At 42.9% G+C, this 72089-nt stretch overlaps 2 protein-coding genes across 4 annotated transcripts; one reads left to right on the forward strand and one right to left on the reverse strand.

Moving 5' to 3' along the window:
- Positions 1-2052: 2052 nt before the first annotated feature.
- LOC100195297 (monocyte to macrophage differentiation-associated) lies at positions 2053-26652 on the forward strand. 3 transcript variants are annotated; one of them, XM_082971373.1, is made up of 8 exons: positions 2053-2647; positions 4232-4329; positions 13142-13223; positions 15015-15175; positions 15664-15738; positions 23473-23574; positions 23828-23897; positions 24987-26652. In XM_082971373.1, the coding sequence occupies exons 2-8, from the start codon at positions 4316-4318 to the stop codon at positions 25188-25190; spliced, it is 708 nt and encodes a 235-aa protein (XP_082827499.1). In that variant the 5' UTR covers positions 2053-2647; positions 4232-4315; the 3' UTR covers positions 25191-26652.
- Positions 26653-30435: 3783 nt separating this feature from the next.
- Positions 30436-42793, reverse strand: LOC100380463 (Hepatic leukemia factor). The gene is given in 4 exon segments (NM_001173748.1): positions 30436-32323; positions 32871-33088; positions 39044-39391; positions 42499-42793. Coding segments are annotated over 4 exon segments (897 nt in total). The 5' UTR covers positions 42614-42793; the 3' UTR covers positions 30436-32107.
- Between the last annotated feature and the right edge of the window lie 29296 nt (positions 42794-72089).

Consider the following 72089-nt stretch of genomic DNA (forward strand, 5'->3'; position numbering starts at 1 on the left):
TATACACGGGACACGACAAGAGGAGGGTAGAGGACGTCTGAACTGCTACGCCATCTTGGATGAAAGTGACCTTAATCCATACCCACAATGTAATCTCATTGCCGAAATGTACCATTTCCCAGTAGGAAATTCTGGCCTCCAAAAATAAGGTTGATGTTTGCTAAAAAAATGCAGGTTGAAAATGTTCTGCATATCAATCCACAAACAGACAGGCTGACTGTATTAATGCTGAGGCCTCCACACAAGGGTGTGGCCTTTTCCAGATGCTCATTTGGGGAATTTGACCAGATTAACAAGTGATGACGAACTGATGACGTGCAGAGGACTGTCAGAGGACATGGTTGTGCAATGAGGACTTTTTACTCAAAGACAGAGAAGGCATTAGTCTTCTTCATAAGCGTTCATGAAATATTGTGCAGTTAGATCATGACATTTTGGTGTGGCTATGAAAAATTGGTCACAAGAACATTAAAAACGTATTAAAGGCATGGAAATCCAGTTCTGCTATGAACTAACAGTGAATCCTAACTAAGCCTCTGATGTTATTTGGAAACATGAAACCTCTTTTTCAAAGAAATTCTTACTTTTTCGAATTAAAACTGCTCTGTCCTTTGTTCTAAAAACCCATGTCATCTGTTTGGGGCTTGTCTATTGTACACAATCATCCTGATAAATGACCAGTTGATCCAGAGGAACACGAACTCTAAAAACAGAGCTGTTAGAAGTTCATCAATTCACATAGGATCTATCTGGTTTTATCTTTGTTCAAGAATACAATCTAAAACTCATGTATGCACTCATAAAAATGCACCAATCAAATCTCATCTCTTTGTATTGAAGTGCCTAATAAACAAATATTGATTACCAACAACATCAAGTAGAACATTACAGTTTACCTGTCCCCATGCATGACAGACACAGGAGGGGGGGGGGGGGGGGGGGGGGGGGGGGGGGGGGGGGGGTGTGTGTGGTGTGTGTGTGTGTGTGTGTGTGATGGCAGTCTGGGTCAAAGTTCAGATTATCATCCTATAGATGGTGCTGTTCCTACTGCACAGCTCATATTGACAACGATGACTGCCCTCTGCTGCTCATCTAACCCTCTCGCTTGAAAGCAAAAGGATGAAAACCATACCACAGGAACAACATTAGCTTCACTCAGTAAAAATATATCAGTAAATATATATGGTAAAGAAATGTCCTTGTGGTGGAAGTTCTCTTCCACAGAGCATGTGTATTTGAAAATGAAAAATGGCACTGCCTTAATTGACATGCGTCAGCACAGATTATTGACCTCATAGGAACGCTTTCAATTCCGTTAATCCGCCCTCTGATATCTCTGCTGCGGCAGCCTACAACGACTGTGTCAATCCTCTGCTACACACAGTGAACAGAAGAGTACTGATCACACATATTTACCACAATAAATATGCCTGCATTGATATTTAACATTGAAAATATGAAAGTCAAAGACCCCTCTTTCACATCTGAGTAGCTTTTTAAGTCGCTTTCTCGGGTCTCTATTTAGCCAGATGGCTCCCTCTCTCAATCCCCACTCACAATCAAGATTAAGATTACACACACACACATTCACACATACACACACAACACACACACAGAGACCGACACACAGAACACAGTACTCGTAAATGCGTCATACACACGTTCATACTAACGACAGACTGTCTGTCCCCACCGTGCTTTTTCTGTTAATTCTCTAAATCCGTGCTGTTTCGACATTAATATGCCCTTGATAAACAGATTCTGGTGATATAACACAGGCTTTCAAAAATGGCCTTTTTAAAAGGGCAGAATCCTATACGGGATTCAGTTGTTGAAATTACAACTGAGGCTTAAGTTATTAAACAGAGCAGCTTTAATCATTGATCACAGAAATTCAAGGTTGGAGGAATGGCATGGATTAAAGTATTTTTACCACAAAGCCACATATCCACTGTGATCTGAGAGAGAGAGAGAGAGAGAGAGAGAGAGAGAGAGATTGACAAGGATAGATTGACGAGGATAGAGAGAAAGCCCTGCTGTCACTTGCTAGTTTAGTGATTCCAGCTCCACTGAAGGCCGTCTTCCATTCTCCGTCCCATCCACCAGCTGTTTCTTCTTGGCCTGTGGGCCACACAGTATGAGGCAGCTACCATGGGCTTTAAGGAAAACTTCTCGGAGATTGATCCTGTCACTTTGAACCTCTGCATCCTTATCGCCAGCTATGTTATCTTGCTTCTGGTGTTCCTGATATCTTGTATAATGTATGACTGCCGGGGCAAGGATCCAACCAAGGAGTACGCGCCGGACCCTGTGCCTACCCAATCCCCCATCAGACTGGTGGTAATGCAGCAGACCACCCCTTCTCCACAACATCAACGCTGGGACCAGACCAATATGGTCACCTCATATGAGCCTCAGCCCAGTCCAGACTTCAGGGAGAAGAAGAGCACCATGGTCTAGATTCTAGAAGGACTACTGCGGTGCTGAATAACTCAGTCCACCACCTATTGGAATAATCGCAGCGGGATAAACTTTTGTACATATATGTTTTTTTAAATCTGTTTCCACATTTATTTTTTAGACTGTATTTTTCCCTGGTGGCCAGGACAATGCTAGGATTGGACCTGCAGAAGACCAGTCTGAGACGGTAAGAGAGAGGCATGTGTGTGCAGTGTTGATGCACATGAAATCCGTCTTTTAGAAAGCTCTGGTGGATCACAGAAGCCTACAGCCTGTTCTAAAAGAAGAAATGTCACAACTGATAATCAACATGGAATTCAGGAGCTGTACTATTAACAGTGGTTTGTGTTACACGACATGAAAGGGAAATGCAATTGACTGGAAAATGGTTGCAGTTTTCAAACCTTATCTTTGCACGTAGCTCAACTATTTATTACATCACAGAATGCCTCAGTGTTTAAATTTGATACAAAGTATTACCAGTTATCATTTTTCATTTTTAAAGAGAGACAGGTCTGTCCCCTCTCAGTGAGCGTTCATTGTCATCTTGCTTCACTACTTTGTCAAATGTTACTTGACAGACATTTGTATGATGCTCTGCTAGTGTAATGTTTTCATCGATGACAGACTTGTTGCCCTATTTCAATCAGGACTCAGGACGAGTGTATTACAAAGTGTGCCCTGGCATTTTCAGATTAGGAGATTGCCTATAAACAATACGAGGAAATGTTGGGCAAACTAAGGTAGCCATTAGCCAATTACATAACTTGACAGTGTTGAGTCTCTATGAAGTAACCAACCACAGTTCAGCCAAGTGCTGTCCAACCATGGTCATGACCTGTGAGGCCCAGATTATTCTGCTATTTTGAGACTTGCTTCTTTAATCGCTCTCCCACCCACCATGAGAAACAGGTTATTTATGGAGCCCATTTCAGATGTGTACCTGCTAACCCTTTGAGGTGAAGACATGTGATTTGATTCAGCCAACACAAGTTGATACATGTAAATAAATACACTAACAAATGCTATGTAACGGTTTATATACAGTTAACTGTTAAGCTGTATTGAAGATACAAATGGTCAGAGTAACACATCAATCAATCAATATTGCATACCGTGTACATTTTCTGAAGTGCTTATTGTTTTGTATAATTTCCCTGTATGAGTAGTAGCTTCCTGTACAAATGTTCCCTTATGAATAATGAAACTACAGACGCTTGATACAGACTACTCCTATCATCAAGCAAAAATAAACATACTTTCTAAATAGTGTTTTACTTTGATAATTGCTGAATCCTATCAGTGCATGTAAATATTACATGGACTGTTCCAATAAAGAGCTGCAGTATCTAATACTGATAAAGGTGTCCGCAGCACACGCATGGCTATTTCCTGACTGTAGGGTCCAGACTGCCCAGGGCACTTCCCTTGTTGGTGATACAGAGAGCACACCATGCATTGCCCGGATAAACCTGTATCTCTCGTGACACAGATACGATGGGAACATTGTATTCCCTAGCCCCACACCAGTCATAATGTAGTGCAGCTCTGCAGTGTACACGTGAAACGAGCAAAGTCCCATAGATATTTATTGATGTGACGCAGGGCTGTTACTGTAGGTCCTGAGTCCTGACTTTGCCTAATGTGCAGTATATGATTCACTAAATAGCCAAATCTATGCACAGATTCCTTGACTTGATGTTGTCTGATTCCAATGTGTTTCCTCTTTTATTCTGACTGGCAGTGTTTCCATTTGGCATCTGTGTTATAGGTATATGAGACGCTAGAGAGGGTCTGTCTTTTGTTATGTTGTCCTAATGCTGAAAGGGGAGAAGGCATCCACAATGCAGACCTCATGAGGACTCGCAGGTATGAATTGTCGTGACCATACATTCCCCTCCCGAAATTCACTAGGCCATCACAGACTCCATTGAACGACTACAGTATATTGTGTCAATCTGCTTGAATTAGGATCTCTAAAAGAGAGTGCAAGCTGAGGCTATAAACTGAATTAAGCCCTTGCATGTAATATAATTAAACGCCAGTAATCATACATTCACTCGAAGGTGTGACGGAAACCCGTAGTAGTCACTGCCAAAACTAGCACCTGTACACACCGAAATAACTTTGCCTATGCCGTCTTACCTGGAGCATAAACAAATTAAGCTGTTTTAGTCCTTATACTTACAAATGCTACATGTATGCATCTTGCCCTGAGCTGACACACCTGGCAAAGCAGCTCCAATAGCTTGATTACAGTACAACATCAACATCAACACCTACAGTACCAACAGAAGATTACAGTACAGCAACATAAACACCTACAGTACCAATAGAAGATTACAGTACAACATCAACACCTACAGTACCAACAGAAGATTACAGTACAACAACATCAACACCTACAGTACCAACAGAAGATTACAGTACAACAACATCAACACCTACAGTACCAACAGAAGATTACAGTACAACAGCATAAACACCTACAGTACCAATAGAAGATTACAGTACAACATCAACACCTACAGTACCAACAGAAGATTACAGTACAACAACATCAACACCTACAGTACCAACAGAAGATTACAGTACAACAACATCAACACCTACAGTACCAACAGAAGATTACAGTACAACAACATCAACACCTACAGTACCAACAGAAGATTACAGTACAACAGCATCAACACCTACAGTACCAACAGAAGATTACAGTACAGCAACATCAACACCTACAGTACCAACAGAAGATTACAGTACAACAACATCAACACCTACAGTACCAACAGAAGATTACAGTACAACAGCATCAACACCTACAGTACCAACAGAAGATTACAGTACAACAGCATCAACACCTACAGTACCAACAGAAGATTACAGTACAACAACATCAACACCTACAGTACCAACAGAAGATTACAGTACAACAGCATCAACACCTACAGTACCAACAGAAGATTACAGTACAACAACATCAACACCTACAGTACCAACAGAAGATTACAGTACAACAGCATCAACACCTACAGTACCAACAGAAGATTACAGTACAGCAACATCAACACCTACAGTACCAACAGAAGATTACAGTACAACAACATCAACACCTACAGTACCAACAGAAGATTACAGTACAACAACATCAACACCTACAGTACCAACAGAAGATTACAGTACAACAGCATCAACACCTACAGTACCAACAGAAGATTACAGTACAACAGCATCAACACCTACAGTACCAACAGAAGATTACAGTACAACAGCATCAACACCTACAGTACCAACAGAAGATTACAGTACAACAGCATCAACACCTACAGTACCAACAGAAGATTACAGTACAACAGCATCAACACCTACAGTACCAACAGAAGATTACAGTACAGCAACATCAACACCTACAGTACCAACAGAAGATTACAGTACAACAGCATCAACACCTACAGTACCAACAGAAGATTACAGTACAACAGCATCAACACCTACAGTACCAACAGAAGATTACAGTACAACAACATCAACACCTACAGTACCAACAGAAGATTACAGTACAACAACATCAACACCTACAGTACCAATAGAAGATTACAGTACAACATCAACACCTACAGTACCAACAGAAGATTACAGTACAACAGCATCAACACCTACAGTACCAACAGAAGATTACAGTACAACAGCATCAACACCTACAGTACCAACAGAAGATTACAGTACAACAGCATCAACACCTACAGTACCAACAGAAGATTACAGTACAACAGCATCAACACCTACAGTACCAACAGAAGATTACAGTACAACAGCATCAACACCTACAGTACCAACAGAAGATTACAGTACAACAACATCAACACCTACAGTACCAACAGAAGATTACAGTACAACAGCATCAACACCTACAGTACCAACAGAAGATTACAGTACAACAACATCAACACCTACAGTACCAACAGAAGATTACAGTACAACAGCATCAACACCTACAGTACCAACAGAAGATTACAGTACAACAACATCAACACCTACAGTACCAACAGAAGATTACAGTACAACAGCATCAACACCTACAGTACCAACAGAAGATTACAGTACAACAGCATCAACACCTACAGTACCAACAGAAGATTACAGTACAACAGCATCAACACCTACAGTACCAACAGAAGATTACAGTACAACAGCATCAACACCTACAGTACCAACAGAAGATTACAGTACAACAGCATCAACACCTACAGTACCAACAGAAGATTACAGTACAACAGCATCAACACCTACAGTACCAACAGAAGATTACAGTACAACAGCATCAACACCTACAGTACCAACAGAAGATTACAGTACAGCAACATCAACACCTACAGTACCAACAGAAGATTACAGTACAACAGCATCAACACCTACAGTACCAACAGAAGATTACAGTACAACAGCATCAACACCTACAGTACCAACAGAAGATTACAGTACAACAACATCAACACCTACAGTACCAACAGAAGATTACAGTACAACAACATCAACACCTACAGTACCAATAGAAGATTACAGTACAACATCAACACCTACAGTACCAACAGAAGATTACAGTACAACAGCATCAACACCTACAGTACCAACAGAAGATTACAGTACAACAGCATCAACACCTACAGTACCAACAGAAGATTACAGTACAACAGCATCAACACCTACAGTACCAACAGAAGATTACAGTACAACAGCATCAACACCTACAGTACCAACAGAAGATTACAGTACAACAACATCAACACCTACAGTACCAACAGAAGATTACAGTACAACAGCATCAACACCTACAGTACCAACAGAAGATTACAGTACAACAACATCAACACCTACAGTACCAACAGAAGATTACAGTACAACAGCATCAACACCTACAGTACCAACAGAAGATTACAGTACAACAACATCAACACCTACAGTACCAACAGAAGATTACAGTACAACAACATCAACACCTACAGTACCAACAGAAGATTACAGTACAACAGCATCAACACCTACAGTACCAACAGAAGATTACAGTACAACAGCATCAACACCTACAGTACCAACAGAAGATTACAGTACAACAGCATCAACACCTACAGTACCAACAGAAGATTACAGTACAACAGCATCAACACCTACAGTACCAACAGAAGATTACAGTACAGCAACATCAACACCTACAGTACCAACAGAAGATTACAGTACAACAGCATCAACACCTACAGTACCAACAGAAGATTACAGTACAACAACATCAACACCTACAGTACCAACAGAAGATTACAGTACAACAACATCAACACCTACAGTACCAATAGAAGATTACAGTACAACAACATCAACACCTACAGTACCAACAGAAGATTACAGTACAACAACATCAACACCTACAGTACCAACAGAAGATTACAGTACAACAACATCAACACCTACAGTACCAACAGAAGATTACAGTACAACAACATCAACACCTACAGTACCAACAGAAGATTACAGTACAACAACATCAACACCTACAGTACCAACAGAAGATTACAGTACAACAACATCAACACCTACAGTACCAACAGAAGATTACAGTACAACAGCATCAACACCTAGGGAATCACACCATCTCTTTATCAGTTATTGACAGAGAGAGACACTTATATTCTTGAAGAAATTTACTTGGGAAAATGTATTTCCCAAAAGCTGGAATCAAGAGATTCCAACTGATGAGAAACTAGCAATCTGAAAGGATCATGTTCTGCTGAGTATTAAGATGTAAAAATAATTACCACTAAGATAGAATACCACGGAATCCCGTCTAAGAATATACTGTATGGGAACAAATAATTGTACCATTTAGAAAAGGCAACATGTTGCAGGACAATGGGGCTCCTAAGGTCTAATGTGAACATACATTCAAATGTTCTAAATATCTGAAAATGCTTGCAGTATTTTTGTCAACAGTGAAGATCAATGTTGCACCAATGTATTAGCTGGGTGCAGGCCGGCTGTCATGTCTCTATGCAGACACTACACCAGTAATCCTTTGCTACAGGGGGAAATGTGCTTTACAGGTTAAAAACACGCCATACTCAGCTTGTTAGCTGCTAGATCAATTCTGAACTCTGTTGAGGCTGGGACACAACACAGGCTCTATCTTACTTTACAGCAGTTTGATTTATTGATTGAAATGGGCATTGACAGCATGGCTATAACATACACTAATATATCCACCATGCCATGAATTGCAAATAGCAGCCATTTTATTTCCATCTCTTTACTGAAACCTCGAAGGGCACAGCTATGTATTTAGATGTTTAGCCTTTTCACATTGACAACATTGATTCATCAAGCATCTGAATATCACACCTTTACATTTCTTGTCATCTTTGTCAGACAGAATTAGCGTTGTTGTTATTCTAAATGTGAGGATGGGAATATTCCGTGGCTTTTCCTAGAGGTGTTTACGGCCTATTGTAATCCACAGTATTGGGATTCCCATGTCTTCCTTTTTTAGAGGTACTGCATTCCAGCATGAAACAGTAAACCAATTACAGAGCTGTTTAACCCTGGCATCACGTGTCTTCACAAAGCCTCTGTTATCCTGTGGGTAGTCCCACCAGTGTCTGTCTTACAGTAGCCACTAAAGATGTCATATTAACAGCATGGCCTGCTGTGTGCATGTACAGTACAGTACATTGCTGTTGGGCAGTATGGAACATTGTTTAGTACTGTTGATCTACATGGTGTAGAGAGCTTTTACATCCTTGCAGAGGGCTTTGTTCGGCAAGCTTTGCGTGTTTAAAAGCAATCAATGAAAATAGGTCACACACAGCCTTTACAGTATGTGTAGCCATATTGTAACACAGAGGGTGATTCTTGTCAGATGCTTAACATAATACCTGACCTGAGGGACCTTTAACCGCACTTCCTCTGTAACATGAGCTCTTCCACTTGCACTGCCGTTGTGGCTAGTGGAGTAAATGAAATTGGTCTTCAGGTTATTGACTGTGAGCAGAGTGGTGTAACTGATGAACTCTGCATGTGCCTCTAACATGTAACAGTGTCAGAAATAGAATGAGCTAAACACTGTTTTCTAGCATATTTACAAACACAGGGACACTATGCTGAGCTGCTAAACCCTGTGTTTGTATGACAGAATGCCAACCTCCATGTCTCAGTCCTGTATCGCATTAGGGGTGTTAGCATGGCACCATGGGGGAACTGCAGCCTTCCAGCAAGAACAAGGAAACGCTAAACCCTAACATATGGCTGCTCGCATCCTCCCGTTGTCTCTGCTAATGTCATTCTTAAAAACCCTGCCTGCCTGCCACCCACCATCCCAGCTGTACTTCCACAGCTCGTAAACCATGAGCTCCTCCTGGGCTGGATAAACCACCACATTTGAACTGTCCGGTGCATGGTGTACCCTAGGGATAGGATCTTGTGCAAAAAGTGGATTTTACTTTCATGAACTACAATACACATTAGGCTAGGGCTACTTTTGTAATCCTTTGGCATCACAACATATAAAACCAGAGAGATTAATTCATACTTAGAGGCTTACCCGTCTGTCCAAATATAACATGTGAAATCTTTCTTTAAGGGGTTGATTATACATCTTATTCTGAGTTTACCAATGCAAACATTTAAAATGGATACATTTGGGAATGTTATCTTCTCATGCATAAATGTGCTGGTTATTAATGGTTCTGAAAGGTATTTTGCAATGCCACTGCGTTGAAGTTGAGTCAGTATGGGCTTATGTTTCACTCTGGTTGTAATAGCCCAAAGACAAAAAAACTGCAGGCATTTGTCAGTCTGAAACTCATTAAGCCTGCATATCGCACTTAATGTCTTATGTAAACAGCTATGTGTTGTGTTATCTAATGCTGTTCCTGAATGATCCAGTTACATTACTGTCACTGTTATGTAACTCTATGGGTTAGAGAGTGCTCATCAGATACCTTGCTGATGTGCAATTCAACATAGGCTAGCAGCACATTATTTTGTGTCCTGTCCACACACAGCACAACACAATTACCCATAGGGACATATTTGCATCTGATAACACTGTGAACTAATCTCTTTGCATGCAAGTATGCATCTGTTGAAACAGGCCTATGATGTAATATCAGTTTATTTGCTCAAGTTTATTGACACTGAGATAAAAAGTCAATACTAAATGGCTGAATTTGGAAAAATAAATGATTCATTCATGACACAGGACATGATATTGGACTCTGAACAGAATACAATTTTTTTTGTTATGCACATTCAGGTTTTCGTCACAAGTTGCCACACCCACAAGGTCATAAACCCCGGCAATTTATACAACTTCTCTTCTTGAAATTAAAATCTGATTTAAAAACTAACGCTAACATTAACCTCACTTCTAACCGTATGCCTAAACCCGAACCTTAATTTAAGACCAAACAGCAACTTTTGGTTCTTATGAATTTTTTTCCGATAAAGCATTTTAACTTTAGGGTTGTAGTAACTAGTGGAAACCCAGGGTTGCTGGTTGAAAAACAAAAGTAACTACTACTGTTACATCTGTCTATCATGGTGTGACAGATTTTGAGACCTCCTCCAGCTACCCATACTGTCATCAGATCTTTGATTGGTCAGATGATGTCCTACGCTTTTAGTGCTATTATTGGTTGAAGCATCCGTCAGTCAAAATCTCTTTGCATGAACTAAATACAATTCAATCGTGAAAAAGGGAACAACGCCGGTGTCTACAAGGGGACACAAGTGTCAGGAGGATATGTCTTTGCTAAATGATTGTATTAATGTCATCGATTGAAGCTAGTTTATATTTGCAGCACAATGGTATTAAGGGAAATGCTAAAATAGTGTCTTGATGTATTGATTTGGACTGGGGGTATCGTATTATGTGTACAGATGACTGATTAGTTGATGACGTTAGCTGGGCCTTCACTTTCTCTTGTTTTGGCTAGCTTTATAATTTCCCATTTGGCTAGCTTGCTGATTTCCTATTTTTGACTGTAGCTCGCTAGCTAAATCTTGCTTCGTGATTTCCTCCCTTCGTTTTGCGTGAAGGCATTGATATGAAGAGAGTGAACAGCCTTCAAAGGTGGGTTAGCTGAAAATGTGGCAGTGTTCCAATGTTTGCATTATGATGAATTTAGCTATAGATAGCTGGCGTTCATTTGTTCAGGCAAGTGGTCTTGTTAACGTAAGTGAACCTAGCTATTGGCATTTACTGAGCCTTATTCTTAGATGGATAGTTTGTTTGTAGCCATGAATGAAGCAGAAACATGGTTATTGTAGCATGCAGTACTATAGCCTACTAGGTACAATGTTTCCCACCAGGAAATGCGATATAGCACAGGGAAATGGAATCCGGTAAAACAAGTCGCCATAATTGTCCAATCATGGCTTTGTAAATAATGGGTATATGTCCTTGATGAAGGGTAATTCCATGTTATCAGGGTGACGCTGAGACTCACTTTTAAAATGTGTGGCAAACAAAAACGATTGATCGCAAAGTTTAAAAAAACATACACCTATATGCAAAATTATAGTTTTAACAATTGCCACTGTTCATTTTACAAAATACTTATTTGAGGAACAGTGCAGATGCAAAGTTTGGTAACAGTATGACAGTAAAATCTCCCTCCGTTTTTTATGTGACCACGTTTTTCAAAAACTCTATTGAGTAAGTACTTCGAATTAAGATTCAAAGATGATTGCATTAAGAATTAGGTGTCAGCTATGATATGACACCTTGAGTATGAACAAATCTATTTTGGTTATTGAACTACACTAAGTGAAGTGGATCAATACCCGGTAACAGAAGGACTGTAACAGATTAACATCATGGGTCTGTACTATACAGAAATGTATAATTATGAATATCATTCTCTTCGTGGTGATGTGTCCTATGCAAAGGTAGAAAAATGTAATATTTAACCCTAATGAGCTCTGTCTCCATACTTGACCAAATGTGGTTGGTCCAGACCAGACCAAATCTCTACCAATCATAGATGTCTATGTTTCACAGGTTTGGACATCACAGTACAGTAAATAAAAGTATAGTGCAGTAGAGTATATAGTTCAATACAGCACAGTATAGTTCAGTCCAGAAGAGTATATTACATTATATGGTACTCTACTCATGTGCTCTACTGTACTGAACTCTACTTTCATCTCGGTGACCAGAAATCAAAGCCTTTGCATATTCCACATTTTTAGCATTTAAAATGGTTGAAAAATGTATCTATGTCTTAATTTTTTTTTTAAATACAGACTCTTAGCTTTCATTTGGAACAAAATGTTATATGCTCCTATAAACTTCAGGTTGGTGCTGATGGGTTCTTTTACATGGAAATGACCTGAAACTAAACAACTTTTCTTTTTTTCTTTGTTCATTGTTCAATCACTAAAATGTGAATGTCTTCTTGTGTTAGTTATATGCTATTTTTCTTTGAGATGTACTGTATGTCAGTTTCTTGTCTTCTTGTGTTATTTTCCTGTTTCCTTCAATTGGCATGGCATACTGTTGCATGAACAACCCAGAAACATTGTGGGAACAGCCCTGAATCAGGATAACCTCTAACACCAGTATTGTAACAGCCCCTAGTCCTGCCCACTACCTGCCCCACTAACACTTGCTGCATGTTGCTGTATGTTTCAGGTTCATGAACAGGCGGGCCTCTGCTAACTGCCGCTACCAGCCCACCTGTTATGAGCATGCTGCAAACTGCTATACTCACGCGGTGAGTTCACCTCTAAGTGTAGGCCTACTGTACAGTCGTGGCCAAAGGTTTTGGGAATGACACATTCATTTCCACAAAGTTTGCTGCTTCAGTGTCTTTAGATATTTTTGTCAGATGTTACTATGGAATACTGAAGTATAATTACAAGCATTTCATAAGTGTCAAAGGCTTTTACTGACAATTACATGAAGTTGATGCAAAGAGTCAATATTTGCAGTGTTGGTCTTTTTCAAGACCTCTGCAATCTGCCCTGGCATGCTGTCAATTAACTTCTGGGCCACATCCTGACTGATGGCAGCCCATTCTTGCATAATCAATGCTTGGAGTTTGTCAGAATTTGTGGGGTTTTGTTTGTCCACCCGCCTCTTGAGGATTGACCACAAGTTCTCAATGGGATTAAGGTCTGGGGAGTTTCCTGGCCATGATCCCAAAATATCGATGTTTTGTTCCCCGAGCCACTTAGTTATCACTTTTGCCTTATGGCAAGGTGCTCGATCATGCTGGAAAAGGCATTGTTCGTCACCAAACTGTTCCTGGATGGTTGGAAGAAGTTGCTCTCGGAGGATGTGTTGGTACCATTTCTTTTATTCATGGCTGTTTTCTTTGGCAAAATTGTGAGTGAGCCCACTCCCTTGGCTGAGAAGCAACCCCACACATGAATGGTCTAAGGATGCTTTACTGTTGGCATGACACAGGACTGATGGTAACTCTTACCTTGTCTTCTCCGGACAAGCTTTTTTCCAGATGCCCCAAACAATCGGAAAGAGGATTCATCAGAGTCAATGACTTTACCCCAGTCCTCAGCAGTCCAATCCCTGTACCTTTTGCAGAATATCAGTCTGTCCCTGATGTTTTTCCTGGAGAGAAGTGGCTTCTTTGCTGCCCTTCTTGACACCAGGCCGTCCTCCAAAAGTCTTCGCCTCACTGTGCGTGCAGATGCACTCACACCTGCCTGCTGCCATTCCTGAGCAAGCTCTGCACTGATGGTGCACCGATCCCGTAGCTGAATCAACTTTAGGAGACGGTCCTGGCGCTTGCTGGACTTTCTTGGGCGCCCTGAAGCCTTCTTCACAACAATTGAACCGCTCTCCTTGAAGTTGTTGATGAGCCGATAAATGGTTGATTTAGGTGCAATCTTACTGGCAGCAATATCCTTGCCTGTGAAGCCCTTTTTGTGCAAAGCAATGATGACGGCACGTGTTTCCTTGCAGGTAACCGTGATTGACAGAGGAAGAACAATGATTCCAAGCACCACCCTCCTTTTGAAGATTCCAGTCTGTTATTCGAACTCAATCAGCATGACAGAGTGATCTCCAGCCTTGTCCTCTTCAACACTCACACCTGTGTTAATGAGAGAATCATTGACATGTCAGCTGATCCTTTTGTGGCAGGGCTGAAATGCAGTAGAAATATTTTGGGGGGATTCAGTTCATTTGCATGGCAAAGAGGGACTTTGCAATTAATCTGATCACTCTTCATAACATTCTGGAGTATATGCAAATTGCCATCATATCAAACTGAGGCAGCAGACTTTGAAAATTCATATTTGTGTTATTCTCAAAACCTTTGGCCACGACTGTACAAAGACAGGTTTTCAAATGTCAGACCTCAATTGCTCTTTTTCCCATGCTTAATTCTATCGACAGAATTCTACCTGGTGCTGATAGGGTTATGGAGAAAACGCATTTGACCAAAAACACTATCATTGTAGACTACACTGAGTGTATGTTACAAGGATAGTTTTCAACAGTTGGTAATGTTAATCTGTCACCCTTTGTCTGTACCCTGCAGCTACTCATCGTACCAGCCATTGTGGGCATGGCCCTGCTGCACCGGCTCTCAGATGACCGCTGGGAGAAGATCACAGCCTGGGTGTACGGCATGGGCCTGTGTGCCCTCTTCCTGGTCTCCACAGTGTTCCACATCATCACCTGGAAGAAGAGCCACATGAGGTGAGGAGGCAGAGGAATGTTCGCTAGACCAGGGGTCTTCAACCTTTTCTTGCCAAGGGACTCCCTCCCAGGCAAAACGGTGACCCAGGGACCCCATCATAAGTTAGCAAAAATAAAATTTTACATGTCTTATCAGGTGAATGGAAAGGAGAAGTAATCAACATTTTTAAATGAATAGATTTGTTTGATTATTTTGACCTCCCCACATTATAATTGAAAGAGGAAGTGTAAACTCATAGCCTATTAGTTAGAAAGGTAACTCCAAACTCATTTTCGCTAAGAGCAGCTGTTTAGCTGGTTAAACAAAGGTTAGCCATGTGTTGGTAAAAATGAAAGTCCAGCAACCGATTACAGCAACCGGTCTGACTACCTGAGTTATATTATACAGCACCCAGCACATAATAATTTTAATTGCATACTAGGTATGAGTGGGCAGACGCAATCAAAGGCCAAAGAGAGAAATACTGAATGCTTGGTCTTGATTCTAGGTCTGTGGAGCACTGCTTTCATATGTGTGATAGAGTGGTCATCTATTTCTTCATCGCTGCCTCCTACACACCATGGTAAGTTCTATTTCTTCATCGCTGCCTCCTACACACCATGGTAAGTTGTATTTCTAATACCAATTTCCATATGTCACTTATGGGATGCACCTAAGGGGCGGATCGCAAGCTCGAAGTATCCAATCACACAGCGTATGTTGGAGACAGAGTGACGAATGAGGTGAGCCCCTCTCCTTCATAAAGGTAGCCACTCGCCCGCCAACTGGTCATTCACGCCTCTACCTTGCGGAAGTTACCGCATTCATTAAAAGCTCTCCTCAGCACAACTAGATTCCTGTCTTTCTAGTGAACTGTTCTCAGGCGAACCGTGAGGTTAACGCTGCCGAACTTAGAACCTCAGCTCTTGTCGATAGTGTTGCGTACTGACCGAAATGAACATTTTTGCTTCGAGTAGAAGTCACTTTCTACTCGTTCAGCCTCCGGTTTTCAGGTAGTGCCACACGGCTGGCTACCGAGACTCGGTTAGCCCTCGCGTCGGCTAACTAGGTTAGCACACACCGTAAGGCTTTAACTAACCACTAACAAATGTCTAGCTCCTGCCGCAATGCTTAAGCTAAACTGGCTAGCAAACTACAAAGCATGCTAACCACACCAGCCTTACTACCAGCAACACTGCACTATTGCTAGCTCTCTTGTCTGGTTCAAATCTACTTTTACACGTTTGTATTAACTCCCTAATGTTGATGTCTTCACCCCCGCGGAAATCGAATTAGCATAATAAAAAGAAACTCATAAAATCTGTCAGTTTAAGCTAGAGATGTTTTTTTTTTTTTTTTGCATTGGATGCGTATCAAGCCATAGCATCCGCCTATGTAACACTTCCGCATCGGCGTTGAAAGGTGACCGAGCTAGAGCAGTGTTTGTCAGACCATGAGACATCCCGAAAATCGGTCTTCTCACAAAATCGTCTGTAGCGTCCGAACGGTTTGGGTTACAAACTATTATTGGCTACGACCTCCACAAGCATCTTGAGACTCGTCTGAAGTCGGTACTGCCGATCTGCCAACTTCTGTCTGTAGTGTCCGAACAGTTTGGGCTACACACTAATCTAACGTACATGTCGGTTATTTTGCTCTAGGATGCCCACAGGCCTCACAAGAATCGTCTGAAGGTCACCTGAAGCATTCGGGAAAATGTATGGAAGTAAATTATATATACAAAAGTATGTAGACACACCTTCAAATTTGTGGATTTAGCAATTTCAGCCACACTCGTTGCTGACAGGTGTATAAAATCGACCACACAGCCATGCAATCTCCATAGACAAATATTGGCAGTAGAATGGCTTTACTGAATTGCAACTGTAAGTGCTGTTATTGTGACGTGGAAACGTCTAGTTGTTTAACACTCGCTACCAAAGTCAAAACTGCTACTGGAAGCAATGTCAGCAAAATAACTGTTTGTTGGGAGCTTCATGAAATGGGTTTCCATGGCATAGTGAATGCATAGTGACAACTTTAAAGTTTGTTGCAGGAAGAATAATGGTCTGGGGCTGTTTTTCATTGTTCGGGCTGGGCCCCTTCGTTCCAGTGAAGGGAAATCTTAACGCTACAGCATACAATGCCATTCTAGAAGATTCTGTGCTCCCAACTCTGTGGCAACAGTTTGGGGAAGGCCCTTTCCTGTTTCAGCATGACAATGCCCCTGTGCACAAAGCAACGTCTAAACAGAAACGGTTTGTCGAGATTGGTGTTGAAGAACTTGAGCCCTGACCTCAGCCCCATTGAACATCTTTGGGATGAATTGGAACGCCGACAGCGAGCCAGGCCTAATCACCCAACATCAGTGCCCGACCTCACTAATGCTCTTGTGGCTGAATGGAAGCAAGTCCTCGCAGCAATGTTCCAACATCTAGTGGAAATCATTCCCAGAAGAGTGGAGGCTGTTATAGCAGTAAAAGGTGGACGAACTCCATATTAATGCCCATGATTTTGAAATGAGATGTTTGACGAGCAGGTGTCCACATACTTTTGGTCATGTAGTATATACAGTGCATTCGAAAAGTGTTCACTCTTTTTCCACATTTTGTTACGTTACAGCCTTATTCTAAAATTGATTAAATAAAATACAAATCCTCATCAAGCTACACACAATACCCCATAATGGGCTCCTGAGTGGCGCAGCAGTCTAAGGCACTGCATCTCAGTGCTAGAGGCGTCACTACAGATACAGCCTGGATTCGAACCAGGGTATCACAACCGGCCATGATTGGTAGTCCCATAGGGCAGCACACAATTAGCCCAGCGTCGTCCAGGTTCTTAACTGACTTGCCTAGTTACATTTAAAAAAAATGACAAAGCAAAAACTGTTTTTTAGAAATGCTTGCAAATGTATAAAAAACAATACCTTATTTACATAAGTATTCAGACACTTTGCTATGAGACTCGAAATTGAGCTCAGGTGTATCCTGTTTCCATTGATCATCCTTGAGATGTTTCTACAACTTGATTGGAGTCCACCGAGACTCTTCCTAGAGCTGGCCTCCCAGCCAAACTGAGCAATCGGTGGAGAAGGGCCTTGGTCAGGGAGGTGACCAAGAACCCGATGGTCACTCTGACAGAGCTCCAGAGTTCCTGTGTGGAGATGTGACAACCTTCCAGAAGGATAACCATCTCTGCACCAATTAGGTCTTTATGGTTGAGTGGCCAGACGGAAGCAACTCCTCAGTAAAAGGCACATGACAGTTTGCCAAAAGGCCTGTAAAGGACTCAGACCATGGGAACTAAGATTCTCTCATCTGATGAAACCAAAATTTAACTCTTTGGCCTGAATGCCAAGTGTCATGTCTGGAGGAAACCTAGCACCATCCCTACGATGAAGCATGGTGGTGGCAGCATCATGCTGTGGGGATGTTTTTCAGCGCCAGGGACTGGGAGACTAGTCAAGATCGAGGGAAAGATGATTGGAGCAAAGTACAGAGAGATCCTTGATGAAAAGTGCTCTGGAGCAGGATAGGACCTCAGACAAGGGCAAAGGTTCACCTTCCAGCAGGACAATGACCCTAAGCACACAGCCAAGACAACGCAGGAGTGGCTTCAGGACAATGCTCCGAATGTCCTTGAGTGGCCCAGCCAGAGCCCGGACTTGAACCCGATCGAACATCTCTGGAGAGACCTGAAAATAGTTCTGCAGCCCATCCAACCTGACAGAGCTTAAGAGGCTCTACAGATAAGAATGGGAGAAACTCCCCAAATACAGGTGTGCCAAGCTTGTATCATCATACCCAAGAAGACTCGAAGCTGTAATCGCTGCCAAAGTACTGAGTACATGGTCTGAATACTTACGTAAATGTTATATTTCAGTTTTGTATTTTTAATATATTTGCTAACATTTCTGAAAACTTGTTTTTGCTTTGTCATTATGGGGTATGCAGGACAGCGGAGTCAATCACCACCTTCCGGAGACCCCTGAAACCCCACCTCTTTAAGGAATACCTGGGATAGGATAAAGTAATATTGTAAAGTGGTTGTTCCACTGGATATTATAAGGTGAATGCACCAATTTGTAAGTCGCTCTGGATAAGAGCGTCTGCTAAATGACTTAAATGTAAATGTAATGTAAATGGTATTGTGCGTAGTTGGTGGGGGGGACTATTTTTTTTTTTATATATTTTTTTGATAACTAAAAAATTCCAAATCAAATAGCAAAATAATCCTTGTTATGACCTTCTTTAAAATAATTCCATATAGCTTAGTAGTAGCTCAAGTTCCGATGTCTCTGTATCAATTGGCCAGCTCTGGAAAAATACTCCTATCCCGCATGGCCCCGCTAAGAAACTGCTTCCCACGGTGACAGCCTGCCTCAGAGAGGCTAGGAGCTCATGGAATAAGCCCCTTACCAGCAGCATCCTGAATCGGGGTTCCCTAGCAAGGACATGTATGATCTGGGTTTTGCAACCCTCCCAAGGTGGAGCCGTCACTGGCTGACCACCTCCACCCCACACGCTGTGCTGCTAGCACTACTGGCACTTTCCTCCCTGGAAAGATGGATCACTTTATTGCCTCCATTTTCCATAAGACATACAGAGCTTTGGACCTTTAAATCTGAGATCTTAACGTGACCTCTTTATTGTTGGCCTACCAGGCAGAGTTACAGGAGGATGTGGGGGAAGCAACTGGATTCAGGTACTCTGAATCCAGTTTCTTGGGATGAGATCTGTATGGCTACAGATCTAAACCTCTGTGCCTCCCATAATGCCATCCAAGGCTGTGGTCATATTATGAGTCTGGCGGTGGTGGGAGAATGGGCTCTTTGACTAAGCTTATCCAGCTTGACAGACAAAGAAAAAGTGGACCTCCTGGATGCTCCTGTGATACCCAAGGAGTTGTTCGGCCCGCTGTCGCCGCCATGCAGGAGAAGTGCGACGTGTATGGAAGAAGGTGAAACCTTCAACTTCTGCCTGCCCCGCAAACCAGGCCCTTTGGCAGCCCGTTGGTCACTGCAACTCGACTTAGCTTCACAGCAAGGACAGGGCAGCAAGCTGGCCTTAGGGGCCCTAAACCCCAGCGACACAGCAGACTGCCAAAACCCAGGCTAAGCCCTTGAACCAAGGCAAACCTGAAGCCAAACAATCCTTTTCTGCGGCCTCAGCAAGGTTCTGGCCTCCTAACCCCCCTCCTAACCCCCCTGGCAAGAAGTGCCAGTCAAACTAGGTCACAGCCCTAAGTGGCAGTGGAGGATAGTGTGCAAAGCCTATGGCCTCTCTCTCAGGTTTAACGTAAGCTGTCCCTCCCCCTCACGTGACAGTGGTGAGGCACTACTGTAAAAAAAAATATATATATACAAATATGTATACACTACTCCCTTTTGCAACAGCGCATTTTCGTGACATTGCTCACATGGGAAGATGGAGGATGTGCACTCTTACCACGAGTGCCATCCCCCTTGGACTCTCCGCTTGGCACCTTCTCATGTTTTAGCCAGGGATGAAAAAGTTAGCATGTCCGTTCTCCCTCCGGTCTCTTCTGACGTACGGAGCTGGATGACAGATTGCTATTATACCATGGCATCCTTATTTGTCCTTGCCTTACGGCATTGTTGACTCTAACTGTCTTTTGCACTAGCAACACAGTAAAAACAGGCTCATGTGGGCACCTCCTCGGTACTACCACCTGGAGGCGCCATCACGAACTGAGCAAGGCAGGGGAGAAACCTTGCACCTTTCTGTTTTCATAGGGACAAACAGGAAATCAGGTTTCCCGGGTTCACTTTAAGGACCAGTCTTTTTTGGGCAACTTAGCTATATTGATAGAAAACTATTTTTGTTGATCTATAGGACAGTCAGTACAGTATTCCATATTCCAAAAATAAGAGGGGGGAAATGGTTACCTTTGCTGGGCCCCGGAGCCTCAGACAGCAATCTGGTACACCAAGTCCAACGCGCTCTGGCGTTTTTTCCTTGTCCCGTTCTTACCTGCGCTTGGTTTGTGCAGTCTGAGATTAGGTCAGCTCCACCTTTTCTTTCTGAACGAGCGGCTGAGGAGATCTTCACTCATTCTAACCCTCCCTTCTGGGGTAGGGCCAAAACAGACCAGACACATACAGGCAACTGCCAAAATAAAGGAAACACCAACATAAAGGGTCTTAATAGGGCGTTGGGCCACCACGAGCTGCCAGAACAGCTTCAATGTGCCTTGGCATAGTTTCTGCAAGTGTCTGGAATTCTATTGAAGGGATGCGACACAATTCTTCCACGAGAGGCTTTGATGGTGGTGGAAACCACTGTCTCAGGCGGCACTCCAGAATCTCCCATATAACCCCCTATGCTTCTTTTAGACCCCTCTTTCAAAGAAAATGAACTAATGGGCAACTGGGCATTTTTATACATGAGCATGATGGGATGTTAATTGCTTAATTAACTCAGGAACCACACCTGTGTGGAAGCACCTGCTTTCAATATACTTTGTATCCCTCATTTTCTCAAGTGTTTCCTTTATTTTGGCAGTTACCTGTAGCTGATCTATTGCTTAGGATTAGGATCTGGGTAACCAGCATGTTTCCTTCTTTCTTTTGGCTACACGGGTTGCCCCGTTAGTCATTCCATTGGCCGGTCTCTCTCGCGCAAAGAACCCCGCTCCGGGACACGGTATAGCCATACCTATTGCCACCTGCAGTCCAAGAGGATCAAGCAGGTTTTGCAAGAAACATTCATGCTCATATGCCTTCGATACATTACGAGGTATCCTAGTTAACTGGGACAGTCTTTGCCTCTCCCCCCCAGTGGGGTTATTATGCCCCGGGGTGAGCATGACACTCGCGTGCTGGCACTTTAAACCAGTCCCTGAGAACCCGGCCTCCCCATCTATCCAGACTGACTCGAGAAGACACTGTTAGAAGCGTCAACCCTATAATGGTCTTTTGGAGACCCCGCCCCTAAATTATGATTAGGCACCACTAGGGGTGGAAGCAACGGCACACCCTCTCAAGGGTAATGCCCTATGCTTTTTCTCTCTCCTAGGCCTGACACCCCCACTCTAAGCAGAGCAAGGTAACAGGTCTTCGACCCCCGCAATGACCAGGTGCACCTTGGTTAGCGGAGACCACTCTCCTGCTCTATAACCAGTCCTGGTAGCCACCGTTATGAAGGGATCCACGGACCCTAACATACGGAAAGATTTGCACCCTCACCCAGTAGCCGTGACCCTCTGAGCATAGCCCGTGGGAGGATAAATCTGAATGCGACAAGCTGGCCACTCAAGATCTTTCACAATCCAGAGTGCCAGTGCCCCACATACATGCCCATTGTTTGGAGAAACAGACAATGTGTTTTTTGGAGAAGTGGTGTAACCTACACAGATCATTCCTTAAATGCTCCGTATGCTTCATTGCAGGACTTTTTTTGGACCGAGGGAAGATCTCCAAACGTCCAGTTGACTGCTATCTCGCCTGTCACACAGACCTCGACGGGTGTTATACTTCTCTTTCTAACCCGCTTTACCGTCTGCCCTATACCTGTAAAACAAATAAGCAGGCTGCACACTCTGGCAGCCAACCTCTGCGTTTTTGGGGGGGCACCTCCCTGCAAAGGCCCCCTACATCATTAATGGCTATATTGAGATAGTGTAGGCTATTGTATTGGAAAATATAATAGCAAGGTTACAGCCCGGAAGGGCTCATTCCACTAGAGGTATGGCTACCTCTTGGGCACTGGTCTAAGGCATCTCTTAGGGGAGATTTGCGCTATAGCGTGTTGGGCCACCCCTCATATGTTTGTGTTTTTCACCGACTGGATGCCACTGCACCTTCGTGGGGCATACTCCCTCAGTGTCGGAGCCTCTGAGGGGTGATGCTGTTGGAGCTACCCTGGCTTCAGAGAGCATGTCTGTGTTATGGGAGTTGACCATATCCCATAAGTGACACATCGAAAGAAGTATTAGAAATAAAATGTTGGGTTACTTGTGTAACCCCGGTTCTATGAGAATGAGTGAGATGTGTCACCGCTTTTCCCTGTTCGCAAGAGCGCAAGGACTAGAGGCATGCTTGAAAATGACCAGTTGGCTGGCGAGTGGCTCCCTTTATGGAGAAGAGGGGCTCACCTCATTCGCCAATCGACCAGTCTGTCTTCAACAGACGCTGTGTGATTGGATAATTCGAGCCACATGTCACTGGTATTCTCATATAACCGGGGTTACACAAGTAATTCTAAATTATCTCATGTATGTGATGAGGATCATGTAGTTGGTATGTTTCCCTAGGCTAAAGTGTGGAATGAACATCATCTTTCTCTCCTGCCAGGTTGAATCTTCGTGAGCTTGGCCCACTCGCAGTTCACATGCGTTGGTTTATATGGCTAATGGCTGCTGCAGGAACAATATACGTCTTCAACTACCACGAAAAGTCAGTATGATAACCTTTCTGCATTTGAATGATGCCTTTTTTGCAATGTAAATATATATATATATTTTACTAAATCTTCATTGGAGTAATTGGATATGTACAGACTACGGTCTCAATGAATCCTATAACAATGAAGCTGATGAACAGGGCCATTGTTATATCTGCTAACCATCATCACTTTTGTTCTCAATTTTGTAGTTTTTCTGGTGATAAAGTAGGTCTTATGGATTATTGTGTGTTTTTTTTGTTCTAGGTATAAAGTTGTTGAGCTCGCCTTCTATTTGACTATGGGTTTTTTCCCTGCGTTGGTTGTGACATCAATGGTAACGTACTCAGTTTACATATTGACTTTCTGCTGTAATCTCCTTACTCAGCCACCACCCACACTCACAGCGGTAGTGGCAGTGCTGCTAACATTTGCATCTGCTGCTTACTGTTTGCTTTGACACTCTGTTTTGAGCTATCTGGCAGACGCATTAAACATGACCAATTTTACATAACTTAATTTAAATGGCCCTAGAAAATCTGGAATCTGTCAATTCCACCAAACCAGTGTCTACATATGTGAAAACAGCTCATTTCTGTGATCTGTGGTTAAAATAAGAAGGTCCTAAAAAATGCTTCTCTGCGACATCACAGGGTAGGCTTAAAAGGGAAAAACTGTGATTTTCAAAACCTGCAATGAGTTTCTTGCCCAAGGGAAGGTATTTTCTTGCTCCCCACGTCTCCATCAATCTCATAGTGTTTGAAAATCACTGTTTTTAAAATGGTTCAACTTTTGATGATGTCATCGGGTAGAACTTTTCACTTCATTTTTTTCTATAAAACTTAGAAATGGGGATAGTGCTGGAGATAGTGGCAAAGTGGTGGAGTTGTTCTAAGGTGCTCTATCGTTTTGCACCTTTGTAATGCCTACCGTCATCAGGTGTTCTTGCAAAAACATCAAGTTAATGAATTTGTTAATGTGTGTATTAGTGACTTACTATACATTATCAGTAGCATCCATCACCAAGGTGTAGTGATCACAGCCTCCATCACCACCCTTCACTTGTGTACCACTATATCCCTCAAACTAATCTCTGGACCTTGAAGCCAGTCCCACTGCATTTTTTCATTATTTCCCTCTAATCAGGGTCTGATTTAGACCTGGGATTCCAGCTGTGTACAATTAATTATTAGGTAGGACAGAAACCCAGCAGGCTCCGGACCCTAGGGTAAGAGTTGAATATCCCTGCGCTATATGAGCAGCAGAATATGTTGTTTAGCTTCTTATGCCCCCTTGTGGACTTCTTGTGGTAGTTCACTCAGACTCCAAAGGTTTTTAGGGTTTGTATTACTGTACTATATGCTGAACCTTGGAGAATAATATTCTAGTCCTTTACATTAGATTTTGTTCCCCAAATTTTCCACAGAACAACACGGATGGACTGTACGAGTTGGCCTGTGGGGGACTCATCTATTGCCTGGGCGTGATCTTCTTCAAGTCGGACGGGGTCATCCCGTTTGCCCATGCCATCTGGCACGTGTTTGTGGCGCTGGCTGCAGCCGTGCACTACTACGCTATCTGGAAGTACCTCTACAGGAGTCCCCCTGCTAATACTATTCGGGATGCCTGACCCCCACCGCGTCAAGTAGGCTAACTGAAAACACAGTGCCCTCCAGTGCCTCTCGACATGGGCACCAGCAAATAAAGACTCCCACAACTGCCCACCGAGGATGCAACCACAGCTGGAAGGTTTACTGTTTCCAGGTAGGGAACAGTTTTTCTTTGACTGGACACACTGAACAAAGGTTACTTGTAATTCTGTTTTTGTACAACTATTATTCAGTTGGAACCCCCAAACAACTAAAATGATCAACTTTTGACTTCCATTTGGAAATTGTTCTCATCTTCTACACATAATGATACTTTGGGCTGTATTGATATCAGTGTTTTGTATCACTTCAAAGTCGGTCACATTCCATACTTACTATCATGTGTCATTTGTAGTGATTTTGTCAGTCATCTTATTGATTGGAAAGCAGATGGGAAGGACATTGAATTGACTTGGTTATTTTCACTCTGAGGTAAATGTGCACAGTACACATTGGACACAAAATGTCTGAATCAGTATTTATCAGAATCTAAGTGCAGTCTTATTTTTCTGAAGCACTTTTGTATGATAAGAACCACAAAGAACCATTGGATATGATGTTTAATAAGTACTCTGATTTGTGTAATTGTATTCTTTCTCACAAATATGGAGCCTTCAGAAGGTGAGTATTTGAGTTGGTATAGCTTTTAAAAAAGGGTCTCTGTGATTGGACTGAACTTCCAGAAGGATACAGTATCTACAGTACATCTGAGATGTCCTGTACTTCTGCACAAATTATCACTGCTGCCACTTTTATGGTATAGTAAATAGTTCCATTATATCACACACTTCCTGATTTTAAAAACTCTCCTCACATCTTAAATTACCCTTCTGTTCTTTGTATTAATTTTCACCTGTTATGTGTTTTTGGATCTTCAATGGAACTGCATTCCCTACCTTTCTTTTGAGGAGTATTTGCCATTTCAGTTGAGAAACTATGAAGACCAGTATCATTATACTATGAAGTTGAATTGATTGAGAAACGTGTCATGTACAACCAACCCTATAATGATTTTTAATGGTTGGTAGATTTATCCATTTTTAGCTTTCTCACTTGTTTCTCAAATTGCCAGAGACAGTTTTTGGAACAGGTGTTCACAAATTTTCCTTGCGTAAAACACTGTACAGCCCTTGGTGAGCATGCCTTTGTTTTTCCCCTCCCTGACATTTTGTTAGCTATGCTGAGTGGAGAAATCAGATGATTTTGTTATGGATTGTAGCCATTCTGAAATGTCTTGCTCCCTTTACCACAATGTTTTGTAATATTTGTATATTCTGTTTTGGCACATGATCCCATTCTGGCCTTTTTTAGGGAACACATCTGCTCGTTAACTCTCTACTTTATCCATTGGGTGTATTGGTGCTGTACATATAGAAAACAATGTTCACTCTGTAACAAATAGGTTACTAATGTGTCGATGAAAAATAAATGCCCTCAACATCGTTCCTTTCTTCTCAGTTTGTCCATGTCTTGTAAATGTGTACTAGATCTATAGGTTGAAACTATAGCTGACCTCTGGGGGCTTGTCACAGCACTTCATACAGACAGAAAACACATTTCTCCATTGTTCTGTGTAGGAAACCAAACCTTCATTAAAGGAGTTGCATTTCCGCTTAGCTCATTTCCTCCATGGACAGAATGGTAGCCAGACAGAGTCCCAGCAAGAGACCTTCCAATCACTGACCTTGATGCTTGAGACAGCTGCTGGGCCTGGGAGCTTTTTGATCAATCAGTCTGGCAGGTGGATGATAAACACACAAGCCACTGAAATGTTGATACCAGCGGTTTCATTCATTTAGTACCATGTCCTGAACATGCCACAACTGACCTTAACCCAGCCACCTGTAAATGTTTTTTACTCCTTTAGAAATACTAGTTATGACATTACTTTCCTAAATGTATGCTAAACATTAGGAACAATTTCCTAATATTGAGTTGCACCCTTTTGACCTCAGAATAGCCTCAATTTGCTGGGGCATGGACTCTACAAGGTGTTGATCATTCCACAGGGATGTTGGCCCATGTTGACACCAAAGCTTCCCACAGTTGTCAAGTTGGCTGGTGGACCATTCTTGAAACACACAGCAAACTGTTGAGCGTGAAAAATCCAAAACCGTTGCGCCCGGCACCATACCCCTTCAAAGACCTTAAATCTTTTGTCTTATCCATTCACCCTCAACAGCACAGATACACAATCCATGTCTCAGTTGTCTCGAGGCTTAAAAATCCTTCTTTAATCTGTCTCCTCCCCTTTATCTACACTGATTGAAGTGGATTTAAAAAAGTGACATAAAGGATCATAGCTTTAACCTGGAGACACCTGGTCAGTCTGTCATGGAAAGAGCAGGTGTTAATGTTTTTTATAAGCCGGGTGGTTCGGGCCCTGAATGCTGATTGGCTGAATGCCATGGTATACCATGGGTATGACTAAAAAGGACTATTTACTGGTCTAATTACATTGGTAACCAGTTTATAATAGCAGTAAGGCACCTCTGGGGCTTGTGGTATATGGCCAATATACCACAGCTAAGGGCTGTTCTTAGGCACAACACCTCCTCGGGCCTTATTGCTTAAGTACTATATAGACTCAGTGTATATAGTAAACAATTTGAAAATGTTTGACACCAGCAGAAATAACAAGTGTGACACTCATCAAAAGAAACAGAAAATACTTTAGACACTGTAAATTACAGAAAGGGAGGCCAAGGACTGAATATCATATGTTATGCATTCATTCCATGACAAACAAGACAGAATACTCCTTTCATTGTGTATCTATGTACCCTCTGTGAAACAGTCCATTGTATTAATGGCAACACCAATGGTAATTAGTTAATTGTAGCGTTTTAAATAGGTAAAAAGACAATTGTAAATACACTGCTCAAAAAAATAAAGGGAACACTTAAACAACACATCCTAGATCTGAATGAAAGAAATAATCTTATTAAATACTTTTTTCTTTACATAGTTGAATGTGCTGACAACAAAATCACACAAAAATAATCAATGGAAATCCAATTTATCAACCCATGGAGGTCTGGATTTGGAGTCACATGTGCTCAATTGGATTCAGGTCTGGGGAACGGGCGGGCCAGTCCATAGCATCAATGCCTTCCTCTTGCAGGAACTGCTGACACACTCCAGCCACATGAGGTCTAGCATTGTCTTGCATTAGGAGGAACCCAGGGCCAACTGCACCAGCATATGGTCTCACAAGGGGTCTGAGGATCTCATCTCGGTACCTAATGGCAGTCAGGCTACCTCTGGCGAGCACATGGAGGGCTGTGCAGCCCCCCCACACCATGACTGACCCACCGCCAAACCGGTCATGCTGGAGGATGTTGCAGGCAGCAGAACGTTCTCCACGGCGTCTCCAGACTCTGTCACGTGCTCAGTGTGAACCTGCTTTCATCTGTGAAGAACACAGGGCGCCAGTGGCGAATTTGCCAATCTTGGTGTTCTCTGACAAATGCCAAACGTCCTGCACGGTGTTGGGCTGTAAGCACAACCCCCACCTGTGGACGTTGGGCCCTCATACCACCCTCATGGAGTCTGTTTCTGACTGTTTGAGCAGACACATGCACATTTGTGGCCTGCTGGAGGTCATTTTGCAGGGCTCTGGCAGTGCTCCTCCTTGCACAAAGGCGGAGGTAGCGTTCCTGCTGCTGGGTTGTTGCCCTCCTATGGCCTCCTCCACGTCTCCTGATGTACTGGCCTGTCTCCTGGTAGCGCCTCCATGCTCTGGACACTACGCTGACAGACACAGCAAACCTTCTTGCCACAGCTCGCATTGATGTGCCATCCTGGATGAGCTGCACTACCTGAGCCACTTGTGTGGGTTGTAGACTCCGTCTCATGCTACCACTAGAGTGAAAGCACCACCAGCATTCAAAAGTGACCAAAACATCAGCCAGGAAGCATAGGATCTGAGAAGTGGTCTGTGGTCCCCACCTGCAGAACCACTCCTTTATTGGGGGTGTCTTGCAAATTGCCTATAATTTCCACCTGTTGTCTATTCCATTTGCACAACAGCATGTGAAATTTATTGTCAATCAGTGTTGCTTCCTAAGTGGACAGTTTGATTTCACAGAAGTGTGATTGACTTGGAGTTACATTTTTTTGAGCAGTATATATAGAATATTTGCTGCATTAGATCTGAACCTATTCAAGTGGTGATAATGACATTACATCGCTGAGAGACTGAGAACAGTCAGTGTATTCAAGGCACTGGAATAGACTCAGAATTATGGTTACCTTTTTCCATTCATGGGTGAGGTAGTGAAGTCACTCTACATGGAGGTATGTGGGCAATGTGTGGACTGGTAATGGCTTTATCCTGTTCTTTCATATGGTACGTCCATGGTACAGAATAGCATGTTAAAGTACATGGATACACACAACTAACAAAACCCATATCTGTACGAATGGGCTATAGAAATGTAAGGAAAACCACCTCCAGCCATTTCTCTACAGCCAAAACATCATCTCTACTCTCACCTTGGCTGGACCATGATCTGCAACAGGTAAGGAACACTACACTGTATTTGGTCAATTGTGAATTGAATAAAGTATTGTAGCAGAAATAGAGAACTCAGTAAGCTATGCAGTGTCATTGAGAGTAATATCACTCAGGCAGTGGGGCTTACTAGAACTGCAAAGACCTAACAAGCAGACAAACAGCAGCTACAGTAACCTGAAATTGCCCTCCCCCTTCATAGTAACATCATTCTAACTAGTGAACATAGAGATGGCTCCAAATATTAGTAAATATCAGAATATGACTAAAGGTAAACCTTTTCAGTTTTACCATCAAAGGACTCCGGTGACAAATTTTGGTCATCTGAGTGAAGGGACCCATAACAGGAGTCTTCTTGAGACACCTAGTGGTGACATCGATGACAATCACTAGCAAGCAAGTGTTGGCATCTCCTTTGCAATAGTGGGTCTCTTCAGAAACCGATTAAAGATCATTCCATACATTCCGTCCTCCATACTCACAACTTTATTTCATGTTAACGTTGGTGAGACTCAAGCTTAAAAGCACTACGATTCCATGACACAAGGAACTCAAGGTTACTAATGGCTAAATCTATAGTATATAACCAGGATACAGGAGTGTCTTTCCAATAATGCCCAAAAGTATCCATTACTGCTGCTGGATTTGGAGGAATCTCTGTAGAACTACCACATTATTATGGTTAAGATATCAAAACACTACTATATTGGTTTTCTTTGTGTAATGTATTTGTATTCTTTAATAATAATAATAATAATAATATTCTGGATTCTGTGCCTTTAAAATACATAGCCAGTAATGTATAGGAAAAATACTGTACAAAAAACCCCATATAGAATAGCTTTATATAAACATCTCTTATAACCAATATATCATCTCTGTCCTGAATCTTTTGGTTTGTAGTAAAATAATTGTTTGGGATAACCACAGTACTGGACAACACCATCCTACTTTTTTTCAACATCTTTTACATTCATACAGCCATCTTACAGAAGAAGGCAAACACATAGCTACAAAAATACAGATCTCTCTACTGATTATTAAAAGAACCACTCTTGTTAATCATGCTAAATAAAAAGGAAATAATTAAACCACTTTGCGATTAGCTTGAGGTTTGTGTTCTGAGAAATCATGCTGAACTATTAAAATAAAAACAATGAGATGATAAGAATAACAATATCAACAACACAAATAGAAGTCATAATAATAATTAACAATTGAATATTTCAAAAAATGAATCTGTCCTTAACAGAAAAGATACATAAATATCAGGCAGATTAGACTGAGGAACATTGCACCAGGTCAGATTGTGACACGCGTTAGAAGATTAGTGCAGAGAGGGTTAGCTGAGTTGTGGTTTTGGAACAAGCTGCAGCAGAGAAACCACTGAGCACGGGGTGGGAAATCTGTTCACCATGCTAGCTAGCGCAACTCCCAACAGAAAATGACCGTGCAACGAGAGACAAGAGGGTTGTGGGTTCTACTGGAGACCAAGAGGTGCTCTGATTGGGGAATCGGTGTGGGAGGAAAAACTTGGTAGCATGAATTAATATAGGTTTGGAAAAGATTATTGCTCAATGTGTGATAGAAAAGAATCGCTGGTTTTTCTTTTCAACTGTACAGTTATACTGAGGTTTGAGAGAGAGGTTAAGTGCTAACAAGAAAATATTAAATCACAAGAGTAGCTTATAATCCTGATGTGATGAACTGATGTTACAGCGCTGCAATAGAACAATGGACACGAAAATGTATAATATTAACGGAAGTACAATAACATCAAAAAAAATTGCAATATGAATGTAGGCGCAGTACAAACCGTTTGAGAAAGGATGCTACAGGAAGGTACAGGACATAACAGACAGGAACAGGGTCTTAGGTAGGAGGATGATCCCTCTGAAAACAGCACTAGAAGAACATAAGGTTGGGGAGGGAGATACATTACAACAGTTCTCAGTCCTGATCACACGTATAAAACAGGTGAGAAAGGGGGAAAACAAACACCATGGCATCCTTTACAAAATGAACAATGGAAGGAAGGGACAGGGTAGGGATCTGGGAGAGTAGGTTGTTGGCTCATTAACACTCAAAGTGCCTTGTAGTACTTGAAAGAGGAAAGTGTGTGCGCATACTGTACATACATACTCATACCCCATGTACATGTTTGTACATGAAGGATGAGTGAGAAAACAGAAGGAACAAACAGATGCCAGTGACAGAATTCAAATTCCAAATGATAGAATCCTATAGGATTATCATGTACAGGGGTGAGGGGTTGGTGTGTGGGGAGGCCAGTGCCACCGAAAGGGAGGCACATTGTCCTTCAAACTCTTGGGTGAGGGGGTGAGAGGGAAGGGTGTGGCGTGGACGTTGGTTTGGGGAGGTTCACAGGGGCCCATGCCGAGCCTCGTATTTGGCCACAATGTTCTTGGTGCGACCCAGTTCCTTCCTCAAGTCGGCCACCTCGGAGCGAAGCGCACCGTTCTCTTTCTCTAGGAAGCCAGCCCGGATGGCAATTTGGTTCTCCTTCAGTCGCCTGGCATCCCGTGATCTTTTGGCTGCTACGTTGTTCTTTCTGCGTCTGGCCCAGTACTTGTCATCCTGGAAAGGGATGTGATACACACTGTTGTGATTCATATTTCTTTCACACTACCTGTGGTATTGTAAAAATATAAAGTGATTCACCTGAGTAATAAACAGTATTCCAAATGTGACCTATTATTTATATCATCACGTATTTCATTTTCACTTATTACATTTCCATAATGTTATTTAAAACTGCCTGACACGTTCAACCTCCTTTGCACCCTGCAGGAAGCCATCTTACCTCAACAAACAAAATAGTACATGTGATACACCTCTTCCAACAACATCGTATGACTCGGGTTAAGGGTGAATGACCACGGCTAAACCTGTCAATCTAAATCCTGGCCAAGTTCGCCTCCTCCCTATCAATACTGAAAAAGCTGCCGGTTTGGGTTTGCGCCAACGCTCCTTCTTATATTGTGGTTTAAAATACTTCTGGTTATTTAGGTAGAATAAGTCCACTTGCTGCTTACATAAGATAAGAAAACATGGCGCTTAAAGTTTTTGGCCAAACAAGTGGCGAACCCTTTCAACCTTCATAAGTAGGCTCCAGGTAGGTTACCTTGAGATCTTCGGGGATGAATATCTTGCGTGCCTTTTTGATCATGGGCTGTGGTTTGAGCTCCTCTGGGGCAAACTTGCGTTTTCGGGGGTCAAACATCTCCTGTCCGGGCACGCTGGACAGAGCCAGGTCTGCAGGGTCAGGCTCGTAGCCCACTGGAACTTGAATAGACTCTGGATCGATGGGGCTGGGGGTGTTCCTGGCAGCTGAGGGCAGCACTGCAGGAGAAAGGCAAAGGAAAACAGGTTAGAGGGTCTGCTGAATTACGTCTGGGAAATGTTTAGAAGAGACTGTACTCTCTGAAAGAGCAGGCTTTGAGGTGCAATGGTCCTTGAGAAAGTAATGGTTAGAAATTAGGCCTTATTAGACATCAACTGGTTTCTTTAAAATGAAGGTTCTAGAATACGCCATTAAATGTAATATAAAAGCTATGACAACTGTGGCAGTCATTAGTACCCCCCCCAGCCAATTTCTCTCATTTGTTTTTCAACAGGACAATGACCCAACACACCTCCAGCCTGTGTAAGGGCTATTTGACCAAGAAGGAGAGTGATGGAGTGCTGCATCAGATGTCCTGGCCTCCACAATCACCTGAACTGGTTTGGGATGAGTTGGACCGCATAGTGAAGGAAAAGCAGCCAACAAGTGCTCAGCATATGTGGGAACTCCTTCAAGACTATTGGAAAAGCATTCCAGGTGAAGCTGGTTGAGAGAATGCCAAGAGTGTGCAAAGCTTTCATCAAATATATTTTGATTTGTTTAACACTTTTTTTTGTTACAACATGATTCCATGTGTAATTTCATAGTTGATGTCTTCACTATTATTCTACAATGTAGAAAATAGTAAAAATAAAAGACAAACCCTGGAAGGAGTAGGTGTGTCCAAACTTTTGACTGGTACTGTATGCATGTACTTTAAAATGTCTAAAACCAAATTGAAACTGTGTAGAAATGATAATGGACCTACATTCATATAGTTTCTTGACTGTGTCCAGCTCGCTAATAATCACCGAAATGAAAGCCACACAGTCAGAGAGCATCAGAAATTCAGAAAACAGGACTACAAGACTATTTATTGCAAATATAACATTTTTTGTGCGGCCCTCCGGACCTTGTTGACGACCGTATGTGGCCCCCAGGGAAAGATTAGTTTGACACCCCTGCTCTAGAATCAATACCAGCCTTGCAAGTGAAGACGGACTATATTCTTATGTCCGTCTTATTCTATACATGCCCATCAAGTCAATGACTATTTCATCTAAATAATTCTACAACTGGCCTTGCCCACAGGGAAGCAAAAACAACTGTGGTTGCACCTTTTAACCAACAGGTGGAGCACAGAGAACACAAACACACAGATTTACCGACACACAGACAGACACTCTCACAAACACAGAAGATATGTTATTTAAGCTTTTCTGCGGCCCTGTTATCAGTGGCTCTAGTCAGCTGAGCTCATGCAGACAACAACATTTTGTCTGTAAATTGACTTAAGGCAACCTCCTCGTCAGCCAGCCTCAACATGTGCCTCTGCAATCTCTCTGTGGATGTTACGTAACACCTAATAGATTTCTATGGCACAGAGCAGCAGGTCAGCAGTTGACACGGTTTCACATTCTACCCTTCATCATTCAGTAGATTAGCAAGCAGAACTGAAGAACTTAATTGGATGGCTTCATCAAATCAGCTGTAATTTGATTGGTGGCTGGCGGTGAGCATCTTATGACAGTAAGCTAATAGAGCCCAATGTCAGTGTATTTACCTGAGATTCATCCACTTAAACAGTTTGACAATTACAACGATTCACAATCAAAGGACTGTAGTCTTGTGGTTGGTTTGAAAACGTAATGAGGAATGAAAGAAATACAAATTCTTCCTGCTGACGGTGAAAACATTTCACTCAAACAGAATTCAAAGGCCGACATTTTAGGTCACTTCCTACGTCATGACCCAGCTTCTCTGTGCTTTAAGCTGGCTACGGCCTTAAGCCTTCTGACCTTTGGTCACAGCAGCATTTCTAGCTCCAGCCAGTCCTTGTTGAGATTTAAGCTGAGGCCAACATACAGGTCTGACCTGCTTGTACGTTATGCAGAAGGAAGTAAGACAGCTACTCAAGCCCTTTCAGAAGAGAAAACAAATATGTATGAATTTAGAGAAAGAAAATATGGACGAATAAGTCGCTCTGAATATGAGCATCTGCTAAATTACTAAAATGTAGACACGCAAGCGTGACAATTACACTCTAGCGTCACCAGTGAATCATTGCATCAGTAGTCAGACACATTAAGCTAAAATGGCTGGCCATCCAAAGTGGTACTTCAGCAGGGGTCCAATTCAATGCCTCATTTTAGTGAATTGTCAAGAACACGTTGGCTGCATGTTAGTCCCCAACAACGACAGGCCACTGACTAACACTGTCAGCTTAGTGCCAAGCTACTTACAAGGGCTAAATCAGACGCTGTCCAAAACAATCTGTCAAAACTATATCACCTGTATAAATAACAAGCACTGTGGCCCAAACATCTTATCACTTTAACCATTCATTCTGACCAGATTACTGGAGTAAAAATACAGTGACATGCTTTACTGGCTAAGAGTGGCCTGGTGAAAAGCCTGGCTGATAGTGCCCTATAGTATTTGGCTGTGACCTCTCCTCTACGAACCTCCAATAGGAAGAGACAACACACACCCGTCTGACAATGTGTTCAACGTCCACCAAACATAGATAGAAGGTAAGAGCTCTGCGTCTTGTTCCTTCTCCTGTAGGTAAATGATCAGATTTGCATTGTGTGGGGTGGTAGTAGAACCAGTGCAGATGGGACGGAGGGCTAAGATGGCTCTGACCTGACTCTCACCTGCATGTTCTTCCTCTGACCGCTGGACAGTCAGGAGAGAAACTCAAACCCTCTTTAAACTGGTTTGATTTTCATTAACATTTTAAGCTCGACCCCTAAAGAATGACAACGTCGAGTCTGCCTTTTCCAACCAATCTTCAAAATGAAGTGTGAGCTAGTCGGGGATTCATTTTATTGTGTTAAGTGTTTACTGTATATGAATGTGATGCTAAACAACATGGATTCAACAGGAGAACTAACCACACCTCCCCTTTATCTGTTTACTATAGGGAGAGGATTTCCATAGGTACCACACACCTTATCAGACAGTCACTTCTATGGCACACAAGTTTAGACCTGACCTTTGACCTTGTCTACGTTCCACTTCCCTTTTGGACCCTGCCAACAATACACCGTGGGCCCATTATTGAACCAGCAGTGGGACCCGCCCATCGCTAACTCCACTGGATATCTGCTGTGATAAAGCTATCTCAGGCTGCATTGTGCTTGCATGCAACTGGGAGGTTGGTGGGGCGGGCTAGGCTGGAGGTGTATGTGACAGCAGTATAGCCTTGACCATGTGATTTCATCAGGGTTCAGCCTGTGCCTCTGCTATGGCTCCGACTGGGATCTGTCTGGTGAGGGAGAATTGAAGGAAGGAGGAGGAGGAGATGCTCATACCATGACAAGCTCCCGTTAGCAGTGGGGCTACACATGGCGGATGCAGGAAGACCTAGCCGTACTCATGTGAGAGGGGATGTGCATAACGGCAAGACAGGCCCTGTGAAACTGTACCAGACAAAAAACACACACTCACTCGCACTGAGACAAATATACACGCACGTACACCCTCACATGCTGGGATTCTTTGTACTGTAACTGTACAGATGTAATTCTTTGACACGAGTGACAGACTTGTGTCCGGATGTACTTTACTTCCTGTGGTGAGGCCAAAAACTACTTACAGTACCACGTCAAGGTTTGTTCCCAGCTTTATTTCTTTCTTTACTTTGTGAAAGCAGTGGGGAAATAAATACTGAGAGAAACCTTGTGGTCACTTTACGTACACTGACGAAGGACATACATATGGCTATATTTGGCATGAGTAATAATGTCATCATTAGAAACAAACTATTACACTTCTGTCTGCGACTACTTTCAAGGGACAAGCTAAATCATATTAAAATGTGTCAAACAGAATGCCATACATCAGACGAAGTTGTGAATGTTTTTTGGAATTTAGGGCATTTGCAATTCCTTCAAATGTGATTGCAAATCACAGTAAAAGCATGCTGGGTGGATCAGAGTAATAGTGGGGGGGAATTGATACAGTAGAGTATCGTAATATTAATACTATTTATGACAATATATACATTTTATGACTCCAAGTATCAATTCTCAACAACAAACCTTTTGTATATTTTCTGCTAGCTAGTTGACGTTAGCTGGCGCTAGTTGGCTGTGCCAAAACGTTGGTATTTCTCCTATAGCTTTGGCCTCAATCTTCTATTAAATGGTGAGCCAACATGTTTTCAGCACTTTTATTTCCATGACGGATCAAAACTAGTTTTTATCATGGGTCTCTCGTGCCCCCCTGCAGCAGACATAGTGAGCAATATGTCATGAACATCGAATCACAAAAAAAAAAAATATTATAATAATAATAATAATAGTCGCAGTATCAAATCAGAATACATATAGAACCGTGATACATATAGAATCGCAATAAATATCGTATTGGCACCTAAGTATCGAGATAATATCGTATCGTGAGGAGCCCTGGCAATTCCCAGCACTACTATTTAAGTGGTAATTCATATGAATTCAAGTCTACTACACAGGCCAGTTTCACTAGATCACCATCACTGTTCACGTCAGGACTTGGTAGATCATTAATGACTAAGATGAAAAACCTTTGGACATACATAGGTCTATTGGAATAAAATGCAGTAGAATGTGTTTTGTGTGAGAGTATTCAATCTGAGGATGTTTACTGATAATGGTGTCTTAACTCATATCCATAAAACCTCAGGAAGTACGGGACAAATAATATAGGTCCCACCGTTCAGAGACATTGTAAACATGAGCTTCTGTTATACACTGGAACATTATAAAAGGCAGGTTTCCATACAGTGTGGATATGATTATAAGGATTGTATTTGACACACTGTGCTCTACCAACTATGGTAATGAGAAGATATCACACACACACACCAAAATACATACCAAAGTTACTATATAAACACAAACCAACAGGCACACAGAAATATTCCCTTTAAACATATAACATACTTACAAGTGATGTGATGACACCTTATTTACATATACTTGATTAAATAAAATAGGGTCATAAAGACAACTACCATCCTCATCATTAATTAACTAGTTTCAAAATAAAACAATTACAGGCAATAGAATCACTGTTTTCCCCTCGACTAGAAGATTCAGATAGGATGTCCATTATTTAGCAACAAAGAACTGGCTAGCACAAACCAGATCACATCTGCCTGCTCCAACAAACACTCCAATTACACTGACCCTCTATTCACTCCCCCACTTTCAAGAGGCTGAAACCATGACAACTAGCCTTATGAAAGATGTTTGCCTTGGTGATGCCTGTAAATTAGGTATGTTATCCTCACACCTCTAAATAACTGGGTACCAGGAATGTGTGTTTCAATAAGGAGGAACGTTTTACTTTTTTCTGGTTGTCTCTTCAGTAGGCAGCAACAGATACGTCAGGATTCACCTTAGGCAAACAAAGCAAATTGGAGCATCGCGTGCCAAGCAACAAAATGAGCCTAATCTAAATCAATATTGGAATTTCATCGGGTATGTAGTAAAACTGTAAATGTTTGTTGACAAAAACTACACAGCTGAGGGATCAAAACTATAACCCACCCAAGTTGTACAACTACTGTCCCTCCAGTTTAACTTTCTAGTACTTGGCACAACGCCACTCAAGCTCCAAAGTCCAGGGCCAGAATTGTAGAAGAAATGTCCTAGCATACTCAAAGCCCCTGAAGTAGCATAAATAGTGAGAAACCTCTATCTGTGCTTTTGGTCAGAGTGGAATGGGGTATACAGTAAAGGAGAAAGTTCAGTGTTGAGAAGACAACCTGGTCATGATGTGCGTGCTGAGTACACCAGCTGGACAAACAGCGCCCAGGGCATATTATTAGAAAGCGCAACAACTAAGGTTTTGACCACAGAGATTTGCCCTAATTTGAGAGCTATAGCAGGGTTGTGCGTGTGCGTTTGGTTGACATTGCAGATGTTAGCCCTCGTTTGAGAGTGTTCCTGTGCTGTGTGTTGTGTGTGTGTGATATGGTCTTTTACCTGCTCTGGCTGGGGGGATCTGGAGACAGTTCTGGGAGACCATGGCTGTATGAACAGAGGTAGTGGCATGGCTGCTGAGGTCGACCACAGAGGGTAAGGGGGGTGCAGGGGAAACCTGCTGGATAGTGGGCTGCCGGGGCTGGTTTTGGTTATTCTGAGCTGAGTTTGCGGGGATGCCATTCTCTGACAGAAACTCTTCCAGGTCCATGTACTCTAGCTGAAAGTTGTCCCCATCATATGGCAAGGTCTTGTCCCACAGGGTTGGCCCTAGGAAGGCCGACTGTGGAGTATTGGCACCACCTTCCTCATCCAACTTTTTCTCTTTCTCATTCTTCTCTTTTCCAAAACCTGCAAATATTTGGAGAGAATCATATCACTGTTAAACCAAAACAGACAAACAATGCCTTTACAATGTCAAAACGGCTAAGCCCATAAAAGGCCAAGGTTTTTGTACTATTTTTTATTATATATTATTAACATTCAAATACACCTCAAGTAAACTTATGTTATACGTTTAATCAACAATCAGGTGCTGTAGATATTGTGTGTGTATATACATACATACACACAATATCTACAGCACCTGATTGTTGATTAAACGTATAACATAAGTTTACTTGAGGTGTATTTGAATGTTTATATACTTGATGCAAATAGATAAATAACCAAACTACAGTAAACACCCCATCAACTCCAATAGCAAAAGCACCCTCTAGGGGACAACCTCCAGTCTCAGGAAAGCTCAGGAAATATATTTTCATTTCTCTTCAAGCTATTTCCAGAAATGTTGAGTTTTTTCAAATCTTTCAAATCTTTATCAAATTCCCTATCAAGTTGTTGACAAATAAGTACTAAATGGTTTCTAGACTGGCTAGTCTTCAGAATACTAACTATAGTGTATTTACAGTAGATTAAACTTTCCACAATGTACTACTGTTGGACTACTTTTGCCCTTTAAAAGTATTTTTGTAGCAGTGTTCAGATTTTTGTCTATGTTGTTGGGAAAGTTGTCAAAATGTCACTTTTAAAAAAAGTTTAGATAGAATGTAGTTGATGTGGTTAATAAAACAGCAGTTGATTGGTAGAAGATATTTCTGTTCTGATTCAAAATAGCAGAAGTAGACCAAGATGCCATATCCTCTAAGTTTATGCCTAAGTTGTTGGGAAAGTGGTCAAAGTAGCTGATGCGTCAAAAATCGAAATGTTTACTCATTGTCTCATGCTAGAAATGTGCTCACCCAGTGCTATAAATGTTACATTTCTGAAAGTTATATGACAGTTAATTCAACAGTGGGAAGTTAGCTTAACAAATGCAGTGGATTACCATTACTAAAACAGCTGTCACTTTTGAGCAGAAGAAGATAATTCTGTTCTGATTTGAATGTGTTGTCACGACACCAGAGTTTTGACTTCGATACCAGGTTAAGTATCACGATACTCGATACCAAAATGATACCAATTGAAAAAAAAGAAAGCGTATTAGCCAAAGTCACAGAATGGTAATTGATCCAGATGGATCTTTTGAGTTCATTATCATTACATTTGAAAAATGTTTTAATGTATGCATTAATTAATTAATTATAAAATATCACCTTTTTTAACCAATCAAAACTACATAACATTATGGTTCTCTCTAGTCTATTGATAAATTGGGTAAATCAAGTTGTAGCCTAGGCCTATTTACAATACAAGTGAATGCATATTCAATAGGAGTGTGTGCATGCATTGAGTTATTGACCTTGTTTTGGCTGATTTCATTGGGCTACAGATGAAAACCAATCTGTTCCCCTTCCATTTGGGACTTATTTTAAAGTATGCGCGTTCTCTTTAAGACCCATGACGTCATTCACACACACACACACACACACACACACACACGTTTGAAAACATTTATTAACAGTTTCAACATGCTGTTTTTCATTATTCAAGTGTGTTAATTTATGTGCCGCATATGTGGTGATGCAGCTCAGACTCCCAGTGGTTCCTCCTGACAGGTTTGGGCTAGCAATGAGTAAGTGGAGCAGGCACGGTGCTCTCGCGCTATAAGGGGACATCGGCTACGCTGATAGACAGACTTGATCCTCTCTCAATCCGTAGACGACATGAGACGTTTGACAGAAGTACCAAATCTAACAAAAATTCTGGTACCCAACCGTTTTTCAGGTTCTAGTATAGAAAAAGTACTGAAGTTTCGGAATATCGTAAAACACGCATTTGAATAGCAGACCAAGATCTCATACCCTCTAAGTGTTTTGTTTAAAGTGCTGGGGAGGTCTGCAAAAAAAAGAAAAAATATTTTTGTTACGATTTCAATAGCAGAGAAGTAGAGGAAGAGTCCATACGCCCTAACTTTTTGTCTAACTTGTTGGCAAAGTGTCAATGTAGCTGATTGTTGTCACAAGTTACATTGTTCACAGTGCATAGAATGTTGGATGTAATGATGTCACAATGGGACCTTTAGAATGTTGAAATCCCTTTAAAGTGGATGGAGGACAAAACGAAGGGCAAAAAGCTTTATAGTTTATAAAGTGTAAAGGACATCCAAAAGTTGTATACAAGCACACTGGTCCTGACCACTGCACTTTTTAAAAGTTTGAATGACGTTTCTAGCTTAAACGGTGTACGAAAAATAGCATTCCAAATAATAATAAGTACTGTATGACAAAAACTTACAGTGGGACGTTTTCTGTCGTAAGTCACATGAATTAAAGGGATAGTTGCTACACTGTATTCTTAGCAGGCTGGAGCTGTCATACCAGTAATGTATTTTTTTACATTTAAAATTGCAACCATCATGGATCACACTGTACTCCTGCCCGATCTGGCTAGATGTAGTAGTACTAATCCATTACACTTAATGCGGCAATCAGCAGTATAAACAATAACAAAGCGAATCCCCCGACACTGGTTCGGTAAAAAACTGAGGGATGGGGCTAGAGAAACGTAACCACTCAAATGCATAGACATGAAGAGTTTGAGTTATGGATACAAGGATTGACCGTCCATGATATCAAAATGATAGTTTTAACCATGTTGAGGCTATATTGTGTTTGTTTACATTGTTTTACTCCAATATTTGTAAACAATGACAATCTTATATTTGGGGTTCTGATGGGGTATTACAGTTGAACTAAGCTCATGAGGCATTTATAAGTTCTACTCCTCAAGAAACAATTCATTTATAAGTCCAAAAATGGATGTAGCAACAGTGATTGCCCCTTTAATTTACACTTGAATCAACGCCAATTCTTAGTAAGCAAAGGTGAGAAACACCGGGCTACAGAAATATTGTAGCCATCGGAGACGTTCTGTTTTATTCTGCATTGTATCTTGTTTGCTAACGCGCTGCAACACTGACAGATCATGCTTGAAAGTGAGAACGACCAAACAATCGTCACAAAAAAAGAATGTAAACTACAACGTAACAAATGATTTGATGTCTTCGTTTTGTTTACCTTCTTCATGATGAAATGGCAGCTTCATTGGATTCTCCAACAGGGATTTCAGTACGCCATTAGTTGGAGGTTGGAAAGATGAGTTTAAAGGAACAGGTCTGGCCATTTTCTCCATTGGTCTGGAGGACGATAGTATAGCGTACAATTGCGGTTATTCCAAAAGAAGACCCACGTTTGAAAATATGTTAAACAAACACCAAACCTCAATGCTTGACCCAACCTGGAGTTCCGGCCGAGAAATTGATATCCGCGCAGAAAATAACAATTACAGTTATCGTCGAACGACGCTAGTTCGAGAAGGCAGAGAACTAACTGGATGTGAAGCTCAAGATGGTTCACGATCCATTTGTGGACGCCGATGTACATGACGTCAAACCTTTGGCAAACACTTGAATACCGACTCTGCGAATGAGATGGAGGGAAGGAGGGACTGACCACTGCTGAATAGGGAACTTATTTGTTTCACGTTTTTTCCATATCATTTTTTCTCAGCCCTTTTCTCCTTGAAAATATATATGTCAATCATGTTAATTGACAGATTACTCCGACATGGCGTATGTGATCGTTGTACTACCCACATCCATTAGCCTTGGTATGTAGTGCAAGATCCATAGATTGAGCCCCCATACAGTTCTCGCTCTCCCTGTTAGGCTACACTATTGTGTTATTGACTGTACGTTTGTTTATTCCATGTGTAACTCTGTGTTGTTTGTGTCGCACTGATTTGCTTTATCTTGGCCAGGTCGCAGTTGTAAATGAGAACTTGTTCTCAACTGGCCTACCTGGTTAAGTAAAGGTGAAATAAATAAAACACTGGTGGCAGCAGTGGGATCATTGTGGTGTTCTCTCAGGGCCTTGTAAGCATGTGAAGCGTCGAGTGTGAGGACATACAACCCTTCTTTAAAGAGGGGGAATATTGTAATTTAGGCCTACTGCAATGTGGTGTAGTGAGCTTCATTGGACATATACATCTACACAGAGGCCTGTGTTATTAGGTGCTCAGCTCTGTAATAGGATATGGATCAAGCCCCCATCATAGCTCTCTCTCCTGTACATTCAATAGATAATTTAAAGTTTGTTTCCACCAAACTGGTAACTATTCAACTCTAATCATTTGTCACACACCGGATAGTTTGGTGAAATGTGTTGTTTTACAGTGTCACCCATAGTAGTTCGGCACCCCTGGAGTAAATTTGGGTTAAGCGCCTTGCTCAAGTGCACAGCAACATACTTTTCACCTTGTCAGCTCAGATTCAAACCAGTGACCTTTCAGTTACTGGCCCAACATGCTAACCGCTAGGCTACTAAAATGAGTAGGCTTATAACAGGTGTGCCAACTGCACATTTCTTAACCTTTGATCTATAGGCCACAGAGTAATTGAATTAGACAAACATTTATTTTACCTCTTATGTCCTACAAACATTTAACCTATGGTCTACAACAGCCCTCTACACTCATTGTATTTCTTAAAACCAATCAATTAGAATGATGCTAGTACAAAAAATGCCCAGGACATCTACAGCACCAAATGTCACAGGAAAGAAAAAAAGATCAAGCACATCACATTGTATTAGTCACATGCCCTGAATAGAACAGGTATAGATAGACCTTAGTGAAATGCTTACTTACGAGCCTCTAACCAACACAGTTTCAAAAAAGACAAATAAGAAGAGATAAGTAACAAGTAATTAAAGAGAAACAGTAAAATAACAATAGCAAGACTATATACAGGGGTACCAATACAGAGTCAATGTGCAGGGGCACCGGTTAGTTGAGGTAATATGTACATGTAGGTAGAGTTATTAAAGTGACTATGCATAGATAATAACAACAGAGAGTAGCAGTGGCGTAAAGAGGGGAGGGGAGGGGCACTGCAAATAGTCTGGGTAGCCATTTGACTAGATGTTCAGGAGTCTTATGGCTTGGGGGTAGAAGCTGTTTAGAAGCCTCTTGGACCTAGACTTGGCACTCCGGTGCCACTTGCCGTGCGGTAGCAGAGAGAACAGTCTATGACTAGGTTGGCTGGAGTCTTTGACAATTTTTAGGACCTTCCTCTGACACTGCCTTGTATAGAGGTCCTGGATGGCAGGAAGCTTGGCCCCAGGGATGTACTGGGCCATTCGCACTACCCTCTGTAGTGCCTTGCGGTCAGAGGCCGAGCAGTTGCCATACCAGGCAGTGATGCAACCAGTCAGGATGCTCTCGATGGTGCAGCTGTAGAACCTCTTAAGGATCTGAGGACCCATGCCAAATCTTTTCAGTCTCCCGAGCTGGAATAGGTTTGTTGTGTACTCTTCACGGCTGTCTTGGTGTGCTTGGACGGCCTGTTCACCCTGCTGTCATCCAGAAGGTGAGGTCAGTATAGGTGCATCAAAGCTGGGACGGAGAGACTGAAAAACACCCATCTCAAGGCCATCAGACTGTTAAATAGACATCACTAGCCAGCCTTCACCCAGTACCCTGCCCTGAACTTAGTCACTGTCACTAGCCAACTACCACCCGGTTACTCTACCATGCATCTTAGAGACCGCTGTCCTATGTACAGTCGGAAGTTTACATACAGTTAGGTTGGAGTCATTAAAACACATTTTTCAACCAACCCACACATTTCTTGTTAAACATGTGTACTATTGTTTGTACAGATCAACGTGGTACCTTCAGGCATTTAGAAATTGCTCCCATGGATGAAGCAGACTTTTGGAGGGTTACAATTTTTTTCTGAGGTCTTGGCTGATTTCTTTTGATTTTCCCATGATGTCAAGCAGAGGCAGTGAGTTTGAAGGTAGGCCTTGAAATACATCCACCGGTACACCTCCAATTGACTCAAATGATGTCAATTAGCCTATCAGAAGCTTCTAAAGCCATGACATCATTTTCTGGAATTTTCCAAGCTGTTTAAAGGCATAGTCAACTAGGTGTATGTAAACTTCTGACCCACTGGAATTGTGATACAGTGAAATAATCTGTTTGTAAACAATTGTTGGAAAAATTGCTTGTGTCATGCACAAAGTAGATGTCCTAACCAACTTGCCAAAACTATAGTTTGTTCACAAGAAATTTGTGGAGTGGTTGAAAAACGAGTTTTAATGACTCTAACCAAGTGTATGTAAACTTCCGACTTCAACTGCATATATGTGTGTCCCATCATCCCATCATATATACTGTATATACAGTACCAGTCAAAAGTTTGGACACACCTACTCATTCCAGGGTTTTTCTTTATTTTTGACCATTTTCTACATTGTACATTAATAGTGAAGACGTCAAAACTATGAAATAACCCATATGGAATCATGTAGTAACCAAAAAAGTATTTAGCAAATCAAAATATACTTTATATTTTTGATTCTTCAAAGTATGATGACAGCTTTGCACATTCTTGGCATTCTCTCAACCAGCATCACCTGGAATGCTTTTCCAACAGTCTTGAAGGAGTTCCCACATGTTGAACACTTGTTGGCTGCTTTTCCTTCACTCTGCGGTCCAACTCATCCCTAACCATCTCAATTGGGTTGAGGTCGGGTGGATGCCATGTCATCTGATGCAGCACTCCATCACTCTCCTTCTTGGTCAAACAGCCTGGAGGTGTGTTGGGTCATTGTCCTGTTGAAAAACAAATGATAGTCCCACTAAGCCCAAACCAGATGGGATGGCGCATTGCTGAAGAATGCTGTGGTAGCCATGCACCCCCACACCATCACACCACCTCCTCCATGCTTCATGGTGGGAACTACACATGCGGAAATCATCCGTTCACCTACTATGCGTCTCACAAAGACACGGTGGTTGGAACCAAAAATCTCAAATTTGGACTCACCTGACTAAAGGACACATTTTCACCATTCTAATGACCATTGCGCATGTTTCCTAGCCAAAGCAAGTCTCTTCTTATTATTGGTGTCCTTTAGTAGTAGTTTCTTTGCAGCAATTCGACCATGAAGGCATGATTCACACAGTCTCCTCTGAACAGTTGATGTTGAGATGTGTCTGTTACTTGAACTCTGTGAAGCATTTATTTGGGCTGCAATTTCTGAGGCTGGTAACTCTAATGAACTTATCCTCTGAGTCTGCAGCAGAGGTAACTCTGGGTTTTCCTTTCCTGTGGAGGTCCTCATGAGAGCCAGTTTCATCATAGCGCTTGAAGAAACATTCAAAGTTCTTGACATTTTCCGGATTGACTGACCTTTATGTCTTAAAGTAATGATGGACTCTCTTTGCTTATTTGAGCTGTTCTTGCCATAATATGGACTTGGTGTTTTACCAAATAGGGCTATCTTCTGTATACCACCCCTACCTTGTCACAACACAACTGATTGGCTAAAACACATTAAGAAGGAAAGGAATTCCTCAAATTAACTTTTAACAAGGCACACCTGTTAAATGGAATGCATTCCACGGGACTAACTACTGAAGCTGGTTGAGAGAATGCCAAGAGTGTGCAAAGCTGTCATCAAGGCAAAGGGTGGCTACTTTGAAGAATCTCAAATATAAAATACATTTTGATTTGTTTATCACTTTTTGGGTTATTACACGATTCCATATGTGTTATTTCATAGTTTTGATGCCTTCACTATTATTCTACAATATAGAAAATAGTAAAAATAAAGAAAAACCCTGGAATCAGTAAACGTGTCCAAACTTTTGACTGGTACTGTATATTAAAAGTCAAATGTATGTCCCAAATTGGGTCCATATCAAGTGAATGATTGGCCTATGTTGGGATCCCAATATCTGAAAGTAGGGCAACAACCTCAGTTCACCTCAACAGAGGAGCTGAGTCTAACAACTTGATAAAACATAAATAAATATTTAGTTTTACTGGCTAAGTTGCTTTAAAAAAAAGAAAGAAATTCAGGCCATATTTCAGTCATGGCTTGTTGTGGGTGGTAGTGGTGGTGGTGGTTGAGATGGATTTATTACTCAGATAGAGTAGTTCTGACTAAAACTGCACCATTCTACACAGCATACCAGAGTGGGAGTACAGAGATCACAAATACTGTATGTGAGAACCTGACTTTGCCTGCAGCCGTTTTTAGGGTTCTTGTGAATAGGGTTGTATGATCAGTATATCCAAACACACTACCCTGGACCGCTCCCCCTCACTCCCCCACAACCAAAATATAGAATTGAAGATTCAAATGGTTGAAATGTGTAAAATGAAACCCACAGCTTAATTTGAATTGTACCAACAGAGAGGAGACTGGTTTTTCAAGAAGATTGTCTCACTTACCCGTGGAAGTCATGTGATTAAGAATTCAGGGGCTGGATGGAAAAAGAACAACTCACTGAAACGAGCCACAGTACAGCAGTTAAAGGCCTGTGGAAGGGACTGAAATGACCCACAGCACAGTAGCTAAAGGCCTGTGGAAGGGACTGAAATGACCCACAGCACAGTAGCTAAAGGCCTGTGGAAGGGACTGAAATGACCCACAGCACAGTAGCTAAAGGCCTGTGGAAGGGACTGAAATGACCCACAGCACAGTAGCTAAAGGCCTGTGGAAGGGACTGAAATGACCCACAGCACAGTAGCTAAAGGCCTGTGGAAGGGACTGAAATGACCCACAGCACAGCAGCTAAAGGCCTGTGGAAGGGACTGAAACGAGCCACAGCACAGCAGTTAAAGGCCTGTGGAAGGGACTGAAACGAGCCACAGCACAGCAGTTAAAGGCCTGTGGAAGGGACTGAAACGAGCCACAGTACAGCAGTTATAGGCCTGTGGAAGGGACTGAAACGAGCCACAGTACAGCAGTTAAAGGCCTGTGGAAGGGACTGAAACGAGCCACAGCACAGTAGCTAAAGGCCTGTGGAAGGGACTGAAACGAGCCACAGCACAGTAGCTAAAGGCCTGTGGAAGGGACTGAAACGAGCCACAGCACAGCAGTTATAGGCCTGTGGAAGGGACTGAAACGAGCCACAGTACAGCAGTTAAAGGCCTGTGGAAGGGACTGAAACGAGCCACAGTACAGCAGTTAAAGGCCTGTGGAAGGGACTGAAACGAGCCACAGTACAGCAGTTAAAGGCCTGTGGAAGGGACTGAAACGAGCCACAGTACAGCAGTTAAAGGCCTGTGGAAGGGACTGAAACGAGCCACAGTACAGCAGTTAAAGGCCTGTGGAAGGGACTGAAACGAGCCACAGTACAGCAGTTAAAGGCCTGTGGAAGGGACTACTGGGTGGGGCCCACTAAGTACCTTTAAGATACGTGTTATGGATAACATGGGTCTTAAAACATTCCTTGAGAACCCTTGATATTGACCAACTATTTTGGGACTTAGCATCATGTACAGCTATTGATAAGAATCACTTGACATGATTTACTGTCCACCACAGCCTATGAAAATTATATTTACTATTCAAAATTATTGATTTTATTTGCAATTATTATACATTTAAATCAATTTCAGTGGCCTAATGTAGACATATTACAAATCAGTGACGGGCACTTGCCATCTCGAAAGGATGTTGTGTGTATTTGATCTCATAGAGGTCTACCAACCCTGTTCTAGCTCTGGCCATGATGGTTAGACCTCCGCCTTAGCTGCACTAGCTGTGTTATGTTCCCCATTGCTCCCTACCTGGGCGTAGGCTTCCTGTGAAACTACTGGGCCTGAAAAAGAAAACATGACAGATCTCACTCGGCCTGTCTGAGGAGCTAGATGGGAGACCAAGCCCAGAAGGGTTTAGAATCCTCTCCTCAGTAGTGGCAAGCTACTCAAGCTGGAAGTATTCATTGTTTTAATTTCAACTTCTTTGTGCACTGTGTATTTTGTACTTTTAAATATGCAGTCCACTTCAACTTGAAGTTGAGCCTGTGAGAAGGGTCACATTTCAACATTCTCTTTGTCATGTTTCAACTGGACCATAGCATAGCTCTATCCTCTGTGTTTTTTTACAAGTAAAAGTGATGGATTACCAGTAATACAAGTATAAGTGTTGATAAATGCAGTCAATTTGACTGGCTTTTAAAGTACAGCTGAGAGTAGACTTCTACATTTCACAGTTGGCCCTCCTTACTCTGCTCCATGCAATGCAGATATGCCACCGTGCATTTTCAATGTCACTGCTGTGGCTTAAGTGTATGTTACTCAAGGAATATATAATTTATTAATTGTTCATAAAGTGTTGTTCCCCTCCATTTTCTATTTATTTTGTTATGTAAGTGCCCGACAGTACTGTTCTGTGAAATACATGCAGAGTCTAATTCAATGCAACATCCCCCTCCCAATGCTCCCCTGACAAGAATTCACACTGAGGGTTCAGATGTGGTTTTGGGCAAAATGTGGCACACAGAATCCTGCAGCACGGTGAGCTAGGGATAACGGCCTGAGTCCGCGTGTAATTACTCTGTGAAATGTTACATAACATGAATAGTTTTCTGTTGAAAAGAGCTTCAGCTTCATTTCAGCTTCTGCAGCATGCTACCCTAGACCTTCTGGCCTGCTGGGGTATTACAGTACAGCTTTTTATCTCATCGTGTTTATTCATTCACATTATCCTTTTTCACAGAAAGATGACATGACATTGTTGACCTCTCGACCCCTGGCTATTTCAGGCACATCATATACGTACAGTGGTTGATGTTAATCCTTCGGATTTCGTTATATTCCCAAGGGAAATCCAAGTGGCCTGGGCCAACGCTAAAATAAACCTTATTTAGGGTTGGTTATTTTTAGAGGAGTGTAGTCGTCAAGATGTTCTGTGCTTATATATAGTTTTGAGTCAATTTGACTGAGGCGTCCTCAAAGATAATCCCAGATTATGGAGACATCTGACCTACCTGGAACCCTGCTCCTCCTTCTCCAAATGGAAGCACTTCAGGGAGCTCATTCTTTACCACAGCATTGCAACTCAAACATCCCCAAACCTGAGAGATTGCCAAGGGTTACACCAAAACCACTTCAGAAATAGAAAGGGCATGAATGTACAATATATAGCAATAACAATTCCATGAGAAGTCCATGTACCAGGAAAGCATAAGGCAGGGTAGCACTCTTCAGTTTCTGATTCTGTTTGCTTTGATTTATCCTGTGGCAAGTAAACATTTCTTGGAATCAGAGGAGCTCAAACTCAGGCTTTGTGAGGTAGAGCAGAGAAACAGTCAAGCAGAAGTGGGCCGTAAGTGATACTCTAACCAGATCTAATTTCATTGACAAAGTGTTCAGAGCACACTCAACAAGACAGGTGGGCGGTATGAGAAAAAGGCTACGTGTCAAATGTATGTCTCCGTGGTAACACCTTGCGAAGAAGTGGTAATAGACAGTCGGAGACAAGGACATGATCTTTATGTTTTTCCATTTGAATGTTATCACTACAAGGGGAAAGAACTCTACTATGTTTTGTTCATATACATTAGGAACAAGAAACTGGGTTTTAGGGCTGTACAGTATTTGCTCTACGCAGCTGCATGCATTCTTAGCTTCTACTTCACACACAGATTCTCCATCCTCTGCATGATTCTGCCTGTCTATCACCTCCTCTCCCTGCCTGAGGTGTGAGTTATTGAGGGTCATCTCCAGCTCCCATACACTGCATTAAGCTCTCACAGCGCCAAAATACTTAGCTGCTGCTGCCCACACACACATCAAGAGCGATGCAGGTGAAGAAATCTCTCTGCAGGGTTGCCAGATACGCTTGATTTATTAAGTGCACGTATAGGTAGAAGTAAGAGTAAAGAAGAGTCAATTGACTTATACTATTCAGGTCATCAGAGTTTGTTTAGCTGGAGATGTAGCCTATAGATACATAAAAAATGTGGTGCTTTGGAGACATTTAGTCACAATGACCCACATCTTGGTGACATTGAGTCCAAGCAGATTTCTTGAGATTTGAAGCAAAGCACAAAGCATGTGTTGACATACGACCATTACATGTTGCCATTAATAAAACAAAAAAATCTACTTCAATCAAGCTTTTCCACAAATGACCTGCTTGAATCCATTTATTGTATTGACTTGGCCTTTGAACAAAAAGTCAATAGGGAAAGCTGCTTAGTGGTTTACACTTAGAGAGGTTACTGAGGATGAAGAAAATCACAAGTCAATACTTTCAACCTACTGGAAGCGCATTTGACAAATCTCTACACAGAGTAATAATCATAACACACATATCTGTCTACCCTTTATTCTTATATTGTGCTGTCACTTGTCCATGTCATTCAGTTTCTATGCCCTGGGGAAACGACTGTACATTTCACTATATGGAGTTGTGTACTTTCAGAGAAATATACTGGAGTACATTGTGACTTCAGCAAAGTGTTTTGCCTCATAGCTTACCTTACCGTGGCCAAGATTCAATCAGATAAATTGTTAACCGAAGACAGCCGACACCCTCATAGCTGATATTTTTGCAGTGTCTGAGGTGTAAAGGAAGCCACGTATTAGGTTCGGTTTACTTCTAGCAGAACTTGGATAAGTGAAGCAAACGTCTGTGCCTCGCATACTCCCTTAAAAGACCAATGCTTGAAAAACTGCAATATTACTGTTTGTCCCTCTTGAGACACCATAGCAACAACATACCCAGTATAAATATCCTCAAAATAGTCTGAATTAATCTAAGATAAATCAAGAAATCTGTAATTAATTGATGTTTTTGCTGAGATCTTAGTCACGCAGTTTTACATCTAACTAAGATGTTTGGTGCACTATTTCTCAAGTAAAAAAATCTGCATGAAAACTAGCCATCTCTGACTGAATGACAACAAACACTTCATTGAAGAATCACTTCCATAGCTCCCACTCCTATTAAGAGTAGTACTGTTGACCAATCACAGACGAAGGGCTTACCGAACAGCTAAAAAAAAAACCTGCCGAACACCAAAACAAACAACAACATCACAGAATGTTGTCATAATATATGCACAAACTGTTTTGACTGGGAAGCATGCGACAGGCTAAACTGCATCAGAGCTGTCAAATCGGTGAGCAGCTAATCTTGATCATTAACATGACGCACGTTCCACTCCTGTTAGAAGTTCAGAATGAGAAAGTGTAGGCTATATAGAAATAATGACGCTCAAATTGAAAATCATCAAATGAAATAATGAGGATTTCTATCAGCCTGATGGAGGTGTAGATTACATCTCACATTCCAGTTTTCAAATTTGTAAACAAGGCTGCATGGGATTTCTCTTAATGCGACTTCGTGCAGCCAATGGCAATGTCCACTTTAGGTATAATGCCAGCAGTCACTTGTGGATTTGACAGCTCTAACACAGTTCTACCTCCAACACTACCAAAGCAGTGCTTTTACATAACATAAATTATGCACATGATTGAGCATAATAAAAAAAACATTACGATGCAGGACATCACTCCTTTATGGTTAAGTAAAATACACATTTGATATGACTGGCTGCTCTTAATTGACCATTCATTGATTACTTATGCTTATAATTACTTAATATGATTTGAACTTTAAAACAGCGTTACAATGTAAAGGGAGTTATGCATTAAAGAAAATAAAATGTCCTCCTGTGTGTATGACCCCGCTCTTGCTTTAGTGTGATCTGGCAGGAAGAAAACAAATACTTTGATTCAAATATAATATTAACACTTATAATGAATCAGTCTAATCTCTGAACTACAGACTGGTGGTAATTGCTCAGAGTTAAAGTAATCTCCTTTTTACATTGGATAGGGGACTTTCTTGTATCATTTTTGCATGGCACAGTAGCACTTCTTTCTTTGCCACCCGTCCCTTGCTCCTCTCCTCCTCTCCAGGTTTTTTAGTTATCATCATCCACATCTGCTCTTTGATGGTTTGTTGTGTCACATTGCTGCCCAGTTGGCCTTCACATGGCACACAGTAGAACCCGGCAGGCCAGCCGCATTGCTGCCCCAGGGGATGTGTGTCCCTCAGGGATCTGCTGTGGAGAGACCACCCTCAGCCTACACACAACACTCATCATCCCTGCAGAAAATACTCTGCTAAAACAACAGTATCCCCACAAACACACAAACACACACACAGTAAGAAGTCACATGCTGCCAGTGCAAACAGACACGTTTTCTCACACACACATAAACATTCAGGGGAGAACGGATACATCTCCTCTCTCATCAGTGGATACACACAGCCACGCACGCAGGCACGTTCACACACACACACACACACACACACTGAAATAGAGCTGTGTCCATCTGTTGTGGCTGGTTGTTTTTACAGTCAACAACAGATAGAGACAGCATGTTGGCTAGGGCTAAGGACCAGCAGAGATGGGCCGTTCAAGGGGAGTGAGTCAGAAAGTGAAGATGGAGACAGGGGATGTCCACAGCATAGCAGACCATTCTCTGTGCCTTGCCTGTCATTTCTCCATGACACAGACAACAATCTGAACCCAGAAACCCCCCTCTCTCTCTCTCGCTCTCTCTCTCTCTCAATGGAGGAGTGTGGTTGGCCATCCTAACACACTAGTCTGCATGCCCAGGCGTTGTAGGGAGGTCATACAGGCCCGTGGAGGCCACACACACTACTGAGCCTCATTTTGACTTGTTTTAAGGACATTACATCTAGGATGTGTTATTTTAGTGTTCCCTTTATTTTTTTGAGCAGTGTATATATACTGCTCAAAAAAATAAAGGGAACACTTAAACAACACATCCTAGATCTGAATGAAAGAAATAATCTTATTAAATATTTTTTTCTTTACATAGTTGAATGTGCTGACAACAAAATCACACAAAAATAATCAATGGAAATCCAATTTATCAACCCATGGAGGTCTGGATTTGGAGTCACACTCAAAATTAAAGTGGAAAACCACACTACAGGCTGATCCAACTTTGATGTAATGTCCTTAAAACAAGTAGTGTGTGTGGCCTCCACGTGCCTGTATGACCTCCCTACAACGCCTGGGCATGCTCCTGATGAGGTGGCGGATGGTCTCCTGAGGGATCTCCTCCCAGACCTGGACTAAAGCATCCGCCAACTCCTGGACAGTCTGTGGTGCAACGTGGCGTTGGTGGATGGAGCGAGACATGATGTCCCAGATGTGCTCAATTGGATTCAGGTCTGGGGAACGGGCGGGCCAGTCCATAGCATCAATGCCTTCCTCTTGCAGGAACTGCTGACACACTCCAGCCACATGAGGTCTAGCATTGTCTTGCATTAGGAGGAACCCAGGGCCAACCGGACCAGCATATGGTCTCACAAGGGGTCTGAGGATCTCATCTCGGAACCTAATGGCAGTCAGGCTACCTCTGGCGAGCACATGGAGGGCTGTGCGGCCCCCCAAAGAAATGCCACCCCACACCATGACTGACCCACCGCCAAACCGGTCATGCTGGAGGATGTTGCAGGCAGCAGAACATTCTCCACGGCGTCTCCAGACTCTGTCACGTCTGTCACATGTGCTCAGTGTGAACCTGCTTTCATCTGTGAAGAGCACAGGGCGCCAGTGGCGAATTTGCCAATCTTGGTGTTCTCTGGCAAATGCCAAACGTCCTGCACGGTGTTGGGCTGTAAGCACAACCCCCACCTGTGGACGTCGGGCCCTCATACCACCCTCATGGAGTCTGTTTCTGACCGTTTGAGCAGACACATGCACATTTGTGGCCTACTGGAGGTCATTTTGCAGGGCTCTGGCAGTGCTCCTCCTGCTCCTCCTTGCACAAAGGCGGAGGTAGCGGTCCTGCTGCTGGGTTGTTTCCCTCCTACGACCTCCTCCACGTCTCCTGATGTACTGGCCTGTCTCCTGGTAGCGCCTCCATGCTCTGGACACTATGCTGACAGACACAGCAAACCTTCTTGCCACAGCTTCCATTGATGTGCCATCCTGGATGAGCTGCACTACCTGAGCTACTTGTGTGGGTTGTAGACTCCATCTCATGCTACCACTAGAGTGAAAGCACCGCCAGCATTCAAAAGTGACCAAAACATCAGCCAGGAAGCATAGGAAATGAGAAGTGGTCTGTGGCCCCCACCTGCAGAACCACTCCTTTATTGGGGGTGTCTTGCTAATTGCCTATAATTTCCACCTGTTGTCTATTCCATTTGCACAACAGCATGTGAAATTTATTGTCAATCAGTGTTGCTTCCTAAGTGGACAGTTTGATTTCACAGAAGTGTGATTGACTTGGAGTTACATTGTGTTGTTTAAGTGTTCCCTTTATTTTTTTGAGCAGTGTATATATATCTATAAATATTGAATTTGTTCTGGATTTGGGGACTGTGAAAAGACCCCTGGTGGCATGTCTGGTGGGATAAGTGTGTGTGTCAGAGCTGTGTGTAAGTTGACTATGCAAACAATTTGGGATTTTCAACACATTAATGTTTCTTATAAAAGAAGAAGTGATGCAGTCAGTCTCTCCTCAACTCTTAGCCAAGAGAGACTGTCATGCATAGTATTTATATCAGCCCTCTGATTACAATTAAGAGCAAAACGTGCCTCTCTGTTCTGAGCCAGCTGCAGCTTAACTAGGTCTTTCCTTGCAGCACTGGACCACTGGGACAGTGATAGAATCATGCACTGTTTAGATGTGATAGAATCATGCACTGTTTAGATGTGATAGAATCATGAACTGTTTAGATGTGATAGGATCATGCACTGTTTAGATGTGATAGAATCATGAACTGTTTAGATGTGATAGAATCATGCACTGTTTAGATGTGATAGAATCATGCACTGTTTAGATGTGATCGACTCATGCACTGACAGCACTGTAGTCCTTTTATCATCAGCCAAACACAATGCTCTATCTGACAGAGAAAAAAATGACCTGCAGCTCTAGCTGAACATGAGTACAGTATAGAGGATGGAGGGGGTAGAGGGGAGAGGGTAGGGGAGAAGGATAGAGGGTAAGGGACCATGACCATCTGCAGTGACTCTGCAAGCCTGAGAGGAGATACGCCCAATGTCTGCAGCCTCCACTGTGAAATTGATTTAGGCCTACAGAGATGTGTACATTCAGAGATGTCATAATACAGGGAAGGTTTCAATTATATAACCCTCTGAAATGCATTATGAATGGCAAAGTTCATCCAACCTACCAAAGGAATCCCCAAAGGGCATCTTGATATGCATTTTAGTGAATGAAGTGAAAGGCATTCCATAGATTTCAGTTATTTCCTGTGTACTAGGATAGGACAACGACAACATATGTTGTCCCAGTGGTAGGGGTGGCTCCCCTGCAGGCCCGGGCCTGTGTGCTCCCTGGTCCACGTCCCCTACTCTGGCCCCAGGAGGGCGGCCCGGCCGGCGGCTGAGAGAACAGCCTGTGCCGGAGGAAGTGGACCCCAGCCGTCTGCGTTTGTCACGGAAGCTCCTTGGATGGATGCCAGCCACCCTTTAGACCCAGTTACAGTACAGAGTGTGAAGTGCTCTCACAGACACTCATGTCAGAAGGAGAACAAGAAACAGGCTAAATAGTAATGACCAGGCATACACCAATCAGACAATCAGTATGGAAATTATTACATTTTTCATGAATAATATTTTGAGGTTTTAGCAAACTCCACAGATATTGTAAATTATGGTGAATACACTGAGTCCACTCATACAGATGCCATATCTTAATTTTATCCAGTTTCTCAGAGCAGGAAAAGAATCCTGCAGAAACAGGAAATGTGAATTATAATTAGTGGCAATTTTAGCATGTAAATCTTGGTGGGGCAAATTCAACAACAACAAAAATGTGGTGCATGCCACACAACCTCTCCACTGAATAGCAGGCTAGTGATTGCTTTGCAACGCTTGCAGTTAGCCACTGATTCCTTCCAAACCACTCATTTTTGAATTTGCAATTCCCAACTTGTTGTGTAATGTTTATGTCCAATGGCTGATGAGCACTGATATGTTTTATCTATAATTTCTCTCCATATGACAAGAATTGAAAATTGTAGATTGTTGACTTGATTCATGATAATGGCTGCTTGTCCAGCTTGCTAGCTAACATTTTCAAAGTATGATGTTGACATGATCAGTCCAATCAAAGCTATGGTAGATAATTTGACGTCATTTGACGTCATTTTATCTGTGGCCAATGACCTTGAGCCTTCTTGGATTGGCACTTCTAATGTAAATCTAGGGGAATTTAATGACATTGAGCCTTCTTGGATGGGCACTTCTAATGTAAATCTAGAGAGAGCTATAAACTTCAAGCCCATTGGGTGCTGCACCCAAGGGGCTTGAATTTTATAGCTCTCCCTGTAGATTTTGCGGTGAAGTAGTGTCCCCATGAGTGACAGAACGCTGAGCCAATCACAGCGCAACTAGAGAACATTACCAACCCCTACACTCTGTATTTTCTGCTGGCTGCCCCACTGCCACAGAAAGCACTGAGCTAGTCTGAAACACCTGCATTTTAGAGCTGCCTTACTCAAGAAAGCAAAAAAGAGACCATATTTGTATGCGGCTTTATTAACGCAAAGATAATTTCAAATCAAATCAAATTGTATTGGTCACATATACATGGTTAGCAGATGTTATTGCGAGTGTAGCGAAACACTTTGTTTACATTGTTTGCAAACTGATATGTGACACGTAGTAATGCCAAAATATATGTATTTTTTAGCTAAACAGGTGAGGCTCAAAACAGGCTCTGCCCCACCTGCCCTGAATGACGTGTCAGAGAAAAGGAAAGGGGGATACCTAGTCAGTTGTACAACTGTCACCACTGATTATAATGTGGATTTTAATTAATGGAAGATATTTTAAGACATTTTTTCTGTTAGGGCAAATCAAGTCAGAAATGTTCAAGTGTAAATTACAAACCTTATAAGCCTTTTTAAACCTTGAATACACTACATGCTTGCATTTTCTGCTGTGCAGGAAAATGTCTGCAACAACAGGATGATCAAATTAAGATACGGCATCTGTTAAAAAAATATATATATTTCCCCTTTATTTAACCAGGTAGGCCAGTTGAGAACAAGTTCTCATTTACAACTGCGACCTGGCCAAGATAAAGCAAAGCAGTGCGACACAAACAACAACACAGAGTTACACATGGAATAAACAAACGTACAGTCAATAATACAATTGAAAAGTCTATATACAGTGTGTGCAAATGATGTAAGATTAGGGAGGTAAGGCAATAAATAGGCCCTAGTGGCAAAATAATTACATTTTAGCAATTAAACACTGGAATGATAGATGTGCAGAAGATGAATGTGCAAGTAGAGATACTGGGGTGCAAAGGAGCAAAAAATAATAACAACAATATAGGGATGAGGTAGTTGGGTGGGCTATTTACAGATGGGTTATGTACAGGTGCAATGATCTGTAAGCTGCTCTGACAGCTGATGCTTAAAGTTAGTGAGGGAGATATGAGTCTCCAGCTTCAGTGATTTTTGCAATTCGTTCCAGTCATTAGCAACAGAGAACTGGAAGGAAAGGCGGCCAAAAGAAGAATTGGCTTTGGGGGTGACCAGTGAAATATACCTGCTGGAGCACGTGCTACGGGTGGGTGCTGCTATGGTGACCAGTGAGCTGAGATAAGGCGGGGCTTTACCTCGCAAAGACTTATAGATGGCCTGGAGCCAGTGGGTTTGGCAACGAATATGAAGCGAGGGCCAGCCAACGAGAGCATACAGGTGCAGTGGTGGGTAGGATATGGGGCTTTGGTGACAAAACGGATAGCACTGTGATAGACTGCATCCAATTTGCTGAGTAGAGTGTTGGAGGCTATTTTGTAAATGACATCGCCGAAGTCAAGGATCAGTAGGATAGTCAGTTTTACGAGGGTATGTTTGGCAGCATGAGTGAAGGAGGCTTGGTTGAGAAATAGGAAGCCGATTCTAGATTTAACTTTGGATTGGAGATGCTTAATGTGAGTCTGGAAGGAGAGTTTACAGTCTAACCAGACACCTAGGTATTTGTAGTTGTCCACATACTCTAAGTCAGAACCGTCCAGAGTAGTGATGCTTGACGGGTGGGCAGGTGCGGGCAGCGATCGGTTGCAGAGCATGCATTTAGTTTTACTTGCATTTAAGAGCAGTTGGAGGCCACGGAAGGAGAGTTGTATAGCATTGAAGCTCGTCTGGAAGTTAGTTAACACAGTGTCCAAAGAAGGGCCAGAGGTATACAGAATGGTGTCGTCTGCATAGAGGTGGATCAGAGAATCACCAGCAGCAAGAGTGACATCATTGATGTATACAGAGAAAAGAGTCGGCCCGAGAATTGAACCCTGTGGCACCCCCATAGAGACTTCCAGAGGTCCGGACAACAGGCCCTCCGATTTGACACACTGAACTTTGTCTGAGAAGTACTTGGTGAACCAGGCGAGGCAGTCATTTGAGAAACCAAGGCTGTTGAGTCTGCCGATAAGAATGTTGTGATTGACAGAGTCGAAAGCCTTGACCAGGTCGATGAATACGGCTGCACAGTATTGTCTTTTATCGATGGAGGTTATGATATCGTTTAGGATCTTGAGCGTGGCTGAGGTGCACCCATGACCAGCTTGGAAGCCAGATTGCATAGCGGAGAATGTACGGTGGGATTCGAAAAGGTCGGAGATCTGTTTGTTAACTTGGCTTTCGAAGACCTTAGAAAGGCAGGGTAGGATAGATATAGGTCTGTAACAGTTTGGGTCTAGAGTGTCTCCCCCTTTGAAGAGGTGGATGACCGCGGCAGCTTTCCAATCTTTGGGAATCTCAGACGATACGAAAGAGAGGTTGAACAGGCTAGTAATAGTGGTTGCAACAATTGCAGTGGATAATTTTAGAAAGAAAGGTTACAGATTATCTAGCCCAGCTGATTTGTAGGGGTCCAGATTTTGCAGCTCTTTCAGAACATCAGCTATCTGGATTTGGGTGAAGGAGAAATGGGAGAGGCTTGGGCAAGTTGCTGTGGGGGGTGCAGAGCTGTTGACCGGGTTAGGGGTAGCCAGGTGGAAAGCATGGCCAGCCGTTGAAAAATGCTTATTGAAATTCTCAATTATTGTGGTTTTATCGGTGGTGACAGTATTTCCTTGCCTCAGTGCAGCGGGCAGCTGGGAGGAGGTGCTCTTATTCTCCATGTCCCAGAACTTTTTGGAGTTTGTGCTACAGGATGCAAATTTCTGTTTGAAAAAGCTAGCCTTTGCTTTCCTAACTTCCCTGAAAAGTTGCATATCGCGGGGGCTATTTGATGCTAATGCAGTACGCCACAGGATGTTTTTGTGCTGGTCAAGGGCAGTCAGGTCTGGAGTGAACCAAGGGCTATATCTGTTCCTGGTTCAAATTTTTTTGAATGGGGCATGCTTATTTAAGATGGTGAGGAAAGCACTTTTAAAGAATAACCAGGCATCCTCTACTGACGGAATGAGGTCAATATCCTTCCAGGATACCAGGGCCAGGTCGATTAGAAAGGCCTGCTCGCTGAAGTGTTTTAAGGAGCGTTTGACAGTGATGAGGGGTGGTCGCAAGGCTGCTGGCCCGGACGGCATACCTAGCCGCGTCCTCAGAGCATGCGCAGAACAGCTGGCTGGTGTGTTTACGGACATATTCAATTGCTCCCTATGCCAGTCTGCTGTTCCCATAATGCTTCAAGATGGCCACCATTATTCCTGTACCCAAGAAGGCAAAGATAACTGAACTAAATGACTACCACCCCGTAGCACTCACTTCTGTTATCCCACCCTGTTACCCCACCCTGTGCAATTGGGTCCTGGACTTTCTGATGGCCGCCCCCAGGTGGTGAAGGTAGGAAACAACATCTCCACTTCGCTGACCCTCAACACTGGGGCCCCACAAGGGTGCGTGCTCAGCCCCCTGCTGTACTCCCTGTTCACCCACAACTGCATGGCCATGCACGCCTCCAACTCAGTCATCAAGTTTGCAGACGCCACAACAGTAATGGGATTGATTACCAACAACGACAAGAAAGCCTACAGGGAGGAGGTGAGGGCACTTGGAGTGTGGTGTCAGGAAAACAACCTCTCACTCAACGTCAACAAAACAACTTCAGGAAACAGCAGAGGGAGCACCCCCCTATCCACATGGAAGGGATCGCAGCGGAGAAGGTGGAAAGTTTTAAGTTCCTTGGCGTACACATCACAGACAAACTGAAATGGTCCACCCACACAGACAGTGTGGTGAAGAAGGCGCAACAGCGCCTCTTCAACCTCAGGAGGCTGAAGAAATGTGTCTTGTCACCCAAAACCCTGACAAACTTTTACAGGTGCACATTTGAGAGCATCCCGTCGGGCTGTATCACAGCCTGGTACGGCAACTGCACCGCCCTCAACCACAAGGCTCTCCAGAGGGTGGTGCGGTCTGCACAACGCATCACCGGAGTCAAAATACCTGCCCTCCATGACACCTACAACACCCAATGTCACAGGAAGGCCAAAAAGATCATCAAGGACAACAACCACCCGAGCCACTGCCTGTTCACCCCGCTACCATCCAGAATTCGAGGTCAATACAGGTGCATCAAAGCTGGGACCGAGAGACTGAAAAACAGCTTATTTCTCAAGGCCATCAGACTGCTGCCTACATTGAGACCCAGTCACTGGCCACTTTAATAAATGGATCACTAGTCACTTTAAACAATGCCACTTTAAATAATGCCACTTTAATAATGTTTACATATCTTACATTACTCATATCAAATGTATATACTGTATTTTATACCACCTATTGCACCTTGCCTATGCTGCCCGGCCATCATTCATACATATATTTATATGTACATATTCTCATTCACCCCTTTAGATTTGTGTGTATTAGGTAGTTGTTGGGAAATTGTTAGATTACTTGTTCGATATTACTACACTGTCACATCTGCTAACCATGTGTATGTGACCAATAAAATGTGATTCGATTTGATTTGACAAAGCAATCCAGATGTAGAACACAGTAGCTAAAAACTCCCAGGAAAGGCTGGAACCTACTGTAGGAAGGAACCTAGAGAGGAACCAGGCTCTGTGTGCTATGCTTTCTATACACAGATGAGTCTATTTTTAATTTGTGTTGTTGTTGTGTGTAGTCCTTTAAGTTAAAGTCTGTATCAAGTGTATACACTTACCAAATCCCCCCCTCTCTTAAGCCACACGTGCGTCACCAAAGTGCCGGTCTCTATGAGACGAGAAGCATGACTGAGACATGTGCTTTGTGTAACTCAGCTCAAAAGAATAAATCAGGTTGGTTAATCAGGTTTCATTGAACTGGCAGTCTTCTTTTCAATGTAATTCCAACACCAAAGAAAAATAAGCCCTTAAGAGCAGAGATGCTCTCCCACACAAACACAGCTAGTCTTGTGTGGTTCCTGGCAAAGCGCAGGGACCTAAGGAATAGGAGGTTTCTTCTCTGTCTCCCAGCAGTATCTAGGCAACCTCCTCACAACCAATCAATTTGAGATCAAAGAATAGTTCAAGCTGTCACTTCACTGTGCATCGACCTAGTTCCGTTATGTTCTCACAGCAACCACTGCTTCCTTCACAGTGGATCACCTACTAATTAGTGTCTCTCCTCTGGCTTCCCTAGATGGAAGGCTGCTCTGACCCCGCATCTCCTTCTGAGGGATATTAGCCACGGCAACAGTCTCAGTCTACACTCTACATCCGGCTGAACCTCCAGTTTAACACACAGTAGACTTCTCCCATCATTCATTAGGTTAACACTAGCAAACAGGAAAAGACAGTGCTGTGGAACTCATAATTGATTTGCCATTGTGCTGTCGAAATGTTACAATATGCAATATGTTACAATATCCATGTTTTATGGAAACAACTGTTCTCACAGTTCCAACAAACACACTCCAGTAATTTGCATAAAACAATCTATGTCAGATATTTACAGTTATAATGAGGCTACCAGTATCTGAAGAACAGCAGAGTTCAATAAAAGCCTGTTTCCTAATGATCCAAGGATCCCTCATAATAATCCTTTTATTGGGTTTTGAGGGGGCGGAGGGTGGGAGAATGTCTGTTGTGGCACAAGGCTCATAGAGGTATCGTTAGTACAGTAGTCTATAGTGCATCTCGTTAGTGTCTCTTTAAGGGCTGAGTGGAGGACCCAGGGCACACAGCAGATGGCGGCTGGCTGCAGGTTCAGAACTATGCCCCGGTTTAACCTGGTGACAAGTCAGCACTGTATGCCTGCCTGTCTGCAGTACAGTACAACATACACAGCAGTGAGGTGGTGGTAGTGGGCCCATCATGTCTCTTTGTTATGTCTACAGTATAGAGACAGCCATCTCTTATGATGGAGGGTGACAGTATGGGCCATGATGACTTCTGTGAATGATATGTGTGACAAAACAACGTTTGTAGTCATGGATGATATGGTTTATGTACATACAGTGCATTTGGAAAGTATTCAGACCCCTTCCCTTTTTCCACATTTTGTTACGTTACAGCCTTATTGTAAAATTGATTTAAAAAAAAACATTCCTCATAAATCTACACACAATACCCCATAATGACAAAGTGAAAACAGGTTTTTAGAAACGTTTGCTAATAATACAAAAATTTAAAACGGAAATACCTTATTTACATAAATATTCAGACTCTTTGCTATGAGACTCTAAATTGAGCTCAGGTGCATCCTGTTTCCATCCTTGAGATGTTTCCACAACTTGATTGGAGTCCACCTGTGGTAAATTAAATTGAATGGACAAGATTTGAAAAGGGACACACCTGTCTATATAAGATCCCACAGTTGACAGTGTATGTCAGAGCAAAATCCAAGTCATGAGGTTGAAGGAATTGTCCGGAATTGTGTCTAGGAACAGATCTGGGGGAAGGGTACCAAAAAATGTCTGCAGAATTGAGAGTCCCCAAGAACACAATGGCCTCCATTATTCTTAAATGGAAGAAGTTTGGAACCACCAGACTAGTCAGGATAGAGGGAAAGATGAACGGAACAAAGTACAGAGAGATCCTTGATGAAAACCTGCTCCAGAGCGCTAAGGACCTCAGACTGGGGCGAAGTTTCACCTTCCAACAGGACAACGACCCTAAGCACACAGCCAAGACAACGCAGGAGTGGCTTTGGGACAAGTCTCTGAATGTCCTTGAGTGGCCCAGCCAGATCCCGGACTTGAACCCGATCTAACATCTCTGGAGAGACCTAAAAATAGCTGTGCAGCGACGCTCCTCATCCAACCTGACAGAACTTGAGAGGATCTGCAGAGAAGAATGGGAGAAACTCCCCAAACACAGGTGTGCCAAGCTTGTAGCGTCATACCCAAGACAATCGCTGCCAAAGGTGCTTCAACAAAGTACTGAGTAAATGGTCTGAATACTTATGTAAATGTGATATTTCAGTTATTTATTTTAAATAGATTTACAAACATTTCTAAAAACATGTTTTTGTCACGACCGTTGTTGTAAGAATCAGACCAAAATGCAGCGTGGTTTGGGTTCATCATCTTTATTACGTGAACTGGCACAAAGAAACAATAAAGAACAAAACAAACGTGAAGCTATGCAGTGCTCAAGGCAACTATACACAAACAAGATCCCACAAAAACACAGTGGGGAAATGGCTGCCTAAATATGATCCCCAATCAGAGACAACGATAAACAGCTGCCTCTGATTGGGAACCATACCAGGCCAGCATAGAAATAAAGAAACTAGAATGCCCACCCTTGTCACACCCCGACCCAACCAAAATAGAGAATAAAGGATCTCCAAGGTCAGGGCGTGACAGTACACCCCCCCCCCCCCCAAAGGTGTGGACTCCGGCCGCAAAACCTGACTCTATAGGGGAGGGTCCGGGTGGGCATCTGGCCTCGGTGGCGGCTCTGGTGCGGGACGTAGACTCCGCTCAGCTCACGGATCCGCCCGCTTCGGTGGCGACTCTGGTGCGGGGATCGTCGCCGGAAGCTCCGGACCATGGATTGTCGCCGGAGGAACCGGACCGTGGATCATCGCCGGGGACTCCGGACCGTGGATCGTCGCCGGAGGAACCGAGCCGTGGATCGACGTAGGAGGTTCCGGACTGTGGACCGTCTCGGGAGGTTCCGGACTGTGGAAAATCTCGGGAGGTTCCGGACTGTGGACCGTCTCAGGAGGTTCCGGACTGTGGACCGTCGTTGGAGGTTCCGGACTGTGAAACGTCGCCGGAAGCTCTGGACTGGGAACTGTCGCCGGAAGCTCTGGACTGGGAACTGTCGCTGGAAGCTCTGGACTGGGACCTGTCGCCGGAAGCTCTGGACTGTGAAGGCGCACTGGAGGCCTGGTGCGTGGAGCTGGCACAGGACATACCGGGCTGTGGAGGCGCACTGGAGGTCTGGAGCGTAGAGCTGGAACAGATGGTACTGGACAGATGACACGCTCCTCAGGACGAATACGGGGAGCTGACACAGGTGGCATCGGACGGCTAACACGCTCCTCAGGGCGAATGTCTTGCCTCCCCAGCCAAACCAACAGCTCTTTCGCTTCACTCTCTTCACATTTCGCCAACCACTCCTCGAAGGTCTCTATCTCACCCCTCTGTTCACTCTCTATCAATCTATCCAACGCTTCTTCTATGGTCTCTAACTCACCCCTCAGCGTTGCCGACCACCCCATGTGCCCCCCCCCAAAAAAACATTTTTTGAGGCTGCTTCTTGGACCTACGTTGTGGCCGTGAGCCCCGATGTCATCGCTTCTCCTCCTTCGCTGCTTCCGCCTGCTTCCATGGCAGGCTTTTGTCTCCTGCCATTATTTCATCCCAAGTCCAGGATGTCCTCCACTCCTGGCTTTCCTCCCAGGCCCAGGATCCCTGCTCCTCCTGGGCACGCTGCTTGGTTCGTGGGTGGTGGGATCTTCTGTCACGACCGTTGTTGTAAGAATCGGACCAAAATGCAGCGTGGTTTGGGTTCATCATCTTTATTATGTGAACCGGCACAAAGAAACAATAAAGAACAAAATGAACGTGAAGCTATGCAGTGCTCAAGGAAACTATACACAAACAAGATCCCACAAAAAAACAGTGGGGAAATGGCTGCCTAAATATGATCCCCAATCAGAGACAACGAAAAACAGCTGCCTCTGATTGGGAACCATACCAGACCAACATAGAAATAAAGAAACTAGAATGCCCACCCTTGTCACACCCCGACCCAACCAAAATAGAGAATAAAGGATCTCCAAGGTCAGGGCGTGAGAGTTTTTCCTTTTTCATTATGCGGAATTCTGTGTAGATTGATGAGGGAACAAAAACGATTGAATACATTTTAGAATGAGGCTGTAATGCAACAAAATGTGGAAAATGTCAAAGGGTCTGAATACTTTCCGAATGCACTGTATGTTTAACAAAGAATTACAGCAAATGAGTGACTGTCTCAACATTTTTTTTAAATAGTTAAATCTATTGAAAATGGAAGATGGTTAGGTAAACTTTTTATTTGTCACCAATGCTCAAAATATAAACAATAGATTGATTTCAGGGAGATCTATATTGGAATTAATGTAGGAAGTGAAACTTGGAATGTTGTTTAGCCAGGAGTGCCCTCAACCTCCCACACTGCAGGATGCTAGCCTGTTCCCCGTGGAGACAGAGGCAGCAGTGTCTATAGATAAACCCACTCCAGGCAGTAGAGAGGATGAGTGAGTGGTGGAGCATAACAAAAGCTAGAGTGGGCTGTGTAGGCAGGTGCTCCTGAGGGGGTTGGAAAGGATCAACACCCTTTTGGATCCTAAAATTTTAAAGTGGGTTTAATTTAAACTTTTGCTGTGTGCTGTAAGCTATTTTTCTATTAAGGAGCTGAAGAGAGGTTGGTTGTTTGGGATATGCCATAGATGGATATAGAGACATACTCTATAAGGTTAGTTCTTGCAAAGATGTCTTAAAAGGATGAATGATGAGTCAAAGCTTAACTAATTTCTCAAAAAATGTGGTAGGGTTGAATTAATTCTTCACTGAGAAGGGGTTTCCAGCCTTAGCCTAGGTTCTTGGGTGTGCTATTACATTTTTAGCCTATAAAACTGAATGTTGTAAACAAGTTCCTTTATCATATATTATGGCGAGACGTTGTCTTGTTATCACTTTATGAAAACAGTACAAGCGGACCTAGATATTATAGAAAAGGGAAGTGCATCTCAGTTGCTAACAGTGGTGAGAAAATAAACTGCCTTGTCCCTATGGAAACTGGAAGGACTCAACAAAACCACACTCTGCTGGCACCTAACTGTCATCAAAACACATGTACTGTCCAGGAGAAGCTTCAAATAAATAATCTCAATTAAGGTCAACCCAACCTCCGCTGCAGTAGTTTGAATGAGACATGACAGCCTGTTGATTGATGTTGATAAGGTGTTGACAGACAGGAAAGTGGCAGATTTCCAGAAAGGGAACCGGCTCTTATCTGAACTGTTAATGAGGAAAATAAAAGGTTATCAGAAAGCTGAAAGGAACAGGGAAATGATTTCCTCCAATGCAGACCTATTTGTAGCAGCACCTTCCATGTTAAACCTGGCAGCGTGGCTGTGAATGTATCATCTCCAGAGTAGATATACCATCTAATGGAGACAGTATCAGACCAACGGTATGTTCTGAGCATACGTAGCAGACATCTTTCATCTATTCAAACATGAAATTATTTTAGGATCTGGTTGATTGTGATCGGTGTAAATTAGAAAAAAGAGTCTCTGCCTTTGTCCACCCTGAGTTAAGATATCAAACCCATACTACAATAGCTATATGCATGCTGAACAGTAGAGATGGAGATTGCCAACTTATTAATAGCACAGAAATCAAAAACATCCGATGATGGGTTGCCATTGGCAACAAGTCTCCGGCCACATTTCCATATTTTCAGCATTGCATTCATGCTATAACGTGCTCACATCAGAAGGTTATGCTACATGTGAACATGAAAGCAAAGGTAACCTCCCTAAATGACTACCGCCCCATAGCACTCACGGGGGTGCGTGCTTAGTCCCCTCCTGTACTCCCTGTTCACCATCATTAAGTTTGCTGACGACACAACAGTGGTAAGCTTGATCACCGACAACGATGAAACAGCCTATAGGGAGGAGGTCAAAGATCTGGTTTCAGGACAACAACCTCTCCCTCAATGTGAGCAAGACAAAGGAGCTGATCGTGGACTACAGGAAAAGGAGGGCCGAACATGCCCCCATTCACATCGATGGGGCTGTAGTAGAGTGGGTCGAGAGTTTCAAGTTCCTTGATGTCCACATCCCCAACAATCATGGTCAAAACACACCAAGACAGTCATGAAGAGGGCACATCAACACCTTTTCCCCCTCAGGAGACTGAAAATATATGGCATGGGTCCCCAGATCCTCTAAAAGTTCTACAGCTGCACAATCGAGAGCATCCTGACAGGTTGCATCCCCGCCTGGTATGGCAACTGCTCGGCATCTGACCGTAAGGCACTTCAGAGGGTAGTGCGTACGGCCCAGTACATCACTGGGGCCAAGCTTCCTGCCATCCAGGATACTAGGCTGTGTCAGAGGAAGGCCCTAAAAAATTGTTAAAGACTCCAGTCACCCTAGTCATAGACTGTTCTCTCTGCTACCGCACGGCAAGCGGTACCGGAGCGCCAAGTCTAGGTCCAAAAGGCTCCTTAACAGTTTCTACCCCCAAACTATAAGACTGCAGAACAATTAATGAAATGGCCACCCGTACTATTTACAAGGACCATTAAAATAGAGGAAAAGTTAGGTGCTGGTATCAGGCCGGTAGTAACCACTACAGAATGTCTGTCCACAACAATGAGGAGTCACAATGTCCAATTAAGGGGGTTTAATTGACAGCAAGGATCCACACAAACACACATACAGACACAGACACACATACAGACACACGGCTGACATCAATGAATAACTTTAGATAGTGGTTCTACAAGGGTAGAAGAGAAAGGACATATTATACAGTAGTACACAATAATATGTAAAAGAGGTAAGGCTATACACAGATACACCTTGACTTGTCTTAACTGAATGATAATGCAGAATATAAGAATATGATTGACAATAGCAGGATAAAGCTGCAGTATTTACTGCTACATAATAGAGATCCAACATGCTCACATAGACTGTAAAGTATAACGTGGGCCGAGAGTACACCTGACCACAGAGATGCAGACACTGGTTGTAAAGACATCCAGATGTGTGAACGCTACCACAGGGACCTTGTAGCACGCTGTCGTCTCTCTCTGAATGGCCGGGAAATGGATTCTTAAGGATGTCTCTGAATCGGTAACCGGTTATTGCATATCTTCCTTTTGCGCACAAAGACTGGTCAACAAATCAATGGTATCACTTGCTGACCAACTACAAAGGGACATTGTTGTGTCGTTTTCCAATCAATACTGAACAGTCAACATCAATAGTAGCTACCTACTGAGGTCTGTTTAGGGAGACATCATGTTTAAAGGGGAAAAATACACTGGTCGTGACAAGTTTGTTCCATGGTAGTTGATCTGATCACAAGCGAAGGCCCACAATGACGCATGTTCAACCATAAACTGCCAGACCACAGACAGATGCTGATGGAGCAGCCAGTGCAGTAACTGTTTCTGGTGGAGCCATGCCAAAGGGCCTGTCACAATAAGCCCTAAACCAGAGTTCATCTGGGGACCTTGAAGTTGTATAATACCTTTCCAATCCAGGATGACAGCAGGGCCAATTGCCACTGCAATGTAAACGCACACGCACACGCACGCACGCACACGCACGCACACGCACACACGCACGCACACGCACGCACACGCACACGCACACACACGCACACACACGCACACCAACAGGTGGACCCGGGGTTCATCTTCCTGTTTGAATATCCCAAAAGTACACACCCATGGTTTTATTGATGTTCAGCATCCAATGCAGCGATGAACTTGATGTGACACCTAACCTTTTCTTTGTACTACAACATGACTCTGTGAAACAGTTCCCTTTTCATGTCCTCCTTTCCTGTGAACACAGCGAGATGACATGACCCCTGCTAAGCCTCTGTGACCATTCCGTTCCCAATTATCTACCATATCTTTATTTCTTCTCATTTAGGATGTATCTAATTTTGATTGTCTGACACAAACATGTTAAAAAATGCAGTAGCCCAAAGTGAATGTTACTTTCTTTCTGTTCTGTGTACATAGCCCATTCCCACAATAATAACATCTCTGTTGAGCTTCCTCAGCCTCTCTTCCTGTTTTCTGTTTCCTTCACATCAACAGAGGACTGTATTATACATAATGGGAGGAGAGGAACATAGGGCAATTACACATTAGAACATAGTGGGGAGGGCCTGGCAGGCTGAAAGGCAGGAGGGCACATCAGGATACAGCCAAGTTGTTTGTAGCAGGGACACAGAGTGGGGCCGCTCGAACACCGAATGTCAAACACTATATTAGCTCCCCGATGAGCTGTCAGATGCCCTAATGAGCCACGATATTGCTGGTCTCCTCGCAGCCCTGCACACACACACCACAACCTGGCCACACCGCACCTCACCCAGATCACAGGCAGGAGCAAGGAGCACTTGCTGCTCAATCATTCCAGTTGCTGAATAATACAAAGCAAACAGTGACCTACTTTTTCAAGCAGGGAACATGAGAGAGAGAAAACAAGAAGTGGAGTCTGGGGAAAGGAGCTGGATTGAGGAAGTGGAGAGAGGACCTAGAGTGCATTGACAAGGGAGAGGGCGGGTTTGCTGTGTTGGCGCTGACAGGCTGGTACAGTAGAGGGTGTGAAAGGCTTAGTATACCCCCTCTGTCCAAATGTAGCTCACCAGGCGGGGTCTACACCAGGAGCTCCCATGAGAAGTGTGACTCCAGTCCTGAAGGCTGCTGTGTACCAGCCACAGCTTTTTGGCTTCTGTAATGTGATTAAACACACAGGCACAAGAATACCACAACTAGCCCCTATCCTGAAGGCCTCTAGGCACAAGGAATGTATTTCATAGAAAGAGGGCCTCACACATGTGTCACATCATCAATCTGGGCAATGTAGGCCAACACCTTCTGATCCTACTCTTTCGCAGAATGTTCTATTCATTTTCTCTTTTGTGTTTGTTTCATTTGACCCCTGTTTTGTGGTCTCAGTTGTCTCCTATTTTCTACTTGTTGCCAGGGTGTACCCTGTGAAGTGAAATGACAAGCAGATGCATGTCAAAATCTTCCAACAAAAATATATGGTAACTTTAACCACACACACACACCACACACACACACACACACACACACACACACACACACACACACACACACACACACACACACACACACACACACACACACACACACACACACACACACACACACACACACACACACACACATCTCAAAACCAAATATGGCATGGTTGTGGTTAAAATACAAACAGATTTGAGGAAGGACATAACAAGCAAATCAAGAGCTCATGACTGGAGCCGAGTGGTAAGGTATGAATCAAGGTCTTACTTATACATCACTGTAAAGCCCATGATTTATTTTTCCGCAGTCGATCTTCGTTTTACGCACTCTCCCACTCAGTTTGACTTAAGAGGCTTGTGGAAACTAGACAGAGCAGAAGGGAAAATGAAAAATGCACATCCGTAAGCAGAACTAAATGTAGGGCAGGCCATGTCACTGCTGTTGTGATCCCTGTTCTGAGGTCTCACTCTGTATAAAAATAGAGTGAATGTACAGACTGGATGTGGAGTGGGTGAACTGTGATAGGCCACTGTGTCATCTGTCTGTCACTGTCAAAGCCCCCTGCTACTGTCCTCATAGTAA

Source organism: Salmo salar, chromosome 03 (assembly GCF_965601325.2).
Source record: "Salmo salar chromosome 03, fSalSal1, whole genome shotgun sequence".
NCBI classification, from domain to species: domain Eukaryota; kingdom Metazoa; phylum Chordata; class Actinopteri; order Salmoniformes; family Salmonidae; genus Salmo; species Salmo salar.

What these genes read in the sequence shown, in the direction of transcription:
- LOC100195297 (XM_082971372.1), top strand. Translation starts at nt 2,610, where the DNA reads ATGCTAGGATTGGACCTGCAGAAGACCAGTCTGAGACG. An exon ending in GCTGCCTCCTACACACCATG is followed by an intron (nt 15,739 to 23,472) that starts GTAAGTTCTATT and finishes CTCTCCTGCCAG; the next exon opens with GTTGAATCTTCGTGAGCTTG. An exon ending in CGTTGGTTGTGACATCAATG is followed by an intron (nt 23,898 to 24,986) that starts GTAACGTACTCA and finishes AATTTTCCACAG; the next exon opens with AACAACACGGATGGACTGTA.